The sequence below is a fragment of the Trachypithecus francoisi genome, unplaced genomic scaffold (assembly GCF_009764315.1).
Source record: "Trachypithecus francoisi isolate TF-2019V2 unplaced genomic scaffold, Tfra_2.0 Lachesis_group17, whole genome shotgun sequence".
Classification (NCBI taxonomy): Eukaryota; Metazoa; Chordata; class Mammalia; order Primates; family Cercopithecidae; genus Trachypithecus; species Trachypithecus francoisi.
In genome coordinates this window covers 11,836,195-11,907,486 of record NW_022681462.1, presented here as the reverse complement: position 1 = coordinate 11,907,486, position 71,292 = coordinate 11,836,195, and the positions used below count along the sequence as shown (strand labels likewise).

Genomic DNA, 71,292 nt, shown 5'->3' with positions numbered 1-71,292 from the left:
GACTGATGACTTTTAATCTGTTAACAGTCTATTAAATGTACAGATGTCCACTCCCTCTTAACTACCCCTTTTTGTTTTTTTCTTAGTGGGACAATTGATGACTGTGAGTTGGTGGAAGGACTGGTTCTCACCCAAAAAGTATCAAATTCTGGCATAACCAGAGTTGAAAAGGCCAAGATTGGGCTTATTCAGTTTTGCTTATCTGCTCCTAAAACAGATGTAAGTAGAATCCAAATGAAATTGGTTCTGTGTTTAACTTTTTAATAACTCAGGCATTTCTTTATTACAAATAGGAAATACTTCTAGGGATTTAAAGCATAGATCTCAAAAGAATTACTAGAATTGAGACAAAAATAGAGATTGTTGGTGCTACAAGTGACAAGTCTATATCCTCAATTTGGATATTGAAATTGAGAAATAGCCAATAGCAGCGATGCCTATAGTCCCAGCTCCTTGGGAAATTTAAGCAGAAAAATTGCTTGAACCTAGGAGTTTGAGGCTGCAGTGTGCTATTCCATCACCTGTGAATAGTCCCTGCACTCCACTCCAGCCTGGGCAACATAGTGGGACCCCGTCTTTTCATCGTTGTTAATTTGCAAATGCACACAGATTAGAGAGGGACTCCATCTTTTAGAAACAACTAGGGTACCCATTTTATATTTTTTGGTTATAAAAAATGTACTTGCAAAAAAGTAAGATGCCAGTGTATTTAGTTGAAAGTAAGACTGAAGTTTGGGGTATGTATCTTATCCAGACTCTTTTCTATGCATGTCTGTATAATTTATTGCTTGGTATAGTTTTGTTTGAATTTATACAGTACATAGTATTTTCACTTAAAATTCTACTTTTAAACTTAAAATATCTTACAATGCAAATTATGATGTTTTTTCTAAACAGATGGATAATCAAATAGTGGTTTCTGACTATGCCCAGATGGACCGAGTGCTGCGAGAAGAGAGAGCCTATATTTTAAATTTAGTGAAGCAAATTAAAAAAACAGGATGTAATGTCCTTCTCATACAGAAGTCTATTCTAAGGTGTGGGACAATTTATTTTGTTCATCCCTTAATGATAATTTTGAATCTCCACTAGCAGTTTATTTTTTCTGATAAAATATTTGATTTAATCACTTACTCTAAGTTCGTATTTTTTAAGGGACAACTCTTAGGTGAAACGAAATAGAGAATTTTTATTTTAAAAGCACAGAGATAAAATGTTAGGCCTCAATATTGTACCATCATTTGCTCAGACCAAGGGAAAAAAATGGTGTAAGTTCAGCTAAGATGTCTAGGAAAAGCACTTTAAAGAAATATATGACTTGTAAATTTAAAACAATAAAGGTGTAATTTTGTTTTTTTGTTTTTTGTTTGTTTGTTTGAGACGGAGTCTCGCCTGTGGCCCAGGCTGGAGTGCAGTGGCATGGTGTTGGCTCACTGCAAGCTCCGCCTCCCGAGTTCACGCCATTCTCCTCCCTCAGCCTCCGGAGTAGCTGGGACTACAGGTGCCTGCCACCATGCCCGGCTAGTTTTTTTGTATTTTTTTAGTAGAGACAGGGTTTCACTGTGTTAGCCAGGGTGATGTCGATCTCCTGACCTTGTGATCTGCCCGCCTTGGCCTCCCAAAGTGCTGGGATTACAGGCGTGAGCCACCGCGCCCAGCCTCTAATAGCAATTTTTATCAAAACATTTGAGTTGGGTAAACCACCAGAAATCTGCATTTTAACTGGAGTTTTGCTCTTGTTGCCCAGGCTGGAATGCAATGGTGTGGTCTTGGCTCACTGCAACCTCCGCCTCCTGGGTTCAAGCGAGTCTCCTGCCTCAGCCTCCCGAGTAGTTGGGATTACAGGCATGCACCACCACACCCGACTAATTTTGTATTTTTAGTGGAGACAGGGTTTCTCTGTTAGTCAGGCTGGTCTCCAACTCCCAACCTCAGGTGATCCACCAGCCTTGGCCTCCCAAAGTGCTGGGATTACAGGCATGAGCCACCACGCCCGGCTCTATCCTCCCTTTTAAATGTGGGATATATAATCTTTCCTAGACCAAGGTCCTAAACATCAAGCCTTGTTCTTTTAAAAACCAAGTTTATTGCAGAATTAATTACCTAGTTAAAAGTGGAATTTATTTAAAGGTCTGTGCAATTGCTTGCCTTGTCACGGGCATGTGTCACCATGCCTGGCTAATTTTTGTCTTTTTAGTGGAGATGAGGTTTTACCATGTTGGTCAGGCTGGTCTTGAACTCCTGACCTTGTGATCCACCCGTGTTGGCCTCCCAAAGTGCTGGCATTACAGACATGAGCCACTGTGCCTGGCCAGTATTTTTTTCTAATAGACACATTCCTATTTATTAATATGCCAGAATGTACTATGGGTGTTCATTTTATATAGTGTTTGATTAAAGACTCAGAAGACTTGGTTCTAATCCCAATCATATAATAGCTACTGACCTTGAGTAAATTGCCCCCCAAACTCAGTTTGCTCATCTGTATAATAGGAATAGTAGTAATATCTACCTTTCTAGTATCACAGAGTTGTTAGATTATTCACAGTTCATGGGGAAGTGTAAATTTGTGGAGTCTGAATTAATACTTCTAAATTCATGAAGTATTAATAAGCTTTAATTTACCAAGATGTGCTCATTTTTTAAGAAAAATGAGATCAGGCACAGTGGCTCACACCTGTAATCCCAGCACTTTGTGGGGCTGAGGTGGGAGGACCACTTGAGACCTGAGTTCAAGACTGGCCTGGGCAACGTAGGGAGACCCTGTCTCTATTAAATAAATGGGCCAGGTGCGGTGGCTTATGCCTGTAATCCCAGCACTTTAGGAGGCCAAGGCATGTGGATCATCTGAAGTCAGGAGTTCGAGACCAGCCTGGCCAACATGGTAAAACCCCGTCTCTACTAAAAATACAAAAATTAGCCAGGTGTGGTGGTGGGAGCCTGTACACTTGGGAGACTGAGGCAGGAGAATTGCTTGAACCCAGGAGGTAGGGGTTGCAGTGAGCTGAGATCATGCCATTGCACGCCAGCCTGGGCAACAAGAGTGAAATTCCATCTCAAAAAAATATATATAAAAATAAATGAGGAAAAAATAATGACCTAGTTATTTTGTGTGTGTTATTAGTGTCATTGGGGACAGAGTACATTTTAATACTGGAATTGTACTAAAATGTCCTTAGAACTGGAAATCTTAATTTTGACCTTATGAACTTAGTAAACTAAAGCATTTTTCTTCAGAAATAATGATTGGTCATTTAAGAAACAGTAATTAAAACCTTAAAGGCATTTGAAGAGCAAAATTTTTCTTTTAACCTAGCATTGATATAATCACTGATTTTGTATTTTAGAGATGCTCTTAGTGATCTTGCATTACACTTTTTGAACAAAATGAAGATTATGGTGATTAAGGATATTGAAAGAGAAGACATTGAATTTATTTGTAAGGTAAAACATTAACATCTATATTTGTGGAAAATGTCTAATAATCAGATAAATGTTTCCTTAATTTGTGGATTTGACTTTTTTTTCCAGACAATTGGAACCAAGCCAGTTGCTCATATTGACCAATTTACTGCTGACATGCTGGGTTCTGCTGAGTTAGCTGAGGAGGTCAATTTAAATGGTTCTGGCAAACTGCTCAAGGTAACAATATTACACTTAAATTTTTATTTGCTTAGTTTTGGGTGTGAGTTTTTTTTAACCCTTCAGATACTTAATTTGGAATCTGTTTACTGAAGATTACAGGTTGTGCTAGCCCTGGAAAAACAGTTACAATTGTTGTTCGTGGTTCTAACAAACTGGTGATTGAAGAAGCAGAGCGCTCCATTCATGATGCCTTATGTGTTATTCGTTGTTTAGTGAAGAAGAGGTAATGTCAGTGTTACATTATTAAGTAACATTTTGAACATTAAAACTACTGTATTCTATTTTTCAAGATATAAATAGTAAATTATTAAAAATTTCTGTTGGATAAAATAAGCCGAAAATATATTTGTGAATTTCAGGGCTCTTATTGCAGGAGGTGGTGCTCCAGAAATAGAGTTGGCCCTACGATTAACTGAATATTCACGAACACTGAGTGGTATGGAATCCTACTGCGTTCGTGCTTTTGCAGATGCTATGGAGGTCATTCCATCTACACTAGCTGAAAATGCCGGCCTGAATCCCATTTCTACAGTAACAGAACTAAGAAACCGGCATGCCCAGGGAGAAAAAACTTCAGGCATTAATGTCCGAAAGGTAATCATTTAATCTCAAAAAATATATATAAAAATAAATGTGGAAAAAATAGTGACCTAGTTATTTTGTGTGTGTTATTAGTGTCATTGGGAAATGACACTAATAATAGAAAATGTTGATTAATATAAAATATTGAAAGCTTTGTAGTCATCTGTTGAATGGAAAGAGCTTTATAATGAAAAGCATAATCTTGGATTTAAATATGAGGCCTGCTGCAGGTTGATTAATCTATGCCATTGAGTGAGAAGGAAGGTGGTAACATCTTAGGGGGTAGTATTATTTGTTCACTAAATCTGCCACTTACTAGCTTTTAGCAAGTTACTTAGTCCTCGGTTTCCTCAGGTGTAAAAACAGAGATGATTAATAGTTCCCTCATAGGCCTATTGTGAGAATTAAATGCATTTCTAGTTAACAAGCTCTTAGATAAATTCTTGGCATATGCTAAAGACTATAAAAAATCATTGCCCTAGTTAGCATGAGCTAGTGTAGTTGTGTAAGGTAATCACACAGTAATAATATCGCTTTTGTTATTGATGTTTTGTTGAGGAGACAAATAATAAACACATGACGGGAAAGAACTGATAATCCGACATTATATTTTCTGTATGGTACAGAACTCCAAAGGATGGAACTGTCTGTTTAGGGAAGGTTTTATGAAGATTCATTTTTGGTTGGTAGGGGATGAGGAAATTCCAGATGGGTAAGCAGTGGTTTTACAGGTGAGAAGGACCAAGTAGTTCTTCGTGTGTGTAGAGCTGGGATTATATATTAAAGATAATAGTGGGCTTTAAGGTTGGAAAGATCAGATAAAAGCTATTAATAGACTGGATGTGGTGGCTCACGCCTGTAATCCCAGCTGTTTGGGAGGCCGAGGTGGGCAGATCACCTGAGGGCAGGAGTTTGAGACCAGCCTGGCCAACATGGCGAAACCCTGTCTCTACTAAAAATACAAAAAAAAAATTAGCCAGACGAAGTAGCAGGCGCCTTTAATCCCAGCTACACGGGAGGCTGAGTCAGGAGAATTGCTTGAACCAGGGAGGTGGAGGTTGCAGTGAGCCAACATCACACCATTGCACTCCAGCCTACACGGTAGGACGAGACTCCGTCTCAAAAATAAAAAATAAAAAAGCTCTTAATAGAATGAGGAGGCCCTTGATTTTTGAGCCAGCCATTTTTTTCCCCCTTCCCGTAGTTGGGATCCACTAAAGTGTTTTTTGTTTGTTTTTTCTTTGGGGACAGAATCTCGGTCTGTCGCCCAGGCTGGAGTGCAGTAGCACTGTCTCAGCTCACTGCAACCTTCTCCTCCCAGGTTCAAGCAATGCTCCTGCCTCAGCCTCCCGCGTAGCTGGGACTACAGGCGTCCGCCACCACGCCGGGCTAATTTTTTTGTATTTTTTAGTAGAGACGGGGTTTCACTGTGTTGCCCAGGCTGGTTTTGAACTCCTGAGCCCAGGCAATTCGCCTGCCTTGGCCTTCCAAAGTGCTAGGATTATAGGCGTGAGCCACCGTGCACGGCCTAAAGATATTTTTAAGCACGAGGCTAAGGACATGAATATTTTAAGAAGGGAAGACTGGAAGCAGGGATGCCTGTTAGAGGCCATCAAGAGTAATCCTAGGATAAAGGGAAGTAGGATGGTTCAATGAAGAATTTAAGATGGGAAATATGAGACTCTAGACCGGTGTTGGTCTAATTAAGTATTAAAATTCAGAGATGATTTAAACATTAAACAGATAATGTTTTGTTTGTTTTGTTTTTTTGAGACAGTCTCACTGTCACCCAGGCTGGAGTGCAGTGGCGTGATATTGGCTCACTGCACTCTGCCTCCTGTTTGAGCCATTTTCTTGCCTCAGCCTCCCGAGTAGCTGGGACTGCAGGCGCTTGCCCCCACACCTGGCTAATTTTTTGTATTTTTAGTAGAGACAGTGTTTCATTATGTTGGCCAGGATGGTCTCAATCTCCTGACCTCGTGATCTGCCCACCTTGGCTTCCCAAAGTGCTGGAATTATAGGCGTGAGCCACCGCGCCTAACCAAGATACCGTAATTTTTAACTATGATCATAATTTTTAACTGTGATCATTTTGCTAATTTTACCAACATTTAAAAATAAGTGGCAGGGTGCAGCGGCTCACACCTGTAATCCCAGCACTTTGGGAGGCCAAGGCAGGCCGATCATGAGATCAGGATATCGAGAACATCCTGGCTAACATGGTGAAATGCTATCTCTACTAAAAATACAAAAAATTAGCCGGGCGTGGTGGCAGGCGCCTGTAGTCCCAGCTAGGCCGAGACAGAATGACGTGAACCCAGGAGGTGGAGCTTCCAGTGAGCTGAGATTGCGCTACTGCATTCCAGCCTGGGCAACAGAGCGAGACTCCGACAAAAAAAAGTGATACTTAGAAAAGAAGTTGTTTGTGAGTTAGGATTGGGTGACTATAGCATTAATTCAGTTTTTCCAAATTTTAGTTGAAATAACATCCCGCAGTGTAGAGAAGGGCTTAGTAGAGTATCATATTCAAATCTGCCTAGACAAAGGGAAAACTAGATTTAAGTCTTGAGGTACACTGGTAACCACATAGCTGCTGATGTATATTATTAAAGACACTAAAAGCAACTTGTGCTGATTTGATTTGCAGGGTGGTATTTCCAACATTCTGGAGGAACTGGTTGTCCAGCCTCTGTTGGTGTCAGTCAGTGCCCTGACTCTTGCAACTGAAACTGTTCGGAGCATTCTGAAAATTGATGATGTGGTAAGTGTTTCCAGGTTGCAGATTTTCTTAGGAGGTCAAAAAGGCATATATTTTTTAAAAGTTTTTTGTTGTTGTTTGGTTGGTTGGTTGGTTTTTTTTGAGACAGTTTTGTTCTGTTGCCCAGGCTGGAGCACAGTGCCACGATCTCGGCTCACTACAACCTCCGCCTCCGGGATTCAAGTGATTCTCCTGTCTCAGCCTCCCGAGTAGCTGGGAGTACAGGTGTGAGCCACCACACCTGGCCATTGTTTTTTAAAGGTTTTGCTTTTTTTTTTTTGAGATGAAGTCTTGCTCTGTCGCCCAAGCTGGAGTGCAGTGGCACAATCTCGGCTCACTGCAACCTCCGCCTCCTGGGTTCAAGCAGTTCTCCTGCCTCAGCCTCCCACCTCCCAAGTAGCTGGGATTATAGGCATGTGCCACCACACCTGGCTAATTTTTGTATTTTTAGTAGAGACGGGGTTTCACCATGTTGGTCAGGCTGGTCTTGAACTTCTGACCTTGTGATCCGCCTGCCTCGGCCTCCCAAAGTGCTGGGATTACAGGCATGAGCCACCGTGCCCGGCCAGGTTTTTACTTTGGATAAATGTTTGCTAGTCATCAAGGTGACAGCAGTTCTTAATACAGTTTTTCCTTTTATTAATTGCCTTAAACATTTTCCAGCCTTAAAATTCTGTCTGGTTTTGAAATCTAAGTTTTTCTCTTATCAGGTAAACACTCGATAATCTGGATAACTGACTAGCACCATTATGGTCACCAGTATTGCAGCTGGCGTGGAAGAAGATCACCTTGGTGTTCCTTGTTTGGAAGATTATTTCCTCTGAATTGTTGGGCTTGGTCTTCCAGTTGGCATTTGCCTGAAGTTGTATTGAAACAAGTTAATGAAAATATTAAATATTTGGTTTCAAAAGGCAGATTGATTTATCTTCTCCCAACATTCTGTTATTTCTGATACTTTTGAAAAACTAATAAAAGAAGCGTAAAAAGTGAGTTTACATGTTGAGGAAAAAGATGGCCCAGTATGCTCAACACTGATAAATGCTCATTGGCATTAAAAACTACCAACATGTAAATATATATATATGCTGTCTTAAAAGTGAATGATACGGCCGGGCGCGGTGGCTCAAGCCTGTAATCCCAGTACTTTGGGAGGCTGAGACGGGCGGATCACGAGGTCAGGAGATCGAGACCATCCTGGCTAACACGGTGAAACACCGTCTCTACTAAAAAATACAAAAAAACTAGCCGGGCGAGGTGGCGGGCACCTGTAGTCCCAGCTACTGGGGAGGCTGAGGCAGGAGAATGGCTTTAACCCGGGAGGCGGAGCTTCCAGTGAGCCAAGATCTGGCCACTGCACTCCAGCCTGGGCGACAGAGCGAGACTCCGTCTCAAAAAAAAAAAAAAAAGTGAATGATACTAGTGGCAACTCTCTGAACCTACCCTGGCTTGGGAGGCTGCCAAATTTAAAAAGAAATAATGTTGCAGAAAGAAAATTGAAAAATGAAAGCCTCCTTTTATCCTATCCTAATCCCTTTTCCCAGTAATAATGACTGCTGTGTTGGATTCCTTCTGCAAATACAAGTGTATACATATATGTAGCAAATCTTATACAAAAGGGATTCTTAACTAATGTCTTGTTTCATTGGTTTTAAACATCTTGATTGCCACTGTCCTGATCTAAGCAACAGTGTCATCTCACCATGAAGAGTGTCAAATCTGTAACTAGTCTCTTCCCTTTAGCCATTTTCCCGTCTGTTTTGCACACATTGAAGTCTGGTGATTATTTTTTTAGAGAAAAGTTTGTCACCCAGGCTGGAGTGCAGTGGCGTGATCATAGGTTACTGCAGCCTTGAACTCCTGGACTTGAGCTAAGAATAAAGAATCCTGCTTTATTCTTTTGAATAGCTACAGCTACAGGTTTGTGCCACCATCCCCCTGTTTTGTTTTGTTTTGTTTTGTTTTGTTTTGTTTTGTTTCCAGAAGCAGGATCTCACTACGTTGTCCAGGCTGGTTTTGAACTCCTGGCCTCAAACAGTCCTGCCTTGGTCTTCTAAAGCCCTGGGATTAAAGGCACTTAGTCAAGCACTCCTTTTTGTAAAAGCTTTCATGCCTTTGAGTAAAGGCTAGACCTTTTAAGGTGGATCACAAGTTTGGCCTACACAATCTGGTATTTCAGCTACCATCTCCTTGGGTATTTCACAAGGAGTGTCATGAAAGCAACTGGGCACCTTTCTAGCATTGTGGAGAAAGGATTTCGGCCAAACAGTCTGAAGCTCCTTTTGTGTTCATCACAGAACTGAAATAGTTAACTAACTTGGTAAGTGTCTAATATTTTTAGGTAGAGATCTCTGTATTGTCTGGAATTCAGTATTTCAATTTATTCTTCCTTTTGATAATTAAGAACGTGAAATATGTTAATTCTAGCTGCCATAAGACAGTTGAATCAGGTATCTCTTAAAATCATAAGTCAAAATATTTACCTAATTCATATTTAAACATTTGTCACTCACTCAGCATAAGATGTTTTTCAGTGGCAGTGCCTTGCCATGTTGCCTTGGCAGGAGTGTGGTGGCTATTCATGGGCAAAGATCATAGCTCACTATAACCTCAAACTCCTGGGCTCAAGTTATCCTGCCACAGCCTCCCAAGTAACTAGCAGTACAGGCCTGTGCCACTGTATCCAGATAGCAGAAAAGATTTTTTTGTTGTTGTTGTGTTGTTGAGACGGAGTCTCTCTCTGTCACCCAGGCTGGAGTGCAGTGGTGCCATCTTGGCTTACCACAACCTCCGCCTCCCAGGTTTAAAGGAATTCTCCTGCCCCAGTCTCCTGAGTAGCTGGGATTATAGGTGCACGCCACCACACCTGGCTAGTTTTTGTATTTCTAGTAGAGATGGGGTTTTACCATGTTGGCTAGGCTGGTCTTGAACTCCTGACCTCGTGATCCGCGCATCTTGGCTTCCCAAAGTGTTGGGATTACAGGCATGAGCCACCATGCCCAGCCAAGTGCTTTTACGTGTTTTGACAGGGTCTTGCTCTTTTGTCCAGGCGGGAGCGCAGTGGCACAACTACAGCTCACTATGGCCTCAACTTTCCAAGGCTCAAGCAATCCTTCCACCTCAGCCTCCCTAGTGGCTGGGACTACAGGCACACACTACCATGCTTGGCTAGTTTTTGCATTTTTTTTGTAGAGACGAGGTCTCGCTGTGTTACCCAGGCTGGTGTTGAATTTCTAGGTTCAAGCTATGTTTACCTTGGCTTCCCCAAGTGCTAGGATTACAGGTGTGAGCCACAATGCCCAGCCTAACAGCACAAAGCTTTTTGTTATTAGGTTATGCCTAAGTAGTACAAATAGTTTATATAGCAGCATTCCTAAAAGAGGATTCTTCCAGCGGGTGCGGTCACTCACGCCTGTAATCCCAGCACTTTGGGAGGCCGAGGTGGGTGGATCACGAGGTCAGGAGTTTGAGACCAGAGTGGCCAACATGGTGAAACCCCGTCTCTACTAAAGGTACAAAAAAAAAAAAAATAGCTGGGCGTGGTGGCAGGCACCTGTAATCCCAGCCACTCGGGGGGTTTGAAGAGTAGAATGAACATTGTATTACCCTCCACTTAGATTTAGTTATTAATTGACTTGTTATATAGTTATGTAACAGAAGTCATTGCAGTATGCAAAATTGAGGCAACACGCAAAAACTAGCACAAAGGGAGCCTAATAAAAGTGTTACCCATGTTAAATGGTTATGAAGTACTGTATTAATACATCCATCTCAAGGGGGAAAAAAAAGGGAAACAATTTTAAGAAAACAGTTGTGTGTTGTCCAACACCCAATCCGTGTTCAGATTTTTCTGACAGTCTCCAGAGCAAGGGTATCCAATCTTTTGGCTTCCCTGGGCCGCGTTGGAAGATGAAGAATTCTCTTGGGCCAAACTATAAAATACACTTAACACTAAGAATAGCTGATGAGCTAAAATAAATAAATGCATATATATAATGTTTTAAGAAAATTTATGAATTTGTGTTGGGTCGCATTCAAAGCCGTCCTGGGCTGCATGCGGCTTGTGGGCCGCGGGTTGGACAAGCTTGCTCTAGAGTCTTTTTTTTCCTTTTTTTTTTTTTTTTGAGACGGAGTTTAGCTCTTGTTGCCCAGGCTGGAGTGCAATGGCGTGATCTCGGCTCACTGCAACCTCTGCCTCCTGGGTTTAAGTGATTCTCCTGCCTCAGCCTGCTGAGTAGCTGAGATTATAGGTGCCTGCCACCACACCTGGTTACTTTTTGTATTTTTTGGTAGAGACGGGGTATCACCATGTTGGCCAGGCCGGTCTCGGACTCCTGAAGCGGGTCTCAGATCCACCTGCTTCAGCCTCCCAAAGTGCTGTGATTACAGGCATGAGCCACCGCGCCTACCTTAGAGTGTCTTTTCTACCTTGGGGTTTTTTTTGTTTTTGTTTTGTTTTGTTTTTGAGACTTCTCGCTCTGTCACCCAGGCTGCAGTGGCACAATCTCGGCTCATTGCAACCTTCACCACCCGGGTTCAAGTGATTCTCCAGCCTCAGGCTCCTGAGTAGCTGGGATTACAGGCGCGTGCCACCATGCCTGGCTAATTTTTGTATTTTTAGTAGAAACGGGGTTTCACCATGTTGGTCAGGCTGGTCTCGAACTCCTGACCTCGTGATCCGCCTGCCTCAGCCTTCCAAAGTGCTGGGATTATAGGCGTGAGCCACTGCGCCCAGCCCACCTTGTGTTTTAAACCAAGATTCATTTGGGGTTTACACATAGTATTTAGTTATGTCTTACGAGTTTCAAATCTACATTCACCCACTTTTTTGTCTAATGTCATTAGTTTTTTGATGAGTCCTAACTAGCTATTGTGTGTCTGTCATCTGGAGTCCCTCTTTCTTGTTTCTCTGTTTCCTGTAAAATAAAAAATTAGCTCTAAAGAGGCTTAGAGCCGGGCGCGGTGGCTCAAGCCTGTAATCCCAGCACTTTGGGAGGCCGAGACGGGCGGATCACGAGGTCAGGAGATCGAGACCATCCTGGCTAACACGGTGAAACCCCGTCTCTACTAAAAATACAAAAAAACTAGCCGGGCGAGGTGGCGGGCGCCTGTAGTCCCAGCTACTCGGGAGGCTGAGGCAGGAGAATGGCGTGAACCCGGGAGGCGGAGCTTGCAGTGAGCTGAGATCCGGCCACTGCACTCCAGCCTGGGCGACAGAGCAAGACTCCGTCTCAAAAAAAAAAAAAAAAAAAAAAAAGAGGCTTAGATTCAGATTAAACTTTTAGCAAGAATATTTCATAGGGGATACAGTGTATGTTGCAGCACATCTGCCTTAGGGTTCTCCAGAGAAACAACCAATAGGATAAAGAAAAATACGTCTCTAGAAAGATTTATTATGCAGTATTAGATCACATAATTATGGAGGCCAAGAAATCTCACAATCTGCCATCTGCCAACTGGAGACCTAGGAAAGTTGGTGGTGTAGTTCAAAGACCTGAAAGCCAGAAAGACGATGGTGTAGATTTCTGGTCCAGATCTGAAGGCCTAAGAGCTAGAAGCTCAGAAGGTAGATTTGTGTCCCAACTCAGCAAGAGAACAAGTTCAGCTTTCCTTCACCTTTTTCTTTTTCTTTTTCTTTTCTTTCTTTTTTTTTTTTTTTTTTTGAGACAGTTTTGCTCTGTTGCCCAGGCTGAATTATGATGGCACAATCTTGGCTCACTGCAACTTCCGCCTCCTGGGTTCAAGTGATTCTCATGCCTCGGCCTCCCGTGTAGCTGAGATTATAGGCGTGCGCCACCACATCCAGCTCATTTTTGTTTTTTTGTTTTTTTTTTTAGTAGAGACGGGATGTCACCATGTTGCCCAGGCTGGTCTTGAACTCCTGAATGCAGTTGATCCACCTGCCTCAGCCTCCCAAAATACTGGGATTACAGGCGTGAGCCACCATGCCCAGCCTGAGCCCATGGTCAGCCACCTTTTTCTTAGCCTCTCAACAGATTGGATGATGCTCACCAACATTGGGGAGGGCTATCTGCATTATTCAGTTCACCAATTCAAATGTTAATCTTCAGAAACATCTTCACAGACACTCCCAGAAATGTTTTAACCAAATACCATCCCTTGGCCAGGTTAACACATTAGGCATCATAAATCCACCCACTGTCAACTTGGCCATCATATACATCTTCTTAAACCATACTTAAACCTTCAAATAAGGTAATAATGTGGTCATAAATCCAGCTGACATGATACAACTATCCTGTGTAGGACCAAAAACACACTAACCCCTTCCTCAGAAGAAGAGTTAAAGTCACCGAGTGAAGTCTTACTCTTCTTGATACCCCATAACCAAAATACTGTAATACAAAAAATACACCTTACGTTATTATGGGGTAAGGAAATAATGAGAGGAAAGTATATGTATATATATCCATACTCATGACAAATGAGGAACTACTCATGACAATTATAGCACTCATTTCTGTAATGTGATTTTGGTTGTAGCTGTTATTGATAACTACCTTCTATTACATGCTCGGTTTTCCCTTTGTCTTCAGCAAGCACCTCGACTGTTAGTGGTCCTTTCCTCAGTGGGGCGATCCAAATCATTCTGAAGGGTCTGGGCCATTAGTAGTTATACCTTAATTGGGCGGTTATTATTTTCCATTGGCCGTAATCACAGAGCATGGTAATACTAAGAGACAGCCTAAGGGATCTCCTGTATTCCAGACATGCTCTCCCTTTCCTGTATTGTGGAGAAGTAATTCAGTTTCCCCTTGGTAGTCAGTATCAGTCACCCCAGCCAGCACTGTAACTCCCTCCACATGTTGATTCAAAGGTGCATAAGGAGCCAAACAAGGCCAAGTGGCCAACTTAACTTTCCATTTCAGTGGAATCTTTGTTACGTCTCCTGGTGGAAGCATCCCTCCGTCTAGAACTAAGACCTCTAGACCAGCAGAGCACAAAGTCACAAGAACAGGAAGCAAAAATTGTGTTAGTGGGTCACTGGGTGTAGTAGTAAATGGTACCACTTCCATTTCCACCTCTTGATTCGTAGACCCATGAGTTCTGGCTATGGGAGAACAACTGTATATTGGGTACTAATTCAGAGTATACAGCCTCTGGAGAACGTCCCAGCCCTACAAAGTGTTGCCACCTAGCTGGCACTGTAATTGAGTCTTTAAAAAGCCATTCCACTGTTCTTTAAAACCAGCTGTATCTCATGCCTGTAATCCCAGCACTTTGGGAGGCTGAGGCAGGTGGATCACAAGGTCAAGAGATAGAGACCACCCTGGCCAAGATGGTGAAACCCCGTCTTTACTAAAAATACAAAAAATTAGCCGGGCGTGGTGGCGCGTGCCTCTAGTCCCAGTTGCTCAGGAGGCTGAGGCAGGAGAATTGCTTGAACCTGGGAGGCGGAGGTTGCAGTGAGCCGAGATCATGCCACTGCACTCCAGCCTGGCAACAGAGCGAGACTCCATCTCAAAAAACAAACAAACGAAAAAAAAAAAAGCTGTATCAGAGTAGTGGGGAACACAGTAAGACCAGTGAATTGTATGGGGTTTGGCCCATGACCACTGTTTTTTTTTTTTTTTTTTTTTTGAGCTGGTGTCTCACTATGTTGCCCAGGCTGGTCTAGAATCCATGGGCTCAAGCTATGCTCCTTCCTGCTTTGTCCTCCCAAAGTGTTGGGATTACATGCATGAGCCAATGCACCCATAATCCCAGTGTAACCAAGATCTCTATTTTCAAAGTAGCCATTACTTTCTCAAATTTTCCATGTAACTTTTTCTCCTTTGTGTAATGTGTTAAGGAAGTGGCATCAAGATAAATCTAAAAGGGAGTTTTAGAAGGGAGAGAAGCAGCACAAGATAGGGGAAAAAGTGAAGCAATCTTAAGGTTTCCCCTGGAATCTGGCCTCAACCTGATCCCATAAGGATCTCCCAGAGCATGGATGACAACATATAGTTGTCCCATCAGTATGCAAGGGGTAGCTTAAAAACTTTTTTTTGTAATAGCGAAAAACTGTAAACAACTCAATATCTATATAGTAGAATGGTGAATCAGTGATCAATTCATGTATAACTAACTCCTCCCTCAAACTTAGTGGCTTTAGACAACATTATTTCATATGATTTTGTGGGGCACCAAGACCCAGATGGGCAGTTATTCTGAGATCACTTATGTGGCTGCATTTAACTGGGAACATTTGGGGCTGGCATGTTCAAGATGTCTAGTTTTTAGCAAAAACTGTGAGCCACGCAAAGAAACAAGAAAGTATGGCTCATATGTGGAGGGAAAGAACAGTCAATATAAACTGTCCCTGAGGAAGCCCAGATGCTGTGCATATAATAGAGATTTTAAATCTGCCACTATAAATATGTTCAAAGAACTAAAGGAAACCAGGGTTAAAGACCTAACCAAATTATTTATGAGAATGATGTCTTGCAAAAAGAGAATATCAATAAAGAGATAGAAATTATAATTTAAAAAACAAAACTTCTGAAGTTGAAAAGTACAATAACTGACACGAAAAATCCACTGAAGGCACTCAGCAGATTTGAACTTGCAGAAGAGAGTCAGCACACTTGGAGGTAGGCCAACAGAGATGACCAGGTCTGAAGGAACAGGAAGAAAAAAGAATGAAGAAAAATGATCAAAGCCTCAGAGATCTGTGGGACTCCCCATCAAGTGTTCCAACATACTCATAATGGGAGTCCCAGAAGAAGTGAGAGAAAAAGTGGCAGAATTAGGTTTTTTGTTTGGTTGGTTTTTTTGACAGAGTTTGGCTCTTGTTGCCCAGGCTGGAGCGCAATGGCACAATCTCGGCTCACCGCAACCTCTACCTCCTGGGTTCAAGCAATTATCCTGCCTCAGCCTCCTGAGTAGCTGGGATTATAAGCGCTTGCCACTACACCCAGCTAATTTTTGTATTTTTAGTAGAGACAGGGTTTCTTCATTTTGGCCAGGCTGGTCTTGAACTCCTGACCTCAGGTGATCCACCTGCCTCGGCCTCCCAAAGTGCTGGGATTACAGGCGTGAGCCACCACGCCGGGCCATGAGTATTTTAAACTCCCTGAATTTGATGAAAAATATGAATCTGCTCATCCAAGAAGCTCAACATACTTAAAGAGATCCATATTTAGACACATCCTAGTTAAACTGTCAAAAGACAAAACACTTCTTCTTTTTTCTTTAGATGGAGTGCAGTGGCACAATTTCAGCTCACTGCAACCTCTGCCTCCTGGGTTCAAGCAATTCTCCCGCTTCAGCCTCCCCAGTAACTGAGCTTACAGTTGCACGCCAGCGTGCCCGGCTAATTTTTTTTGTATTTTTGGTAGAGACTAAAATGGTTTCACCATGTTGGCCAGGCTGGTCTCAAACTCCTGACCTCGTATGATCTGCCTGCCTTAGCCTCCCAAAGTTCTGGGATTACAGGTGTGGGCTGCCGCACCCAGCCAACAAAACGCTTTTTAAGCTTTTGTTTGTTTGTTGTTGTTTTTGTATGCAATTTAGTGGTTTTTAGTATGTTCAGAGTTGTACAACTACCATCACCACTATCTAATTTCAGAACATTTTCATCCTCCCACACAGACACTCCCTTCCCTTTAACAATCACACCTCATTTCCTTTCTCTCCAGCCCCTGGCAACCACTAAATACTTTCTATCTTTATGAATTTTCCTATCCTGAATGTTTCATATAAATGGAATCATATAATATGCGGCCTTTTGTGTCTGGCATCTTTTACTTTGCATTATATTTTAAGGTTCATCCACCTTGGAGTATGTATCAATAGGTAAAGCCTTTTTTTTTTTTTTTCCAATGTAAACCCCTGCTTTATTTATTTACTTATTTACTTATTTATTTATTTATTTATTTTTAAACGTGGTGAACTTCAATATAGCAATTTTTCTTTTTCTTTTTTTTTTTGAGACGGAGTTCCACTCTTGTCACCCAGGCTAGAGTGCAATGGCAGGTTCTCAGCTCCCTGCAACCTCTCCGCCTTTCGGATTCAAGTGATTCTCCTGCCTCAGCCTCCAGAGTAGCTGGAGTTATAGGCGCCTGCCACCACGCCTGGCTAATTTGTTTGTATTTTTAGTAGAGACGGGGTTTCACTATGTTGGCCAGGCTGGTCTTGAACTCCTGACCTCAGGTGAACCACCCGTCTCGGCCCCGCAAAGTGCTGGGATTACAGGCGTGAGCTACCGTGACGGCCAAAATAGCGATTATTACAACAAATGTTATAGTCTAAAGCTCAAACACAGTTTTGCAATTTTGAAGTGAATTGCATACAAACCAAATAAAACTTACACAATAACAAACATTTCCATCTAAGACTGTGGGAGCATTTGAGCCTTCCCTGTTTGATCTCAGGACCTTTTCACGCAGATGCTTTTCTATGTCATCAAAGTTATGTTCAGCTTCATTTTCGGTCTCCTTTGGCTTGTGCTCTGCCGCTGGTTCTTGTGCTGAACAGCACAAGAATTGTGGGAATAGCAATGGCTGTAGGAGTTACAGCCGTTAGGCCATTAGGGCTAGCTGCCCCCACAGGCTTTTCCTTCTCATGTTTTTTGTGCTTCATGTATTTCTTATCCTTTTTATGTTGCTTGTCCCATTCTTTTTCTTTCTGACTCCTTCTTCATAGGAATTCCTTGCCTGTGGTGGGCTTGATGTTTGAGCAGTCCCACTCATGACCAGTTTGTAGAGTAGAGGATGACTAAGACTGAACAGAGGATGGAGGTTCTGGGTTGTTTGTGTTTTGTTTTTTCTTCTTCAGCTTCTGGCTCAAGAGATTGTGAAACAGATGGGATAGGACTTGAGGAAGTCCAAGGAGCTTCATTTGGTTGTGCCTTCCAGGTAGACCCTTTCCTGTGCTTTGATGATGATGAAAGAGGACATCTCTTGGTGACTTGGGAAATCCTTTGTTTGGGAACTGAAGAATGAAAGATCCTGTGCTTTGTGGGTGGAGAAAGTGATGCCCTTTGTTTTGGAAGCTGAGGTGGAGAATATCTCCTCAGTTTTGGAGGAGAGTATCTTGTTGAGGAAGGTGAGTGTTGATGGAAGGAAAAGCAGCCCTTCCTGGTGGTGGTATCAAGAGACCTGTGCTGCAGCTGAGGAGGAGGAGTGAAAGAAGGAAAATGTGCCTTCTGGTGGGTGCTGGGGAGGGATTTCTTTTCCGTCTAGCATAAGAGGACGTCTTCTGGTGCTTTCATGGTGATGAAGAGGCACTCTGGGGAGCTGCCTGCCTGCCTGCCTATTTTTCACACGGAACTTCTTGAATCGCTCACCATCATCTGAGGAGAGGAGCAAAGTCAGATGAAGACTGCTAATTTTGTCATCTATATTGGTATCTCTGCTGCACAGAATCTGTGGCAGCCATTTTGCTACCTTTATCTTCTGATTCGGATAACTCAACTTTTCTAGACTTTGGGTGCTGATGAAAGGGACTCTTTTTTTCTAAGTACCTTCACATTTTGTCACTTTACTAAGTTCTTCGTGGAGCAGCAAAACCACAACTTTTTCTTATATAGTTTGGCTGGGGTATTGGGGAATGATGCATTTTTGGCAGTGGACTTGCTGGAGGCGACAGCCAGTGCACACTCACCTTCAAGGATTTGCTGAAGGAAAGAACTTACTAGTTTTTCAGGGGGCGCTGGATGTCGTCTTGGGAGGCTTCTCTGGTGGTTCCTGGGAACAAGAGGACAACGAGCTACTCCTAGACAGGATGCTGATGAGTGCCTTTTTCATCTCACTGGAGATCTGCTCCCTTTATGGCTTGGTGGAATCCTTCAAGGGGATGGCCACTTTATTGGCCCTTTTGTTCTTGTAGGTGAATATCATCTTGATGGGATCAATGGTGCCATCTAAAGAAAGTATGATAAGGAAAGCCAGACGCATCTGTGATATTGATTTGGAAAATGACAGAGATCTTGGGTGAATCTTCTTTAACTTTTCAGATTCGTTTATTTGTTTCTGGAGAAGGTTCGTTACTTGCTCTGGTACAAGTGCATGTTTGGGAACTTTCAGATGTCACTAGTAGAAGTGGCCTTTTGTACTAGGTTCTTTCACTTTCTTGAAAGGTTCTTGTAGTGCTGGAGTTTTCTGCTTTTCTGGAGCTGGGGAAGGTCTCTGCCTCTTGGTTCTGTGATGGGGAGATTGAAAATGACTGTGCAATCTCTTGCTCCTGACAGGGTAGGATCCTCTTTTAGGAGAAGGAGATCTGAATTTACATTTTCTTGGACTTTAAGACCTCTCCCCCTTTTCTCTGCTTTCTTTTTTCTTCCTTATCCTTATTTTTCTCTTTATATTGCTTTTTCATAGACACCAATTTTTTTCTTGTTCTATCTGTCCTCCTCCTCCTCCTCTTCCTCCTCCTCCAGTTCTAGGAAAGCAGAACAGATTCCAGTGATGTCTTCTTGTGCACTTAACAGCAGGGACTACAGTTCTCCCATAATTCTCTAGTAATTATTTCATTCAAAAACCCAGTCAGATAGCTTTGTATCATTTTGGAGTCTGGATTTTCCAAACACACATAAGGGAGTGCAGTGTGACGTTGGGATGTCCATTCTGCTGAGACCTAATACAATGATGATGTTACACTTGAGATGCAAGGAATAACTTCCATTTTGGTTCAGGTCTCCACTTCCACCTGGTTGAATATAAACTCAATCACAACATATTCTTCAAACCCAAGGATTTCCATTATTCATATTGTTATCTAAGTCTTTATTAGCCTCCAAATTTACTTTGCTTGTGTCTGCCTTTTTTTCTAGGCATCCTGCAAATTTCAGCTCCTTCAATAGCATGTTTGTTGCTGAACCAATGATCTTGTCTTGCACTTGTTTCTTGGAAAGTCATTTTGCTTCTGAGCTCTGAGATTCCTGCCTAACCCAAAGTGCACTGGACCTCCTGGACCAGAGGGAAAGTCCACTTGTTGGGGGAGTGGCTCAGTAACATTTCATTGTATGCATACACCACATTTTGTTTATCCATTCAACAGTTGAAGGAGTGGCTCCTATTAATGCTGCGATGAACATTTGTGTAAACTACAACAAAGATCAAGGCTGGGCATGTTGGTTCATGCCTGTAATCCCAGCACTTTGGGAGGCTGAGGAGGGCGGATCACTTGAGCCCAAGACCAGCCTGGCAACATAAGTGAAACCCTACAAAATAATAAGAATAAGAATAAGAATAATAAGAAGAAGCTGGGTGTAGTGGCCCGTGCCTACAGTCTCAGTTACTCTGGAGGCTGAGATGGGAGGATCTTTTGAGCCCGGGAGGCAGACATTTCTGTGGCCTGAGATCATGCCACTGCATCCCAGCATGGGTGACAAAAAAAAAAAAAAAAAAAAAAAAAAAAAATTGAGACACAGAGGTCAAAGGAAATAGGAAATATCATTTAATTTATTTGGGAAACAAAGAACTGCAATTCACATACACTGAATCAGAGCAGCCCTGAATAGTGTCTCATAAGGCAAGCACAGGAGAGGGTTTTTTAAAATAGGGGATTCCCAGAGGTTTTCAGAGGCAGTTCATTGGCTGGGCAGAAATCTTAAATCGCAAACCCATTCTGATTGGTTGGTTAATTAGGGTACTCACCACTGAGAGATTTTGAAGGCTGGCAGATACTTACTGACTTCAGTTGTTTCTACAAGTCTATTCTGTGGTTTGACTTTTTACCAGGTGTGAATGCAATCCCCTAGCAATCTCCTGACTCCACTTTAGAAAGCCTTCACCTTAGTTACTTCCTTTTCTTCCACACTGCACAAGTTTTTGTGTGAACATGTCTTCAATTATCTTTGCTATATAACTAGGAGTGAGTCATATAGTAATTGTATGTTCAACTTTCAGAGGAACCATCACAATTACTTTTAGCGGGTTTATAGCTTTATTTGACATATATGTTGATTGGTAGTTAGTTCTCATCCACACTGACTATCTAGATTTTTGAAAGTGGTAACAGGTATACAGGTAACCAGAGTATAGAGCTTGTTTGGTGAATTTTCATCTTTGTTATGTTTTCTGAACAATCACACATGTACATGGTGTGGGACATTCCTTATTCCTTTGGCCCTGATAGCTGTGTTAAGCCTGGTATCAGTGCACATATCTGGAGTGCCCATCTTCATGGCAAATTTCTGAATCTCTTTGAATGCCCACAGGGCATGCTTCTTAAAGCCCACTCCATGGATGTGAGCTAGTGACCCAAGTGCATTCTTGAGTCACTACCTTGTTGATGGCAGAACAGCTCATCTTCTTGCCACCATTCTTCGCAGGAGCCATTCTGCCAGGCCCAAGATGGAAAGGAAGAACATGAGGGACTGTGGGAGAAAGAAGGCCTAAACTTTTAAATAAAAGTGGCTGCACCATTTTACATTTAAGGCATTTTGACACACTGTATTTTTGTTATTATTTGACTCTATATAATATCTGCCACGACTTTTTCTGTAATGCACAAATTGTTTTTTTTTATTTTTTATTTTATTTTATTTTATTTTATTTTATTTTATTTTATTTTTGAGGCGGAGTCTCGCTCTGTCACCCGGACTGGAGTGCAGTGGCCGGATCTCAGCTCACTGCAAGCTCCGCCTCCCGGGTTTACGCCATTCTCCTGCCTCAGCCTCCCGAGTAGCTGGGACTACAGGTGCCCGCCACCTCGCCCGGCTAGTTTTTTTTGTATTTTTAGTAGAGACGGGGTTTCACTGCGTTAGCCAGGATGGTCTCGATCTCCTGACCTCGTGATCCGCCCGTCTCGGCCTCCCAAAGTGCTGGGATTACAGGCTTGAGCCACCGCGCCCGGCCCACAAATTGTTTTTCGAAGAGTTTTAAATTTCCCAACTAAAAAGCTTTTCTAGTTATTTTTCTTTTATAATGTCTAACTTGGCTGCGTGTGGTGGCTCATGCCTATAATCCCAGTGCTTTGGGAGGCCAAAGCAGGCGGATTACCTGAGGTCAGGATTTTGAGACCAGCCTGGCCAACATGGTGAAACCCCGCCCTCTACTAAAAATACAACATGTGCTACGCCTAGCGGTAGGCGCCTGCAGTCCCAGCTACTCGGGAGGCTGAGGCAGGAGAATCGCTTGAACCTGGGAGGTGGAGGTTGCAGTGAGCCAAGATCGCATCACTGCACTCCAGCCTGGGCGACAAGGTGACTCCATCTTAAAAAAAAAAAAAATTAAGTTTTGTTAATTACAATAAATTATGTCAAAAACAAAGATAATTTCTTTTTTTTTTTTTTTTTTTTTTTGAGACGGAGTCTCGCTCTGTCGCCCAGGCTGGAGTGCAGTGGCCGGATCTCAGCTCACTGCAAGCTCCGCCTCCCGGTTTACGCCATTCTCTCGCCTCAGCCTCCCGAGTAGCTGGGACTACAGGCGCCCGCCATCTCGCCCGGCTAATTTTTTGTATATTTTAGTAGAGACGGGGTTTCACCGTGTTAGCCAGGATGGTCTCGATCTCCTGACCTCGTGATCCGCCCGTCTCGGCCTCCCAAAGTGCTGGGATTACAGGCTTGAGCCACCGCGCCCGGCCAAGATAATTTCTTAAAACTCTTCTCTGTCTCTTATGTTCCTTGCATCTACTGTATCTGTATGGTGGAAATACTATATAACAGTGTGCTACTAGACGTCTTTTCTCAAATTCGCGTTAAGTGATGTCACATCGGTGGCTTGAAATTGGCCATGATGGGAGTATTGACATCATGGAAATCAGCAAATGCTAAAAATTGGACATTTAAACTTAAGAAACTGATGTGGAAAATATTAATAATGCACAGTAAACTTAAAAGTTTGTGTTATCTGTAGCCTTTACATTGTGACTTGCAGAAAAAATTAAGAAAAATTCTTCCAGTATTAGAAAAGTATTATCTATTTCAGCAAAGAAGTTGCTCATAACACTGACAAGTGAAATTCTGACATATATCTCGGATATGTCAGTCTCATCCTAATCATAAATAAAAACAAAAATATTAACCAACATTCATGTTGGAACTAGGTTGTTAATCGCAACCATAAGTTGGCCACAAATATAGGAGTACAGCATAAACCAACCAAAGCATTCTAAGAGAAGCAATTGTCTATGAGGAATTTACAGTAAAGAGAATAGTATATTTCAGTATTTATAATTCATGTGCTCTAATTCCTTATCAATACTTTTTTGTTGTTGTTGAGACGGAGTCTTGCTTTATTGCCCAGGCTGGAGTGCAGAGGCGCGATCCTGGCTAACTACAATCTCCGCCTCCCGGGAGGGCGCCTGTAATCCCAGCCACTCCGGAGGCTGAGGCAGTTTTGTAGCCACAAAACTGGCTGCCGTGACTGACTGGAAATTGCTCCCCTGGACACTTGGCCATACCTGGCGGTCCATATCTCATAGTTCTAGCTCTGGCTTCTGCTTAGAACCCAGCCAGCATCTGTTCCAGCATGGGAAGCAACTGTTCAGCCAAAACAAAGAGCAGCCGAAGGAAGTGGGGACGTGGGAGACTTTGCTGGTGCTCACACCCACACAGGAGAACAAAGGTTTGATAAGGGCTCAGACCTTAGAGATGGATTCTCGACGATGTGCAACGCATAACGAGGAAAATACTGACCGGAGGGGGCCGGTCCTAGGGCTGGGGAGCGGGAGGAGGGCAAAGGATAGAGAGGGGTAGAGAGGGAGGGAGTAGATAGGGAGCGGCAGCCTCGGCCTCAGTAAGCAGGGGCTTAGGGAGCAGATGCCTGAGACTGCACCACGTCCGCTATTTTGAGGTTTGGCTTCTCTTACGACCACGTGGTGCAGAGGGAAGGCGCCATTTGATGCGTCCAAATCCCGAGTGGAAAGAGAAGATACGGATGAGGGAGATGGGTGTGTCTGTGATGACTCTTGGGCACTCGCGCCGTTCAATCCTGTCACTCTCAAGCTGATGAACCCAAAGCAAAGGCCAGGTTTACACTACCTGCACCCTCACTCATTAGTGGGAGGGTTAGGCACCACCCAACTCTGGGCTTTTACTGGTCAGGCCAAGAAAAACGCAAGAGGGACAACTGGGAGCCTCCTTCTGACTGGTGGATTCCTACTAGCCCTCAAGTCAATCAGAGTATAATGTACCTCCCTCCTTCCCACGCTGGCTCCCGCGGGAGACATGTTAGGCAGCGCGACGCCAACCTTGCTGCTCTTCAGAGGCCGCCACCCAGTAATACGCTCTGCTTTCCTCCTCCGCCGCCGTCTCCTCCATCAACCGTCTCCTTCTAACATATTATTGCAGTTAATAAAAAAGCGCTCTTTTCTTCACAAAAGCAGTTGTTTCATTGTACAATGTGAGAAGTCTACGTTCAGGCGGTTAAACGCAAAGGAGAGGAAAAGTGCCCTGTTCAGCCTGCCAACCTTCGGAACCAGCAAACAGACTCGGTAGTGACCGCCACGATCCAGTAAGCACCCGACTCGGGTCCCTGGCAGCCTGAGAGGCGTTTGTGTGACTTTTGGTCCCTGGCGGCTCCTGTAGTGTCCCCAGTTACGGCGCCCATAGCAACCGGCTCCCTAGCTAGGAGCCCCCGGGTCGCCAGGGGCCGCACCAGCTTTCCCGCCCCGGGCCAGCGCAGGCGCTCAGGTCCCGGAGGCGGGGCGATGGCCGCCTCCCACCGAGCGGCAAAGCTGGTGGCCTCCAGTCTCCAGACCCCTGTAAATCCCATCACTAGAGCGCGGGTCGCCCAGTACGAACGCGAAGACCCCTTACAGGCCCTGGCGGCAGCAAAGGCGATCTTGGAGGACGAAGAGGAGGAGAAAGTGGCGCAGCCCGCTGAGGCGTCGGTAATACTGGGGCGGGACGTGGGCTGGGACCTCGCACGGGCTGGGTGCAGGCTGAGGGCTGTCCGGGTCCCCGCCCAGCTGAGGGCAGGCTGGTAAACGCGGGTCCCTGTGCACATACATACTCCCTACTTGGTGGTCCTGGCCCAGCCCCTTCTCTACGCTCACGAAAAATACTCTAAATCGAGGCGTTGAAAAGTGTTTTAATTTTCGCCAGAGAGTCTGTTGTGAAAATTTCCTAGACAACATTTATGTTACTCTGTTTCTGGCGAGTGCAAAGTATAGAATTTTACTCTTTACTCCCTAGCATCTCGGGAATGGATGGATGAATGGATGGATAGATAGATAGATAGATAATAGATTTATTTTATAATTTGAGGAAAACTGTTCTGTCAGGTGTGTTTCGTTATTACCTTAAGATCTTGGTTATAAGTGGATCTCAACATAGTGCTGGAGAGAGGCGTGTTTAAAACCATCACGTGTTCACTGGCTAAATCAGACACGGATACAGATAAGCAAATCACTGAGGTTTCAGTGTTTCCTAAACGGCTCTTTAGGGTACAGCGAGACAGCCTTTTCACTGATCAGTTTTCAGTGTTAAATCTGTTGTGGACACCAGTGTAGCAGGTGGAGGGCAGGGTCTGCCATCTGCTCTATTCACTTAAAAGATGGGAATCTTGGCTAGGCGCGTTGGCTCGTGCCTGTAATCCCAGCACTTTGGGAGGCCGAGGAGGGCGGATTACGAGGTCAGGAGTTCGAGACCAGCCTGACCAACATGGTGAAACCCCGTCTTTACTAAAAACACAAAATTTAGCCGGGCATGGTGATGCGCGCCTGTAATCCCAGTTACTCGGAAGGCTGAGGCAGGAGAATCGCTTGAACTTGGGAGGCGAGGGTTGCAGTGAGCTGAGATCTCAGACCCAGTCTCAAAAAAAAAAAAAAAAAAAAGGGAATCTTGAATTTAAACTAGCAATCTGCAGATAGAAAAAGTTTCTTAATGCCATGTGTCCAAAGCTTCTCAGACACAAAACTTATGATTGAGGACTAATTGAAATCCCTGGATATTTTGGAATTCTAATCTCTTTAATCTACCATAAAATTGTTAATGAGAGCATCTTTAGCAACACCTTTTGTGACCAATCTTTCACCAGTAAACAACTTGAAGTTATCCAGAGTAAGGTAGACTGAGACCCTGAATGTGAACCAGGATCAGAGTGCTAGGACTGATTTTGTTCATTATAAACTACCCCTCAACACAGTTTTCAGTAGGCAACAAGGCAGCGTGATGGAGAAAAACGATTTAAGAGTTATGTATTAGGATCCATTCCCTGCCACTCCCTAGGTGGTGTTAGGACATACTTTCCTTAAATCTCAGTTTCCTCATCTGTAAAATAACTATAATAATTATCTCTTTTTCCCATCTCAGCTCTATGAGAACCAAATGAAAGAATGTGTGTCTCCTCTACAGAGCAATCTATATAAAAGAGTGATCTATATAAACGAGTTGCCAGTGGGAGTGCATTTGTGTGCCTTCCCAAAGATTAAACTACTTTGGCTTGCTGTGGGAAAGGAGTCAGTCACTTCTAAGTTGCAGATATGCTTCCAAAGTGCCCTGCTAAACTGCAAATTGGTATTAGAAACTGTTATTACCTTAGGAGGGATCAGTTTCTACAATAATCTAGTATGGAAAGGACAGGATCTTACAAAAAACAGAAGGAATCCAAGTCTTAAGAATCTGATACTGTTCTGAGACCACCACACATGAGGGATCCAAAAGTAAAGCTGGGTAAGCTGCCACAGTGGGTCTGATAGCCAGGTGCACAGGGCTTGGGGAAGAGGCATTAAAAAGGCAGGAAGAGTGCAGGAAAGAGGCTCTGATTTCCTCACTCGTTGGCTCGGGTCTCCATCTTGATTTCTAAAGGTTAATTTGCCTTAACCTTATCATCTATAAAATGTAATAAAGTCAAATATTATACCTAACCCACAAGATTGGTTTGAGAACCACCCATCACAATAGGCCTCTTTCAGCTCTTTAGTTTTGCCAAAGCCAGACCACTCATCGCACCCCACAGTACCCTCCCAACCCCTGCACCATCCCTATACACCCTCCCGGCTCTGGCATGCACATGCATCCCCCCTTGCAGTGCCCATATTGGGCACTGATGCCTGTTCCTTGAATCTAGCCTTAGTCAGAGATGTTGGTCCACATATCCTGTTATATGGCTGGTGATGACGTAGGTAAAGCAATGTTCTGTAATTTGCAATTAAAATCTCACTCACTTTGGGAGGCCAAGGCGGGTAGATCACTTGACGTCAGGAGTTTGAAACCAGCCTGGCCAACATGGCAAAACGCGGTCTCTACTAAAAATACAAAAAGTAGCCAGGCGTGGTGGCACGTGCCTGTAATCCCAGCTACTAGGGGGCGCTGAGGGAGAACTGCCTGAACCTGGGAGGCGGAGGTTGCAGTGAGCTGAGATTGCAAAAACTGCACTCCAGCCTGGGCAACAGAGTGAGACTCTGTCTCAAAAAAATAAATAAGTAAAAATAAAAAAATCTCACTCCTAATGCGGCAACCTTATCTTTTCAACAAATATTGAACATTTATTAAGTGCTGGTCATTAACTATTCAGTGTATAGCTCACATCCTCACAGAATTTTCAGTCTGGTAAGGGAAATTAGACAATTATAAACGAACAGGGCTGGGCGTGGTGGCTCATACCTGTAATCCCAGCACTTGTTGGGAGGCCGAGGTGAATGGATCACCTGAGGTTGGGAGTTCGAGGCCAACCTGACCAACATGGAGAAACCCCATCTCTACTAAAAATACAGAACTGGCCGGGCATGGTGGCACATGCCTGTAGTCTCAGCTACTTGGGAGGCTGAGGCAGGAGAATCGCTTGAACCCAAGGTGGAAGTTGTGGTGAGCCGAGATCGCGCCATTGCACTCCAGCCTGGGCAACAAGAGCGAAACTCCGTCTCAAAAAAGAAAAAATGAACAGACACATAACTGTAAGATGGGAAATGTTGGGAAAGAAATGAACAGCCTATAATGATTAAAAATAAATAGGAGATAACCCATTTTTTTTCTTCTGATTCCACTTTTTGTTTATTTATTATTATTTTTTGAAACAGAGTTTCACTCTGTTGTCTGGGCTGGAATGCATTGGTGCAGTCACAGGTTGCTGCAGCCTCAACCTCCCAGGCTCAATCTCCTCACCTCAGCCTCCCGAGTAGCTGGGACTAAAGGTGCATGCCACCATGCCCAGCTAATTTTTATATTTTTTTGTAGAGACAGAGTTTTGCCATGTTCCCCAGGCTGGTCTTGAACTCCTGGGCTCAAGTGATCCACCTGCCGTGGCCTCCCAAAAGTGCTGGGATTATAGGCGTGAGCCACTATGCCTGGCTCCACTGTCTATATACATACATACACACATATACACACATACACACACACACACATATTTTTTTGAGATGGAGTTTCACTCTTGTTGCCCAGGCTGGAGTGCAGTGGTGTGATCTCGGATCACCACAACCTCCACCTCCCAGGTTCAAGCGATTATCCTGCCTCAGCCTCCCAAGTAGCTGGGATTACAGACATGCGCCACCACGCCCGGCTAATTTTGTATTTTTAGTAGAGACAGGGTTTCTTCATGTTGGTCAGGCTGGTCTCGAACTACAGACCTCAGGTGATCCACCTGCCTCAGCGTCCCAAAGTGCTGGGATTACAGGCATGAGCCATCGTGCCCAGCCTATATTTTTTAATTCAACAGTTATTTTAGATACAGAGGTGCATGTGCAGGTTTGTTACATGGGTATATTGCATCCAGGTAGTGAGCACGGTACCCAATAGGTAGTTTTTCAACCTATGCTGCCCTCCCTCCCTCCGCACCTAGTGATAGTCTGCAGTGTCTGTTGTTTCCTTGTTTATGTGTTTATGTTCATGTGTACTCACTGTTTTACCTGCCACTTATGAGAATATGCAGTATTTGGTTTTCTGTTCCTGTGTTAATTTGTTTAAGATTATGGCCTACAGCTCCATCCATGTGACTGTGAAGGATATGATTTCATTCTCTTTTTTTTTTTTCTTTTTCTTTCTTTCTTTTTTTTTTTTTGAGACAGAGTCTCCCTCTCTCGCTAGGCTGGAGTACAGTGGCACAATCTCGGCTCAATGAGACCTGTGCTTCCTGGATTCAAGTGGTTCTCCTGCCTCAGCCTCCTGAGTAGCTAGGACTACAGGTGCACACCAGCAGACCTAGCTAATTTTTGTATTTTTAGTAGAGACAGGGTTTCACCATGTTGGCCAGGATGATCTCAAACTCCTCACCTCAAGTGATTCACCAGCCTTGACCTCCCAAAGTGCTGTGATTACAGGCTTGAGCCACCATGCCTGGCCTAATTTTTTTATTTTTATTTTTATTTTTTGTAGAGACGAGTTCTCACTGTGTTGCCCAAGCTCTCAAACTCCTGGGCTCAAGCAATTCGCCCTCCTCGGCCTCCCAAAGTGCTCGAATTAGAAGTGTATGCCACCACGCCAGGTGACATTCTTCTCTTAAAATATCAAATGTTACATATGGGACTTAGACCCTTTTAACAGCTCTCCCCCAAAGAGAAAATATGAATACCTACTCCCTCCCTAATGGTAGCCACTGTTTCAAAATTGATATGTATTCTATTCTTCTGGCCGTTTTTCTATCTCCTCCATATATTTTAATATACAGTACATACTATAAATATACATATATCTAGAGAGGGAGATAGTTCTGCAACTTGCTTTTTTTCTTATTTATTGGGAGTTTACCCATGTTAGTACATGTAGATCTATGTCATTCTTTACAAATTCAGTGAAAAATTTTTTTCAAAAATTACAGATTGCAGATGAAACTATGTGGGCTATAGCACAAACAGTTCTTCATGGGTGCTGATTACTAATAAAGCAACAGGTGCTGGAAGGATTCATTATCTAAATGGGTCAAGCCAATCTAGGGAAGATTATCCTCTAATCTGGTGGCTGCATTTACAACATTCCACAAAAAGCCGATTAAAGGGAGAGGATGGTATTTTAGGCTCTTGGAAAAATAATGTCTATGGCCCTTATTTTGTATACTAAATATTTTCTCAGTGGAGACAATTAAAGATTAAATTAGAATTGGAGGTCATTTACTAGCCATTCATCTGTTTTAGGTTAAACACTGTGAGATCAGTTTATCTGAAAAGTTCCGGCTAATGTTAACAGTATTAAGCTGAAAACAGAATGGATCCAGTACAAAATCAGTACATAAGTATAATTTATCAGACCTGCCGCACCTTTCAGAAGCTACTCATTCTTCTATATGGTTTTCAAACGGTTCTTCCAGGTCCAAATAAATTTGATCCTTCTTGTGTAAATGACTGCTATAAGACTTTTAAGAGATATTCTAAAAGAATGAATGAGAGGACATAGATTCTTTTGCTTAAAAACACTTCTTTGGAATACCCTCCCTGTTTTAATTATAGTTTTTGGAACATAGGCCTTTTACTTAATACTTGGTGGAATGTAACTCTTTAGAGCAGCCAGCATTTCTTTGCATGGTTCATTCTTTTGGGAGGGAGTAACTGCCCTCTTCCCATGGTGGAATTTTTTTTTTTTTTTTTTTTTTTTTTTTTTTTTTTTTTTTTTTTTACTGTACATTCATTCATTCATTCAGCAAATATTCCTTCAACATCTGCCATTAGCCAGGTACTTTTCTAGACACTGGGTACACAACATTGAACAAAGCAGACAAATCTTTGCCTTTGTTTTTGTTTTGTGTTTTTTTGAGACAGGGTCACACTGTTACCCAGGCTGGAGTGCAGTGCCTCCATCATAGCTCACTGCAACCCCAACCTCCTGGGCTCAGGTGATCCTTCTGCCTCAGCCCCCCAACTAGCTGGGACTACAGGTGCATACTACCTCACCAAGTTAATTTTTTGTATTTTTTGTAGAGATCAGGCTTTGACATGTTACCCAGGCTGGTCTGAAACTCCTGGACTCAAGCGATCCACCTGCCCCAGCCTCCCAAAGTGCTGGGATTACAGGCCTGAGCCATCATGCCTGGCATATTCTTGCCTTTGTAATGTTTACTTTTTGATAGGGGCAGACATGTAATACACAATCAAGTACAGATACGTAGAACGTCAGTGGTGATGAGTACTTCTGGGAAAAATAAGACAGACAAGGGGACTGACAGTGAGTCCTAGAAGGAGTTGTAATTTTAAATAGGAGAGTCAGTGAAGACCTTGTTGAGAAGATGACATTTACATAAAGACCTGAAGGAGTGAGCAAGTGGGCCATGTGGATATCTGGAGGAAGAGCATCCTAGGGAGAGGGAACAGCAAGTGCAAAGGCCTTGAAGTAATTCTGTGGATCTTTCTTTCTTTCTTTCTTTCTTTCTTTTTTTTTCTTTGAGACAGAGCCTCACTCTGTCACCCAGGCTGGAGTGCAGTGGTGCGATCATGGCTCACTGCAACCTCCGCTTCCTGGGTTCAAGTGATTCTCCTGCCTCAGCCTCCCGAGTAGCTGGGATTATAGGCATACAGCACCACACCCAGCTAAGTTGTGTGTTTAGTAGAGATGGGGTTTCACCATGTTGGCCAGATTGATCTTGGATTCCTGACCTCAAGTGACCCAAAGTGCTGGGATTACAGGCATGAACCGCTGCGCCTGGCCAATTCTGTTGATTTTTCAAGCGCAAACTGCAAACTGGATTCAGACACTGCTACTAAAACGAATTGCTGCTGCCCAGATGAAGAACCATTGCTGGGCTGACACAAGCAGACAGAGGGCTAACAGGAAGGAGTAAGTCCCCTCTTTCTCCTCTAGCCTTGTGTCTCCCTCTAACTCCACTTTTGGCAGAGTCTGATGAGGAGCACTGGCAAAGCAGAAGTGTGGTTTGCAGAGTTCCAGCTCTGGCATTGCAAAGCAGAGTCGAGAAGGGTGGCATTGGAGCTGAGAGACACTAGTTTAAAACCTGGCACACCTACTTTATGGATCTTAAAGCTGATGTTCAAGAAGTTCGTGCCCATATCACATTGCTAAGTGCAGAACTCAGACTTGACTGATTATCCTGATATCACATCTGAAATCTTTCTCCTAAGCTGTGAGAACACTCCAAACTAAAAGTTATTTAACTCCCACCCAACCCTTTCATCTTAGAAGGGTCATAAGGGGGCTGAAACGAGGTGATCAGTAATCAGGAGCCAGTGGTAGACAGGAGAGGGAAACCCCTTCTTGCTTGCCCTAACCTCTCTTTCTAGGTTTGCTTCCCAAAACTGCTTTATGGGTTTTCGTCTCCTTTTATCCGGCAGCCCTGTACACTTTGCCCTCTGCTATGCACAGCCTCCCCAACCCCAGCCTGCGCATTTGCTAATGCCATTTCCTTTGTCTAGGGTACTTTCTCCCCTCTTTCCCATAAACACTCTGTGATCCTATAGATTTCTCCATTCTTCTTTTTTTTCTTTTTTTTGAGACAGAGTCTCACTTGGTCGCCCAGGCTGTAGTGCAATGGCTCCATCTCAGCTCACTGCAATCTCTGCCTCCCAGGTTCAAGCGATTCTCCTGCCTCTGCCCCCTGAGTAGCTGGTACTGCAGGCACACACCACCACACCTGGCTAATTTTTGTATTTTTAGTAGAGAAGGAGTTTCACCATGTTGGCCAGGCTGGTCTTTAACTCCTGAGCTCAAGTGAGCCACCCACCTCGGCCTCCCAGAGTGCTGGGTTTACAGGCATGAGCTACCATGCCCAGCCTTCTTTTTTCTTGAGACAAGGTCTCACTCTGTCGCCCAGGCTCAAGTGCAGTGGTGCACTCACGGCTCACTGCAGTCTCAACATCCTGGGCTCAAGTGATCCTCCCGCCTCAGCCACCACATCCAGCTAATTAAAAAAAAAAAACAAAATTTGTGGAGACAGTGTCTTCCTGTGTTGCCCAGGCTGGTCTGGAACCCCTGACCTCAAGTAGTCCTCCCACTGCAGCCTCCCAAAGTGCTGGGATTGCAGGCATGAGCTACCACACCTGCCCTCCATTCTTTATGACTCATCTCAAATATCACCTCCTCCAGGAAGTCTTCCCCTATATTCCAGACTCAAGCCAAATAAAAGTTCCCTCCATTTCCTGTCTACCACTGGCTCCTGGTCACTGGTCACCTGGTTTCAGCCCCCTTATGACCCTATAAAGGTGAAAGGGTTGGGTGAGAGTTAAATAACTTTTAGTTTGGAGTGTTCTCATGGCTTAGGAGAAAAATTACGGATGTGGTGTCAGAATACTCAATCAGAGACTCCAAAGGCCCTTATCAGTTGGTCTTTGTATCTCTTATGCCACTTTCTATCTCCTATTACTCCTCCTTCCACTGCTCATTTAAATGTTGGTGTTCTCTAACATCTCCATTCTCGGGTCCTCTCATCTCTTGTTGCCCACACTCCCTCCAGGCAGCCTCGTCCATATCCAAGGCTGCACCTGCTACTTCTATGTGGATTGGTGGCTCCTGTGTCTGCTCTCCAGCCCAGCCTTCTCACCAGGTCTCCAGACATATTTATCCACATGTTTCCTGGTGATGGATGTTCTAGCACTATGCCTCGGATTTATTTATTCCTTTTTCACTGCCTCCCTGATCTGGCAAACTTTGTCCTCATCCAACCATATGTCTCTAGTTTGGCTCACCTCTGTGAATTGTGCCTCTGTCTCTTAGTATCTGACATTGTGACGTACATCTGTCTCCATACTTAGCTGGAAGTAGCTTGTGGGCAGGAATCAGGTGTTCTGTCTCATTCTTAGTCATCTGTCAATTATTTATATACATGTCCTTTCCTAAGCTAGCTGGAAACTTCTCAAAGGTAGAGTTTTGTTTGTTTGTTTGTTTTAAGTGAGACGGAGTCTTGCTTTGTCACCTAAACTGGAGTGCTGTGGTATGATCTTGGCTCACTGCAACCTCCACCTCCTGGGTTCAAGTGACTCTCCCGCCTCAGCCTCCTGAGTAGCTGGGACTACAGGCACATGCCACCATGCCCGGCTAATTTTTGTATTTTTAGTAGAGACAGGTTTCACCATGTTGGCCAGGCTGGTCTCAAACTCCTGACCTCAAGTGATCTGGCTGCCTCGGCCTCCCAAAGTGCTAGAATTGTAGGTGTGAGCTACCACGCCTGGCCTCAAAGGTAGCGTTTAAAAAAAACTGACATACCTTTTAGCAGCTAGCTGATTGCAGGATAGCCCCCAAATATTTAATGAATGAGGAAATTCACAAAGTAGTCATCCTACAGGTAAGAAATTTATGGTGAGAAGCACATACAGAAACAGCAGAAGATATCAGAGAATTCTCTTAACTGAATTGTTTGACATACTTAAAGCAGTTCTGATTCATAAAGTTGTTGGTAGCAAATTTCTACATGTAAGTTCTATTGAAGACTGATTTTTTTTTTTTTTTGAGACGGAGTCTTGCTCTGTCGCCCCAGGCTGGAGTGCAGTGGCACGATCTTGGCTCACTGCAAGCTCTGCCTCCTGGGTTCACGCCATTCTCCTGCCTCAGCCTCCCAAGTAACTGGGACTACAGGTGCCCGCCACCACGCCCGGCTAATTTTTTGTATTTTTAGTGGAAACGAGGTTTTACCATGTTAGCCGGGATGGTCTCCATCTCCTGACCTCATGAACCACCTGCCTCGGCCTCCCAAAGTGCTGGGATTACAGGCATGAGCTACCGCGCCTGGCCCCTGAAGATTGATTTTTTAAAATTTGTTTTCTCTAAGTTACCCCAAATAGTACAACATTGTCCTCTTGTACACCGATTTTAGCCCATTAAAAAAACACCATATCTTCTGAGAAGCCTCCAGTGGGAAACAGAAACACCACATCTATAACTACTATTTATAATTGACTCTTCTGAATTTTTATTTTGAGAGAAGCTAAACAGATTTATTTTCTAGAGTCTTATCAGATTGGATCTATAATTTTCTGTAGCAAATTTTTTCATTTTGCGTCTGTTCCAGACAGTAGACTAAATTTAAAACCGTGGTTGGCAGCCTTTTATGCATAGTATCATAAATAATTTCAACTGTTTCTCAACTGAAAACATAATAAAAATGGTATATTTATTGAGAAAATGGGGTTTTATCTCTTTAGTTGCTTCAATTAAAAGAACTGAAAGGGTAGGGCACAGTGACTCACACCTGTAATCCCAGCACTTTGAGAGGCTGAGGTGAGTGGATCACCTGAGGTCAGGAGTTCGAGACCAGCCTGGCGAACATGGTGAAACCCCGTCTCTACTAAAATACAAAAATTAGCTGGGCGTGGTGGTGGGCACCTGTAATCCCAGCTACTCGGGAGACTGAGGCAGGAGAAGGCAGAGGTTGCAGTGAGCCGAGATCACACCACTGCACTCCAGTCTGGGTGACAGAGTGAGACTCTGTCTCAGAAAAAAAAAAAAAAAAGAACTGAAAGGTATGTAAAGGGAGTGAGGGAGAAAGGCCAGTCAGACCCTTCTAAACATGATCTGTGTGTTGAATAATTACACCATTTTTTCTTCTCTGCTTTGTTGTCATCCCAAAGTCCCTGTCACCCATGGGAGCTACTGCTTTTGTGCCCACAGGAGCAGCTACCCTGAAAATCCCGCCTACCCTCTCCCATGTCCTCTTATTCCCTCTCAAGGTCGTGCCCCACTGTGAGGAGGGCTTCTCCCTGGCTCCTTGATGAGCCACTGAGAACTTTGTCCCTGTCCCCATTCCCTCTTCCCTGCCTTCTCTCACTAGCAGTCCTTGGAGCCACACTTCAGAAGCGCAACTGAAGGGAGAGCATTGGGCTGTGGTTGCCTGGTTTGCAGCAGGAAGAACTGGGTTCCTCTTCATCTCAGTTAAGACTTACAACTCAAGCCGGGCGCAGTGGCTCACGCCTGTAATCCCAGCACTTTGGGAGGCTGAGGCGGGTGAATCACGAGGTCAGGAGATCGAGACCAACCTGGCTAACACAGTGAAACCCCGTCTCTACTAAAAATACACAAAATTAGCCAGGTGCGGTGGCGGGCGCCTGTAGTCCCAGCTACTCGGGAGGCTGAGGCAGGAGAATGGTGTGAACCGTGGAGGCAGAACTTGTAGTGAGCCATGATCACGCCACTGCACTCCAGTCTGAGTGACAGAGCGAGACTCTGTCTCAAAAAAACAAAACAAAACAAAACAAAAACTTACAACTCAGGAGGCTCCTTATAGAAATACTTTGTAAACAGTTGTTGGGTTCTATCCTGTTATACCTTTTGTTGGTTGATCTGGGAATCTAACCATCCTTTATCAAATGGATTAAATAACATTTATTTTCTGACAGTTTGGTCTCACTCCCTCTTGTTCTTAAAATATCACTGGGGAAAATGTACACACAAATAACCTGTAACTCATTCTATGTGCATAACCCATAATTAACGTATAACCTAACTAGGTGGACTCTTTAGGAAGCAGCATTTTGGATCAGTGTCAGCTTAATTTGTCTTTCAGCTCCAGTCACCATATAACAGGTGTTTTCTCCCCACCAGGCTGATTTGAACACCAGCTTTTCTGGGGTGGATGAACATGCACCAATAAGCTCTGAGGACTTTGTGAACTTTCCTGGTATTCACCACTCTAATGAGGAGTATTTCAAGAAAGTAGAAGAGTTGAAGGCTGCCCACCTAGAAACTATGGCAAAATTAGAGAAAATGTACCAGGATAAATTACATTTAAAGGAAGTTCAGCCAGTGGTCATCAGGGAAGCCTCTCTTAGTGACTGTTCCAGGTAAGGTTGTAACTCAAAGTTATTTGTGGAGTATAAAATAAAATGTATCCTTAAAAGGACAGAACATAGTTATTTCAGAATATTTTCTCTTAAATAGCCCTTTGTACTCTTAATGATATACAGAGGTAGGATTTTATTCAAAATGTTTAATGGCTTATCAGCTTACTAGATGACTTTTGCTTGAGGGTCATTTGGTGACCACTTGGTCTTTTCTCTCTGATCCACCCATAGAACTGAGGGCATGTATCAAAATACTTATTCTGGGCCATTTTAAATGGTAAACATAAAAGTTTAACTTTAAAAGCTCTTTATAATATGTGGATTAACATGAGCTCATTAAAGAGCTAGTACAAAGAGTTCAGGACTAGGAGACATTAATCTGATTTATGTTTTCAAAATAGTCTGCAATTTCAAGACCCATTTCTGCTGTGAATTCACCTGCTCTGAGACTTACACATCTAGTCAGTCAGCGATGCTTGCATGTCTCCTGTGTGCCAGACTATGCCTGGGCACTGAGGAGTCAAAAACAGGATGCCCTCAAGGAGCTTAGAGACTAGCTGAGAACCAAAAATTGCATTACAGCATGATGTAACAGACTGTTACAGAGGAAGAAGCAGTTGGTTATGCCAAGCTTTTGGAGGGATGCAGGCCAGAATTTTCCACTGAAGTGTCACATCTGAGTTCAGTCTTGGAGGAGGAATAAGTAGTGGTCTTCTAGCCAGCAGCAACCATGTATGCAAAGGCAAGATGGCATGAGAAATAATATCGTGTGTGAGGAACTTCACAGGACTGGATATGAATGCAGAATGGAGACTGGGGTAGCCAGTGGTGAGGGGTAAGACTGAAAAGATAAGTGCCAGTCTCAAAGGGCTTGTAATCTAGGCTTGACTTTGTAGCAGTAAGGAATTATCAAAAAGTTTCAAGCAGGAGAATGACATGATCAGATCTATGCTTCAGAACAGTGACTCTGGAAATTGTGGGGAGAATTTAATAGAGGTTAGTCGCAAGGAGCCTCTGCCATCTCAGGTTCCTTGTCTGTAAAATGAAGAAGTCAAAGTAGATAAGGTATGGGCATCTCCCAGCTCTGTTCCAAATAAAAGTGATAATTCTTATAAGCCCTGTCTAGCTCCTCTCTTCTGATTATACCCTGATCTTAGAAAATATGTAACTCTTCGCTGGGCGCAGTGACTCACGCCTGTAATCTCAGCACTTTGGGAGGCAGAGGCAGGCAGATCATGAGGTCAGGAGATTGAGACCATCCTGGGTAACATGGTGAAACCCCATCTCTACTAAAAATACAAAAAATTAGCTGGGCATGGTGGCATATGCCTGTAGTCCCAGCTACTCAGGAGGCTGAGACAGGAGAATCAACCCGGGAGGCAGAGGTTGCAGTGAGCTAAGATCAGGCCACTGCACCCCAACCTGGGCAACAGAGTGAGACTCTGTCTCAGAAAAAAAAAAAAAGAAAAGAAAATATGTAACTCTTAACTTTTATATTTGGTCACATACAACTGAAAATATAACATAGTTATTCTTCTCATTTAGATCTGTGTCAGAAAAGAACTCCTATCACCCTGTCTCATTAATGACATCATTTTCAGAGCCTGATTTAGGCCAGTCTTCCTCCTTGTATGCGTCCTCCTCTGAAGAAGAGTTACCCAACCTAGAAAAAGAGTATCCTAGGAAAAACAGAATGATGGCCTATGCTAAGGAGCTTATCAACAACATGTGGAAAGACTTTTGTGTTGAAGATTATATTCGCTGTAAAGATACTGGCTTCCACGCAGCTGAGAAAACAAGGAAGAAACGAAAAGAATGGGTGCCCACGATTACAGTACCGGAGCCTTTTCAGATGATGATAAGAGAACAGAAGAAAAAAGAAGAGTCCATGAAATCTAAATCAGATATTGAAATGCTACATAAACTGCTCAAAAAACAGGAAGAGGATCCAGAGTGTAAGAAGCAATTCCGAGCCAATCCAGTTCCTGCATCTGTCTTTCTCCCCCTTTACCATGATTTAGTCAAGCAAAAAGAAGAACGGAGAAGGTCTCTGAAGGAGAAAAATAAAGAAGCTCTTTTGGCCTCACAAAAGCCATTTAAATTTATAGCAAGGGAGGAACAGAAGCGAGCAGCCCAGGAAATGCAGCTGAGAGACTTTTTTAAGTCTAAAAAGAAAACAAATCGATTTAAAGCCAGACCCGTTCCTCGATCTACTTATGGTTCAACTACCAATGACAAGTTAAAAGAAGAAGAGCTCTATCGAAACCTTAGGACGCAGCTGAGAGCCCAGGAGCGTTTACAGAACTCATCTCCTCTGCCTTGTAGGTCAGCTTGCGGACGCAGGAACCCCAGGTGTCCTGAACAGGCTGTAAAGTTGAAGTGTAAACACAAGGTTAGGTGCCGGACTCCTGATTTTGAGGACCTTCCTGAGAGATATCAGGAACACCTCTCAGAACACAAGTCTCCAAAACTCTTAACGGTGTGTAAACCATTTGATTTTCATGCATCTCCACATGCATCTATTAAAAGAGAAAAAATTTTGGCAGACATCGAAGCAGATGAAGAAAAGTTAAAAGAAACACGTTGGCCTTATTTGTCTCCAGTAAGATGTGCAGGTGTAAAGCCTGTGCCTTGTAACTACAACCCTCCAGTGACCACGGTGTCTTCCAGAGGACGAGAACAAGCTGTAAGGTAAGTAACTAAGACACAGTACTGACTGACTCAGGGTTGCCAGATGAGTGTATGCAACTCTGTGGAGTTTATGTTGGTGAATTTGAAAATACTTAGAAATTATTATTGTATCTATAAAATATTTTACTATATAATATATGATATTTTGTCAGAGAGTATGCTAAGAAATCAATGTATTTTTCATTTTATAAATTTTGGGAGATTAGAAAATATTAGTCTTAAGATTTCTAGTTTTCCCTGGCCGGGCGCGGTGGCTCACACCTGTAATCCCAGTGCTTTGGGAGGCCGAGGTGGGTGGATCACAAGGTTAGACCAGGCTGGCCAAGATAGTGAAACCCTATTTCTACTAAAAATACAAAAAATTAGCTGGGCATGGTGGCGGGCGCCTGTAATCCCAGCTACTCAGGAGGCTGAGGCAGGAGAATCGCTTGAATCCAGAAGGCAGAGCTTGCAGTGAGCTAAGATCGTGCCGTGGCACTCCAGCCTCAGCAACAGAGTGAGACTCTGTCTCAAAAAATAAGTAAATAAATAAATAAAGATTTCTAGTTTTACAAGTCAGATCCTTTTCAAAGGGTTGCCTTTTTTCAAATTTTGAATTAACAAAATTCAAATTATCCCATGTTAAATCTTTGGTAAACAACATTCTCATTGGCTTAAAGTGGATTAAGCCTAGTTTATTACCCTCAGGAGATCACTTGAGGAAAAGAAAATGTTGGAAGAAGAGAGAAATCGGATCCTAACTAAACAGAAGCAAAGAATGAAAGAATTGCAGAAACTCCTGACAACCCGGGCTAAGGCTTATGACTCACATCAAAGTTTAGCTCAAATATCTAAATCCAGAGTAAAATATCTCAGGTATCATAAAAAAGTCTTGAACCTCCAGACCACTGGTTTTCAAACTTTCTTTTGTTTTTTTAATCAGTAGATAGTAAACTATGAGCAGATTGAAAATGGCATTAGTGTTTTAGCTTATGGATTTAAATTGTCATCAGTTACTTATATTCAGCACATACACACTCACCTCATGGTGAGAACCAACATATATACTCAACTTCATGGTAAGAACCATGAAGCTATGTTGAGGAATACAAACATTTTCTATTGTGGCCTTAGTTAATAGTTATAATCTTATACCAGTATCTAATCTTGTTCTTTATATTATTTTTGATTGCAGTAAACAGATAAAGAGCTTTGTTTTAAGGTTTGGATGAAATCTGATAGCACAAATTAACACATTAAACATCCATTATGTGATGTGTTCATTAGCACATATATTAATGTTTAGTAGTATGTGTTGCATTTTGTTAGTTTCAATATAAAAATAAAAATATTCACGGAATCCTTTAGAACCCCTTCACTAGAATTCTGCAGTACAAAGTTTGAAAACCAGTGTTCCAGATGTTGCACATAAAAATGTTGATGTTTAAGTAGGAAAATATCTCCCTCAAAGCCAGGTAAGTAATATGATTTATTACTTTTTAATCTGATTTCTAAATATACATATGTGCTTTTAATTACAATGAGTATTCTTTTATAATTTAGCATTAATCCATTGACCAAGGGAACTTAATTTGATTAACTTGAGCATAATGTTTCTTAGAAATAGATAACTTACCCTCAGGAAGTAAACTATTTTTTTTTTTTTTTTTTTGAGACGGAGTCTCGCTCTGTCGCCCGGGCTGGAGTGCAGTGGCCGGATCTCAGCTCACTGCAAGCTCCGCCTCCCGAATTCACGCCATTCTCCTGCCTCAGCCTCCCGAGTAGCTGGGACTACAGGCGCCCGCCACCTCGCCCGGCTAGTTTTTTGTATTTTTTAGTAGAGACGGGGTTTCACCATGTTAGCCAGGATGGTCTCGATCTCCTGACCTTGTGATCTGCCCGTCTCGGCCTCCCAAAGTGCTGGGATTACAGGCTTGAGCCACCGCGCCCGGCCTGGAAGTAAACTATTAATAGCTTTTTTTTTTTTCTGAGACAGAGTCTTGCTGTGTCGCCCAGGCTGGATCGCCCAAGAGATCAAGCGATTCTCCTGCCTCAGCCTACAGAGTTGCTGGGATTACAGGCACTCACCACCATGCCCAGCTAATTTTTTTTTTTTCTTTAGTAGAGATGTGGTTTTACCATGTTGGCCAGGCTGGTCTCAAACTCCTGACCTCAGGTGATCCGCCAACCTTGGCCTCCCAAAATGCTGGGATTATAGGCGTGAGCCACCGCACCCAGACGATAGCTTTTTCATAACCCCAACTTGTGTATAATTAAGCCTAATTATTTGGAAGTATAATTGTTTTCCCCAATCCATTAATTTTATTATCTTGGTACCAATTAAATAGTGTAGTTTAATTTATTATAGGATCTTGCCCAAACAGTGAGAACATTTACGGTAAATTTATATATTTTGGTTCCTGTTTCTCTTTATGTTATGTTCCCATGCTCTTTATTTCTTCTTTGACTTGCTCCCATTGAATTAACTTTGCCACTAACCTGTAGGAGATCTTATTTAGGGGGAAAAAATAACAGCAAAGGCTGGATGCCATGGCTCACATCTATAATCCCAGCACCTTGGGAATCCAAGGCAGGAAGGTTGCTTGAGCCCAGGAGTTTGAGACCAGCCTGGTAAACATAATAAGACCCCCATCTCTACAAAAACTTTAAAAAAAATTAGCCAGGTGTGGTGGCATGCACCTGTAGTCCCACCTACTCGAGAGGCTAAGGTGGGAGGATCATTTGAACCCAGGAAGTCGAAGTTGCAGTCAGCCATGATTGTACCACTGCACTCCAGCCTGGGCAGCAGAGCGAGAACCTGTCTCAAAAATAATAGGCCGGGCGTGATGGCTCATGCCTGTAATCCCAGCACTTGGAGAGGCCGAGACAGGCAGATCATCTGAGGTCAGGAGTTCGAGACCAGCCTGGCCAACATGGTGAAACCCTCGTCTCTACTAAAAATACAGAAAATTAGCCAGGCATGGTGGTGCATGCCTGTAATCTCAGCTACTCGGAAGGCTGAGGCATGAGAATTGCATGAACCCAGGAGGTGGAGGTTGCAGTGAACTGAGATGGCGCCACTGTGCCAGCCTGAACAACAGAATGAGACTCTGTCTCAAAACAAAAAACAAATAACAACAACAATAAAATAATAAATAAGAGCAAGGTCTTGTTTTCAGAAGAAATTCCTTACAGAGAAGATAGCTGATTTCTTCCAAAATGTTCTTGGTTTTATACACTTATAAATGAGACAAGAGGGCTTTCATTCATCTCTTCAGGTCAGTTTGAAGTTCCTTAATATATGTATGCCTTGGGGATTTCAGAAATTAAAGTGGTCAGACTATTCCTAGAGCATAATATGTGTGGTCTCAGAACCTAGGATTTTATTCTGCATTCCATGAGAATTAACCAGTACAGAAGAGGAATCGAGGTAAACTGTGAACTGTGCTCATAATTTCTGATTTGTCAGCTAAGCTAAATGTTATTTCTTTTTTTTCATTGACTTTGTAGAGATTGATAAGTTAAATGTTACATATGTAAGTTCTTATTTCTTAGATGATCTTTTAAAAAATTCCATTGCTTTTATTTAATTTTAGAAAGAGCGAAAAGGAAAGGATGAGAGAATACCAACGAGAACTAGAAGAAAGAGAAGAAAAATTAAAAAAGAGGCCACTGCTATTTGAAAGAGTTGCTCAGGTTGTGTTTATTGGAATTTAAGAGCTATTGTCAATTGTTGTTTTTTTTTTACAGCTTTAGCTCCTAAATTTACAGTCCATTTTTCTTATGTGTTACATAACTGTTGGGATACATTATTGTTGTTTATGTTGGCTTCATCATATCAGCCAATGAGTAATTTTGCTTAAATCCAAGCATTTAACCAAGTGTGGTGGTGTGCACCTGTAGTCCCAGCTACTTGGGAGGCTGAGATGGGCAAATTGCTTGAGCCCAAGAGTTTTGGTCCAACCTGTGCAACGTAGCAAGACCTCATCTCAAAGAAATAATCTGAACATTGAATCTTTTTGATGAAGCACATAAGTTTGATAAATAACATGCCAATCCAGTAGTTTGTAAAATAATTTTGCAAGCTGTTTTCTAATGGCTGGTCTTTTTTCAGTACAAACTTGGTTAGCTATTAAGATGAAGCTTCATGACATCACTTGGAGGTCTTTGAAGAATTAAAAAAATGAAACAAAATGGCTAATTGAATCAGTTATTTCTGCCAGTTTTTTTTTAAGTGAGTCTGTAATTCGGTCTTCTCTGCAATTACTAAAAAACCTCCTTTCTATAAGAAAAACAAACTAGTCTTATAGACAGTAGACCCTGAGTTTACTCAGTTTATGCCCAGTTTTATAATCTTTCCCTTAAGGGAGATTTGTTCATTTTAGGTCATCTTCTCCTTTATCCCGTAGGGGAGGCATCTGTACGGGTGACATGGCTTAACAATTGACAAAATCACTGGAGGTTGCAGGTTCTAAATTGTGAATTTGAAGCTGTTATAATTGGACAATAGACAGTTGGAGAATTTACCTGTAGCAGATGAGCATGGTTACAGAACTGTACTTGTCAGTGACTCAGTGAGGACAGTGGACATGTATTGTGGGTGAATCTGCACGTTACAGTCTCTCAAAGTTACATAATCTTTTTGCTCACTGATCTAGATATAATTTTATATAATGCCTTTCATTTTAAGGGATGGATTTTTTTAACATCTTTATTTCAACTTTAGGGGGAAAAATCATTTTAAGCTGTTCTACATTATAATCATAAAGTGATTGGCTTTTGGCCCAAAGACATTATCTCCAGCTCTGAACTGCAAGTTTTTTGTTTTTGCTTTTTACACTGCTTCTGGGTTTTTCTTATTTATTTTAATTTTTTTCAACTTTTATTTTAAATTCAAGGGGTACATGTGCAGGTTTGTTACAAGGGTATGCCAGGCACTGTGGCTCATGCCTGTAATCCCAGCCAGCATTTTGGGAGGCCGAGGCAGGTGGATCACCTGAGGTCAGGGGTTCAAGACCAGCCTGGCCAACATGGTGAAACCTCATCTCTACTAAAAATACAAAAATTAGCCGGGCATGGTTTTGTGTGCCTGTAATCCCAACTACTTGGGAGGCTGAGGCAGGAGAATTGCTTGAACTTGGGAGGCGGAGGTTGCAGTGAGCTGAGATCTCATCATTGCACTCCAGCCTGAGTAACAAGAGCGAAATTCCATCTCAAAAAAAAAAAAAAGGGGGGTATATTGTGTGAGCTGGGGTTTGGGGTGTGATTGAACTCATCACCCACGTAATGAGCATAGTACCCAATACATAGTTTTTCAACCCTTGCCTTCCTCCCTCCACTCTCCCTCTTATATTCTCCAGTGTCTGTTGTTCCCATCTTTATTTCCATGTGTACCCAGTGTTTAGTTCCACTTGTAAGTGAGAACATGTGGTGTTTGGTTTTCTGTTTCTGCTTTAGTTTGCTTAGGATAATGGCTTCCAGCTGCATCCATGTTGTTGCAGAGGACATGATTTCATTCTTTTTTATGGCTGTGTAGTATTCCGTGGTATATGTGTAACATATTTTCTGTATCCAATCCACTGCTGATGGGCTGGGTTGATACCATGTCTTTGCTGTTGTGAATAGCACCAGCACTTGTTATTGTCTGTCTGGTTTTTATAAAAAACTATTTTTAGAGATAGGGTCTCACTCTGTTGCCCAAGCCAGTGCAGTAGTACAATCTCACTGTAACCTTGAACTCCTGGACTCAGATGATCCCCAGTATCAGCATCCCCAGTAGCTGAGACAAAGGCCCACACCATCATGCCCAGCTAATTTTATTTTTTGTAGAGACTGGATCTCACTGTATTGCCCAGGCTGGTCTTGAACTCCTGGCCTCAAGTGATCTTCCCACCTCCACCTCCCAAGTTGGTGGGATTATAGGCATGAGCCGCTGCACCTAGCTTTTGTCTGTCTTTTTGTTACAGCCTTCCTAGTGGGTATTGTCCAGTAACATTCTTTCAACTGTTCTTTTATCTTTTTCATTACAGACTCTATCTACTAGCTTATTGATATGGTAGGTGAGGATTTCGCTGTTTCACCACATTCTCTCGGAAGCACACTTACCTGCCCTTTCTCTGTCTTTCCATCCTTCCATTTCCTAGTCAGCTCTATCACAGATCAGAATTCATTGTTATGACTTAGTAAACAATGTTAGCAGCTGAGCCCTATATTATTATCATCACATTTTCTTTTTTTTTTTGAGACAGTCTTGCTCTGTCACCCAGGCTGGAGTACAGTGGCACAATCTCGGCTCACTGCAGCCTCTGCCTCCTGGGTTCAAGCCATTCTCCTGCCTCAGTCTCCTGAGTAGCTGGGATTACAGGCGCGCACCACCACGCCCAGCTAATTTTTTTTGTATTTTTTAGTAGAGATGAGGTTTCACCACATTGGTCAGGCTGGTCTCGAACTTCTGACCTGATGATCCTCCCACCTTGGCCTCCCAAAGTGCTGGGATTACAGGTGTGAGCCACCGCACCCGGCCCATCACATTTCCTTTAAAAAACTTTTTCCCTGTGTTAATAATTACTAATTTTGTTTGGTCCTCCCCCCACCTTCCCTCATTCCCTGCCAATGTATATATTATTATTCTTCTTAAATTTTTCTGTTAGCTCTCAAAAATCCCCCTCAAACAGTTAAACACATTGTTAATTCATCAGTTCCTTTCCTCCCCTGGAGCCCACAAGTGTCCTGCTCCACTTTGGAATGGTTTCTGTCTAGGCCAGCAGTCCTCAACCTTTTTGGCACTAGAGACTGGTTTTATGGAAGACCATTTTTCCACAGACCAGGGTTGCATGGGGTGGGGTGGATGGATGAGGGAATGGATCATTTCTGGATGGAACTGTTCCACCTTACATCATCAGGCATTAGATTCTCATAAGGAGCATGCAACCTAGATCCCTGGCATGAGCAGTTCACGATAGGGGTCATGCTGCTATGAGAATCTAATGCTATAGGAGGCAGAGCTCAGGTGGTAATGCTCACCCTCCCACTGCTCACTTCCTGCTGTGTAGCCTGGTTCCTAACAGGCCACAGACCCGTACCTAGTTCGTGGTAATGACCCCTGCTATAGGCCTCTGGCATAAGTGACATTTTAGGACCTTTTTCACTGTTACACTGGGGATTAGTTAGATATTAACCTTCTGGATTTATCTACATTTCTTGTATTTCTTTTAAAGTCACTGTTAGTGTATTCTGGTTCTGGAAGATTTCCTCAAATTTATCTTCCAAATCTCCATTTTTTGCTCACCTAATGAAAAATGACATAATTTCCAGAATACTTCTCATTTATTAAATATTCCTTTGGTATTTTTCATGGGTGCAGTACCCCCCCCTTTTTTTTTTTTTTTTGAGACGGTGTTACTCTGTCCCAGGCTGGAGTGCAGTGGCATGATTGCTGTTCGCTGCAACCTCAACCTCTTTTGCTCAGGTGATCTTGCCACCTAAGCCTCCCAAGTAGTTAGGACTATAGGCACAAGCCACCATGCCAGGCTAATTTTTGTATTTTTTGTAAAGACAGGGGCCTTACTATGTTGTCCATGCTGGTCTTAAGCTCCTGGGCTCAAGAAATCCTCCTTTCTCAGCCTTCCAAAGTGCCGGATTCCAGGTGTGAGCCACCACACCCAGCCTATCTTTTATATCTCTGTGCATACTGGTGATGTTGTCTCAGTTTCCTTCAAGTTTCTTTTTCTCTTTTTTAGCCTCTTGTCTATCATATTAGAAGCTTTCCTCTGATTTTCTTTGGTTGTCTGTTTGCATTTAAGAGGGAGATTGTACACAGTTATTTGGAAGCTAGTTTCGAATGTTTTTTGTGAGGTTGCTGAAAGACAAGACTCCGCTAAGCACTTTCTATGCATTATCTTAACTGACCTTTACACTGCTCCTGTGAGCTTCTTATTTCACAGATGAGGGACATCTTGAGGCTTAGATGATACAACCAGAAGAAGGGGAACCAGGATTCAAACCCAGATCTGGCTGTCTTCGTGTGATTGTTTTATCTGTCATCTTGTTTTCCTGCCCCCTTCTCAACAAATGCTTTTTGAATATCAGAAAATCCCTTGAGACTCTTAAAGTCAGATAGAAACAAGACAGACAAATGTAGTCATTCAAGACACACAACTGCAGCAATTACAGATGTGTATTGAGACAAAATTGTCAATATGATTGTTTGGGAGGTTGAGGGAATGGTCAGATTGATATATTCTTTTTTTCTATTAACCTCAATTCCAGGGAGCCAGGTACATAACCTGGGAATACTACTATTTGTGTTAGTGACATATGAGGCTTGTTCCAAGAGGTCTAGAAAAAAAAAAAAAGGAAAGTAAATAAAATACTAAATTAAAGGAATCATTATGGGTGATACTATAAAACCAGAAAGAAAGTATGAGGTATTATTTGGGAAGACCAAAAATTGAACACATATACAACAGTGATTTATTATAGTGCTGTTTGTCCAAGAAATATCTTTTTCTTTTTTTTTTTTTTTTTTTTTTTGAGAAAGAGTCTCACTCTGTCACCCAGGCTGGAGTGCAGTGGCGCAGTCTCAGCTCACTGCAACCTCCACCTCCCGGGTTCAAGTGATTCTCCTGCCTCAGCCTCCTGAGTATCTGGGATTACAGGCGCGTGCCACCATGCCTGGCTAATTTTTTTTTTTTTTTTTGAGACGGGGTCTCACTCTCTTGCCCAGGCTGGAGCGCAGTGGCGCAATCTCCACTCACTGCAAGCTCCGCCTCCCGGGTTCATGCCATTCTCCTGCCTCAGCCTCCCGAGTAGCTGGGACTACAGGCGCCCGCCACGTCGCCTGGCTAGTTTTTTATATTTTTTTAGTAGAGACAGGGTTTCACCGTGTTAGCCAGGATGATCTCGATCTCCTGACCTCGTGATCCGCCCATCTCGGCCTCCCAAAGTGCTGGGATTACAGGCTTGAGCCACTGCGCCCGGCCCTAGCCTACTGTTCTCATCTTCATATCTGTGTGTACCTAATTCCTCCCCATTCAGCTGGTCATTGAGAAACCTGTCAAGTTTTCTTCCTAAATAATTTTTGGATCTGCCCTTCACCATCCTTGATGGTGAAATGCCAGGTGGAACCTTTATTTCCTATCTGAATCATAATAATTTGATTTTTCTGCCTTGCTCTTTGCAGAACCACTCATTATATCTTCACCTTACCATTTCCATTCCCCTACTAACATGTTAACCCTGGGTAGACAGTTAATAAGCCTTTATAACAGGGACAATCATCCATTCTCACCAATTCCATTTATTCTCATTTTCAATGAATGATATCAAGGGGTCTTCTCATTAACTCCTCAAATAGTATATACAGAGTTACTGTGGCAGTGAATCACCATTGCTTTTTTTTTTTTAGTACATTTTTTTTCCTGCAGTGTATTTTGCTGGAACTATTGCTGCTAATTAACAGTTGGTTTTATTAAAAACCATTTTAATAGCTTGCAGCTATTTGCTTTGCCCATTTATAGGAGTTAATTGTGGTCTCGCTCCTGCTGAGTGATTCCCTAACACAATATGCCTGTGATTCTTTACAGAATAAACTATGTTGTCCTGTTTCTTGGAAATCACAGGATTAATTAACTGAGAAGATGTTAGATTGAATTTTAAACCAAAGTCAGATGAAGGCTTATGGCACAAATTTTGACTAATGTCTTATATATTTAATTGCTGAAGTCAAAATATCCTATTGGTAATGCATTCAGAGCTAGGTTTGGGGTTTCCTTATTCTTCTCTGTAGTCTTTAGGGTGTAGTTCTTATTTCTCATTTTGCCCTTCCTGTCAGTTCCCCAAGGCTTGTCTGTTGATATTCACAGACTCTGGAGGGGTTTTTACTTACTTTTCTAAAAAATATTATTGTTATTCACAGTGAGTGCATTTTAGCAGCAGTTTAAGTGCTTCTTTTTCAGTTTTCCAGAGTATCAGGAAATGCACTGGTCATAGTTTTATCCATTGTAATCAGTCCTTGCTATTTCGGGTTCTCCTGTGTAACACTAGACTCCATCGTCCCTCATTATACTAGATTTGGCAAATATCTGACAACTACATTGCTCAAGTCAGGCTTTAGGTCACCTTCAAACCCTAGGACAACCATTACCACTTAGAGAAAGCAGCATGATGTAATATAAAAGACCTAGGAAATGGTCAGGAGACTTGGTTCTACCACTCACTAGCCTTGTCACCTTAATCAAACAATTTCACCTTTGAGGCAGGGGCCGGGGGAGATTTGGTTTCTTTATTGATTAAATATGGGGGTTAGACTGGGTGCTCCTCCACACACTTCCCAGTATGAATGTCATTGGTACATTGGAACTGGGCTAGTCCTAGTCGCCTTGCTTTAGTTGGAGGTCCAGAGGGCAGTTCTTGGCCCTCTCACAGTTCAGATCCACTCATAGGAGCTAAAATGGACTAAAGTCGAGGCACTAGTGTGAACCCAGGCACTTTGTGACTCCATAAAGCCTGCCATCTCTGGAACTGTGATGACTTCAGTTTGACCCAGGTATGAGAGAGTCATCACAATTCCAACAGATCTTAAAGCCAGGAAGTGACATTCTACAGATTTGAACCCAGTTCTAAATTCATATTGTTTTCGTTATATCCCTTGCTTCCTCCACAGAGTAAAGATTACAACACTGGTGCTTTTATCATCTTTAATGAATTGGGGATATGGCTTATAAAAAGTAAAAATTACAGTAGATACATAAAATAAAAGAATTTGGCTGGGCACCATGGCTCATGCCTATAATCCCAGCACTTTGGGAGGCCAAGGCTGGTGGATCACTTGAGCCCAGGAGTTTGAGACTATCCTGGACAACATAGTCCCACCCTACAAAAAATACAACAAGCCCCATCCTACAAAAAATACAAAAATTAGCTGGGCATGGTGGCGCATGCCTGTGGTCCCAGCTACTCCAGAGGCTGAGGTGGGAGGATCGCTTGAGTCCAGGAGGTTGAGGCTGCAGTGAGTTGTGTTCACACCACTGCACTCCAGCCTGGGTAACAGAGCAAGAACCTGTCTCAAAAAGAAAAGAAAAGAAAAGAATCCTCTGACAACAATTATTGCATGAAATCTTTTTTTCAGATATCTGTATAAACAGTCATAAAAGTATACAAAACCTAGGTACAATATAAAAAAATTATAGATCAATCTAATGTGGCCGCCACCCATGTTAACAAACCATTGCCAGCACCCCAAAAACCCTACATGCCCCTTGCAGATCACAGCCCTTCTACCTCTCCCCAAGAGGTAACCACCATTCTGACTCTCAGGATAAGTACTTCCTTGTTTTTCATTGCAATTTTACAGTGTGTGTACCTATCCTCAAATAATATAGTTGTTTTGCCCATTTCTGAACTTTATATAGATCATACAATATGTACTTGTTAGTGCTTTGCTTCGTTTGCTCAGTATTATATTTGTGAGATCCATCCATGTTGTGGCATGTAACTGTAGTTCATTCATTTTCATTGCTTTATTTTACTCCATTATAGGAATAGACCACAATTTATTTATCCATTCTTCTGCCAATAGATATTTGGGTGATTTCCAATTTGGGGTTATTGAAGGACAGTACTATCCTGACCATTCTAGTACATGTCCTCCCTTGGGACACATATGTGGGAGCTTCTCTGGGCATATTCCTAGGAGTGTAATTGTTAGTCTTAGGGTATGCAGATTTTCAACCAACTGTGACTGCTGAACTTAATTATCACTGGCACTTTTAATCCATACATTTTTAATGAAAATTTAAAGTCTTCTGTTCTCGTCTAAAAGGGTTTGTCTTTCCTATAGAAAAATGCAAGAATGGCAGCAGAAAAGCATTATTCTAATACCCTAAAAGCACTAGGAATATCTGATGAGTTTGTTTCAAAGAAAGGCCAAAGTGGAAAAGTACTTGAGTACTTCAACAATCAAGAGACAAAAAGTGTCACTGAAGACAAAGAAAGGTAACATGTATAAGATGTCTGAGTGGCTTACCTTTGAAAAATTATTACCTGCAGAAAAGCACAATTTTATACTATATATATTTTTTACTGACATAAGTAACAAAAATAATAGCACGCTTTCAAATGAAGTTTAAAGAATCAATCACTCAAATTTTGAAACAGGGTGGGCATGGTGGCTCACGCCTATAATCCGAGCACTTTGGGAGGCTGAGGCAGGTAGATCACAAGGTCAGGAGATTGAGACCATCCTGGCTAACACGCTGAAACCCCGTCTCTACTGAAAATATAAAAAATTAGCCGAGTGTGGTGGCGGATACCTGTAGTCCCAGCTACTCGGGAGGCTAAGGCAGGAGAATGGCATGAACCCGGGAGGCGGAGCTTGCAGTGAGCCAAGATCGCACCACTGCACTCCAGCCTGGGTGACAGAGCGAGACTTCATCTCAAAAAAATAAAAAAATAAAAAATTTTGAAATAAATTAGTTTTCAGGAATATTAAATTTCTCAATGGGCACTTTTATAGCATTTTCTTTCTTTTTTTTTTTGAGCTGTCTTGATAACAAATTGGAATTCATACACTTGAGGAAGACTGGCTACATGGTGGCATACTTGCAGAGGGTTTGTTTACTTTTAAACTAACTCATTTTTCCTTTGAAAGATTGATAAATTTCTTCCCCTAGCTTTAATGAAGAAGAAAAAATAGAAGAAAGAGAGAATGGGAAAGAAAATTATTTTATTGATACCAACAGCCAGGATTCTTACAAGGAAAAAGATGAAGCCAATGAAGAAAGTGAAGAAGAGAAATCTGTTGAAGAATCACACTGAATCATCAAGGTCTCCTCTCTATGCCCTTGCTGTTGTTTGCAGCGTCAGGGTATCAGCAGCTGCATTTGTGTTTAGAACATCTGTGGGGATGCCTCTGATATGTGCAGGGCTGTTGATCAAAGTCATCTGTAGCCTGAAAAGCCTGAATCCAGCTGATTGGTCATTTGATCAGTTAGAGTAAGGCTTTGCCTATTCAGTTTTAAAAATCATTGTATATGATCTGTTTGCAACTATGATTTTGTGTTTTTAAAAAGTGTTTCAGAACCACAGCTGTCACAAACTGATTAGTTTAAAAAAAATACATTATTTCATTAATTTTACTGGAAAAAATGGCGTGGTATTGAAAGCAGAGAGAAGTATTGGTCTTTGGTGATTTACTTTTTAAAAATTTTGGAAAGTGTGAATCAGTAAGTATTTTTAATTATACTATTTGCCCATTCTTTTTCTCTGCAATACATTTCACAGAATAAATCCTCGAACTTGTTTTGCTGCTCTGAGTCATTTTTAAAAGTATAGAAAAAAATAGATACTTGCAAATTTACATTTATTTTTGCACTGAAAGTTTACTGTTAAATTGTCTACACCATCATCCCTTTTTCTTTTTATCCTTAGTTCTAGTCCAAATTATTTTTTATATTATTGGGAAAGTTTTTATACTAGCTTTTTTAACCCTATGTATTATTACAGATGGAAGTAATTATGGCATGTGCTAAATTAGGGGCAAGTATCCCTGTTTTATATATGATGAAATTGTGCATAATAACTTGGCTAAGGCAAGTCTTCAAAGTAATTCAGATTTAATTCTTTACTGCTAGACCCAGTTGTGTTCAACTTTTTACATATTATTGCCAACATGCTTTGTCTCTCTGTGTACAGTGTTAATCTGATTTTATAAATCTATAATTTTTTTCTTTAAGCAAATTTTTGTTTTAAAATTTGAAGTCAATCATAAAGATAATACAGCGTAAGACATTTTCTTCTCTAAAAACAATCAGCATCATTTTAAAAGGATGAACTAATACAGGTGTATGTAATAGCAGTGTTTCCCAACTGGCAATGTATGCTTTCAATTAAAAAATAAGGTCGTTTTTCTCCATCGGGGCAAATGTTTACTTGTTATTTTCTCCTTACAGTTCGTGTTAAGTTGCTTTTCACTATTGTTATATTGTAAACTCCTTGGGAGTTGGCACCACTTAAAAATTCATCTTTGTATTCCCTTAATATTTGGCACAGGATTGTACATATGGCAGGTACTTAATAAAGGTTTGAATGAATGTGTAGATGAATATGGTTTTTATATACTTACAGCTACTTCAGAATGAGTACACATGGGATTAAAAACATTTCCCTCCTAGCTCATTGGGAACCTGTGAAAACACAATCTGCAAATTGTAATAGTGCTTAAAACATTACTTGCTTTCAAGGATTTACTCCACGGCCTGTCCCTTCTCAGTTTCATAGGGAGAGTGTGGGCTTTGGTCATGAAACACTTGGCTTCAGGACCAATCTCGTTTTCTTACCTTTAAAAAAATGGGAATAGTACCTATCTTGAGTGGCCGTGGGAAGGACTGGATGCAATCATGTATGGAAAGGTCTTTGCAAACTGTGATATTCAAATGATGGTGTCAGAAGACAGAATATTCTTGAGGAAACTATTAACTTAAAATACTTGTACTTAAATGAGATACACTGTGATTTAAATATTATTTTGTTAGAAATAACTTTTGAAGCACTTTGTTAGACATGATCTGGTAAACACAGAACCAAAGTTAAAGAGAGAGACACTGACAGCTTCAAATCATTCTATGCATATCACTGTTTTCTTAAGAAAGCCGTCAAATTGATGGCTGAAAGATTACTTTAGCAGGTCACATTACACTGTGATGGTCAGAAGTCAATTGGTTAAATCAAACATGTTTTCAGGTGTTAGGTAACTGAAAATTTTTTACATTTGTATCATCTGAATTGGCTCTAGAATTCCTTTTGCTTATGGGATTTTACTTTATACAAGATTAACCTAACATCAAGAAAAAGGTTATGCTCTTTTTTCTTTCATAATATTACTGGATACCCTATGACTTCATATGTATTTCTGCAGAAGAAATGGCCTGGGGACTGTTGGAGAATTAAGTTATTTTAGACATACACAAACACACATGTATATATGTATCTATATATATGATGGAAGGCTGGGTACGGTGGCTCATGCCTGTAATCCCAGCACTTTCAAAGGCAGAGGAAGGCGGCTCACTTGAGGTCAGGAGTTCAAGATCAGCCTGGGCAACATGGTGAAACCCTGTCTCTACAAAAAATACAAAAGTTAGCCAGGCAGGGTGTCATGCACCAAGTAGTCCCAGATACTCGGGAAGCTAAGATGGGAGGATTGGTTGAGCCCAGGTGGTTGAGGCTGCAGTGAGCCCTGATCATGCCACTCTAACCTAGGTAACAAAGTGAGACCCTGACTCAAAAATAAAATATATATATGATGGAAAATTTCACTTTTTTTTTTTTTTTTTGAGACAGAGTCTCTCACTCTTGCCCAGTCTGGAGTGCAGTGGCGTGATCTCGGCTCATTGCAACCCTTGCTGCCCGGGTTCAAGCGATTCTCCTGCTCCACCTCCCAAGTAGCTGGGATTACAGGTGCCTGCCACCACGCCTGGCTAATTTTTGTAGTTTTAGTAGAGACGTGGTTTCACCATCTTGGCCAGGCTGGTCTTGAACTCCTGACCTCGTGATCCACCTGCCTTGGCCTCCCAAAGTGCTGGGATTACAGGCGTGAGCCACCATAACCGGCCATCAATTATTCTTTTACTCTGTTGAGTTAGTCTACACAATAAAACAAATGGGCATGCCTTTAAGGGTATCTGGTATTTTTCTCTTACACAGTATTTCTCAAGTTACTTCTAGTTACTTGAGAATAGCAAAGATTTCAACATTTGGACCTAGGCAATAAAAAGTCATTAACTTCAGGCCGGGTGTGGTGGCTCATCCCTGTAATCCCAGCACTTTGGGAGGTTGAGGCAGGCGGATCACCTGAGATCAGGAGTTTGAGACCAGCCTGGCCAATATAGTGAAACCCCGTCTCTACTAAAAATACAAAAAAATTAGCCAGGTGTGGTGGCATGTGCCTATAATCCCAGCCACTTGGGAGGCTGAGGCAGGAGAATCGCTTGAACCCGGGAGGCGGAGGTTGCAGTGAGCCGAGATTGTGCCACTGCACTCCAGCCTGGGCAATAAGAGTGAAAACTCTGTCTCAAAAAAAATAAATAATAACTTTATAAAAATTACCGGCTGCGCATGGTGGCTCATGCCTGTAATCCCAGCACTTTGGGAGGCCGAGGGGGGCAGATCACGAGGTCAGAAGACCAAGACCATCCTGTCTAACACGGTGAAACCCCATCTCTACTAAAAATACAAAAAATTAGCCAGGCGTGGTGGCGAGTACCTGTAGTCCCAGCTACTCGGGAGGCTGAGACAGGAGAATGGCGTGAACCCGGGAGGTGGAGCTTGCAGTGAGCCGAGAGCGTGCCACTGCACTCCAGCCTGGGCGACAGAGTGAGACTAAGTCTCAAAAAAAAAAAAAAAAAAAAAAAAATTACCTCATTGCTTCAAAGAAAAATGTATGCCCTTCTCAACTATCACATATGTGTATATGTGTGTTTTAGTGGTTGTTTAGAAGGGAGCAAGTTATTGTGAAATGAAGTTTTTGTCAATTTGACAAGATTTAGACTATAATATTATAGTGTCAAAGTTATTACTTTGTCCTAAATGCTTTAGGCAGTCTCATTTCTTGTCACTAATATGTAGTCCTGATGTGGCCTATGGTTGGCTAACTTACCTGTATTGTTAGAAAAGTTATAGGAATAACTTTTTTAATTTTTTTTTTTGAGACGGAGTTTCGCTCTGTCGCCCAGGCTGGAGTGCAGTGGCCGGATCTCAGCTCACTGCAAGCTCCGCCTCCCGGGTTTACGCCATTCTCCTGCCTCAGCCTCCCGAGTAGCTGGGACTACAGGCGCCCGCCACCTCGCCCGGCTAGTTTTCTGTATTTTTTAGTAGAGACGGGGTTTCACCGTGTTAGCCAGGATGGTCTCGATCTCCTGACCTCGTGATCCGCCCGTCTCGGCCTCCCAAAGTGCTGGGATTACAGGCTTGAGCCAGCGCACCCGGCCACTTTTTTAATTTTTAATTTTAATTTTAATTTAGCTTAGAGACAGTGTCTCACTATGTTGCCCAGGCTGGTCTCAAACTCCTGGGCTCAAGTGATCCTCCTGCCTTGGCTTCTCAAAGTGTTAGGATTAAGGCATGAGCCACCGTGCCTGGCCAGGAATAACTTTTATGTTATAGCAACTTTGTTTTTAAGGGAGGAAATAATAATCAGGGTCGCAGTATATAGTGTGTTTTTAAATTTTTACTTAAAAATTACAATATTCTGCCAGGCACAGTGGCTCACACCTGTAATCCCAGCACTTTGGGAGGTTGAGGCAGGCGGATTACTTGAGGTCAGGAGTTTGAGACCAGCCTGACCAACATGGTGAAACCCTGTCTTTACAAAAAATACCAAAATTAGCCAGGTATGGTCGTGGGCACCTGTAATCCCAGCTACCCAGGAGGCTGAGGCAGGAGAATCACTTGAACCTGAGAGGCAGAAGTTGCAGTGAGCTGAGATCATGCCACTGCACTCCAGCCCAGGCAACAGAGCAAGACTCTGTCTTAAAAAAAAAAAAAAATTCCAATATTCTGGCCAGATGCGGTGACCTACACCTGTAATCTCAGCACTTTGGAAGACTGAGGTGGGAAAATCACATGAGTCCAGGAGTTCAAGACCAGCCTGGGCAACAGAGTGAGATCCTGTCTCAGAAAAAAAGAAAAAAAGAAATTCAGATTCTATTTTACAACTAATATAGATGGAATAAATGAAAAATAAAACTATGGCTTGTAAAATTTTCTAGTTAAGAAAGCAGATATACTAACATTTAGATGACTACTTATTATTTTTTCATTTTTGTAACAACTAAGACTGTGGTCTTTGGCAAATTATAAATCTCAATAAGAGAAGGAGATAAAAAATTGAGAAGGAAAAAAGTTGGTATATAACTATTAAAAGTCAAGGCATAGCCGGGTGCAGTGGCTCACGCCTGTAATCCCAGCACTTTGGGAGGCCGAGGCAGGCAGATCACAAGGTCAGGAGTTCGAGACTAGCCTGGCCAATATGGTGAAACCCCATCTCTACTAAAGGTTCAAAAATTAGCCGGGCATGGTGGCGGGCGCCTGTAGTCCCAGCTACTCTGGAGGCTGAGGCAGGAGAATCGCTTGAACCCGGGAAGCCAAGGTTGCAGTGAGCCGAGATTGTGCCACTGCACTCCAGCCTGGGTGACAGAGCAAGACTCTGTCTAAAAAAAAAAAAAGAAAGAAAAAAAGTCACAGCATAAAATGCATGCTTATATCTAACTCTGAAAAGATATACCAGAAAATAAAAATGTTTATAATAGAGTTTGCCTCTAAGAGCCTGGGAACAGGTGACGGAAGAGAGACTTCGTTTTTTTGTTTCTTCCTTTTCTTTTTTTTTTTTTTTTTTGAGACGGAGTCTCGCTCTATCGCCCAGGCTGGAGTGCAGTGACCGGATCTCAGCTCACTGCAAGCTCCGCCTCCCGGGTTTACTCCATTCTCCTGCCTCAGCCTCCCAAGTAGCTGGGACTACAGGCGCCCACCATTTCGCCCAGCTAGTTTTTTGTATTTTTTAGTAGAGACGGGGTTTCACCGTATTAGCCAGGATGGTCTCGAACTCCTGACCTCGTGATCCGCCCGTCTCGGCCTCCCAAAGTGCTGGGATTACAGGCTTGAGCCACCGCGCCCGGCCTGTTTCTTCCTTTTCAACACTTGCATATGTTAAAGAAAAATATAAACGAGGCTTTAGCTTTGTAGGAAGGTATTTTCTAGTCATATCTTCTAGATGTGCCCATCACCTAATGTCAAGAATTATCAACTCACAATTAAGTTTATTTCTTCTATATTCCCACTCTCTAACCCCTAGTTGTTTCGAAGCAAATCACAGACATATTTCATGTATAAATATTTCAGTATAGATCTTTAAATGATAAAAACTTTCCCTTATTACACAGCTCCAATACCATCATCACACATACAAAAAAGAATAATACAAAAAAGAATTATCTAGCAGTGTTACATTTATCCTACTGTCTTTAAGGTGATGTTTTTCAGTGTCTTCCTTAATGCCACCAACAAACAACTTCTTAACAGCTGAGTGGCACCTGGTCTTTGAGAACCTTCTCTTGAGACAGCCCTCTTTTGTTCCACAGCTCTCCCATCCACCTTGTGTGGCCTTGTATTCATGACTGCATCCACCTGCTCCACAGTGGCACAGGTGACAAACCCAAAGCCCCTGGAGCGCTTGGTGTTGGGATCTCTCATGACCACAGCCTGTGAGCATTCCCCATTGCTCAGAATGGCTCCTCAGCCTCTCATCAGTCGTTTCAAAGCTCAGCCCTCCAGTGAAGAGCTGCCACAGCTGCTCGGCTCTTTAGGATACTGAATTAGACATGACGGCAGTGGGAAGAGAGATTTTAACCATGCTTCCTGGTGGCAGCCATGGGCAGAAAGTGGGTTTCTATTAAATGCAGCAGAACACGGTTCCTAATTCAAGAGATATGCCCAACCTATCATTAAATATACTGTATGAAGTAACATTTCTGAATTTCTACCAGCTACATGTGTCTGTGATGTACAGTGAGGTCCATCATTTACTTCTCTTAGAAGAATGCTCACTTCTTCCAAGACAAAAAATATCCTCTATGAGGAAAAAATGCAAAACAAGACATTAACATTGTATAATAGAAAAAAATCATAAAGGAACCTTTCTCAAACAAATAATGATATTCATTCATCTTGAATGCTTAATAAAAAGATGGTATACTTCATTATGAAAATAAGTTACCCTGTTGCACTATAATAAAGCTCAGATAGATGAAAAAAAACCACAGCATCCTTTTGCTAACCCTAAAATTTATGTTCCTGAAAACCATGCCAAGAGAGTGTGTGGTTGAGGAACTGCAATACTTCATGGGAAACAAAAAGAGGAATCAAAATAGGACAGGAGGAAGCCTGACAAAGTCAGTGCATTTAAAAAAATGTTCACTAATATAGAACAGTCCACTGAAGATAATGTCAATGACATTAATGTACAATTCGTTGTTTTTTGTTATTCCTTGCTCACCACCACATTTTCAGGACTTCTTTTTCTATCAGATTTGAACGAGATTTTGGTTTTTTGGTTTTTTTGTTTTGAGATAGAGTCTCACTCTGTCACCTAGGCTGGAGTGCAGCAGCGGGATTGTGGCTCACTGTAACCTCCACCTCCTGGGTTCAGTGATCCTCCTTCCTCAGCCTCCTGAGTAGCTGGGACTACAGGCATGTGCCACCACCATGCCCAGCTAATTTTTGTACTTTTTGTAGAGACAGGGTTTTGCCATGTTGCCCAGGCTGGTCTTGAACTCCAGGAATCCAGTGATCCACCCACCTCAGCTTCCCAGTTTGCTGGGTGCATTTAGTTTTGATAGCTCTTTAGTGTCTTTTTGTCTAAACAGCTCTCTGCCTTTTTTGTCTTTCATTTCATGTTACTTTGTAAGAGTCCAGGCCAGTCATCTGTAGCCTGGCATATAATTTAGATTTGTCTAATTGTTTGCTTTGATTGGATTCTGGTTAAACATTGTGGGCAGGAATACTACCTAGCTAATTTGTGTACTTTGCATGACATTAAGTGGGGAGGCACAGAATGTCACTTTGTCGCATTATTATTGATACTAAATTTGATCACTTGGTTAAAGGTTATCCATCCATCAGTTCTCTCCATTGTAAAGGCACCTGTATCCCTTGATGGCTTAAGTAACCTGGTAGTGTCGGGGGGATACTTGACACGATGTGAACATCCTGTTCCCCAACACATTTTACCTAATGGTTTTAGTATTCCTTGATGGTCTTTACCTGAATAAGTTGTTATGCTAGGGGTTGCAAAATGGTCGTTTTCTAATTCTGTTATGCGTTCTATATTAGCTGATAGTCTCTGTAAAGAAGAGCTTCCCGGTCTCTTTTATGTGAGGTATCACCATGATGCACAAATTCTTCATTTATTCAATGTGTTATAATGTGTTACCATCATTAAAATTTTATAATTATGCTCAAATTGTCCTAAATTTGGCCAGTGGGAGCTCCTACGAGCTGGTTTGTGTGTTTTATTTACATCTTTCCATCAGTCTTTGCGCACTTTCTTACTTTCTGGAACAAGAAGAAATCCAAGGATCATCTTGTACTTTCTCTGCCCCAGCCCTGGCATTGGCCATTTATTTGACAGACCCTGAAGCCTTTTAATGGAAAATGGTGTTCAGAAATTAGGATCCAGCCGGGGATGGTGGCTCATGCCTGTAATCCCAGCGCTTTGGGAGGCCGAGGCGGGTGGATCACATGAGGCCAGGAGTTTGAGACCAGCCTGGCCAACAGTGTGAGACCCCATCTCTACTGAAAACACAAAAATTAGCCCTGCGTGATGGTGGGCGCCGGTAATCCCAGCTACTGGGGAGGCTGAGGCAGGAGAATCGCTTGAACTCAGGAGGTGGAGGCAGTGAGCCGAGATTGCACCACTGCACTCCAGCCTGGGTGATAGAGACTCCAACTCAAAAAAAATAAAATAAAAATAAAAATTAGGATCTGAATGTTAGGGATACTCATTGTTACTAGATGTCATTGTTTCTAGGTCTGGGAAACATACATGCTTCTTGTTTGGGTTTGGTTTTGGTTTTGTGGCTTGTTCCAGACAGGGTCTTGCTTTGTCACCCAGGCTGGAATACAGTGGTAGAATCACTGCAGTCTCAACCTCCTGGGTTCAAGCGATCCTCCCACCTCAGCCTGCTGAGTAGCTGGGACCACTCTTACAAGCCACCGCACCTGGCTAATGTTTAATCGTTTTTGTAGAGATAGGGTCTCACTATGTTGCCCAGGCTGGTCTTGGACTCCTGAACTCAAGCCATCCTCCTGCCTCGGCCTCCCAAAGTGTTGGGATTACAGGCATGAGCCACTGCACCTGGCCTGTGTTTCTTTGTTTTTGAAAATGTTGGTTTACCACTTGGTGATGAAGCAACTTGAAGGATTTGTCCTAAGCTGAGTGTATCTCAATGCTGGGCTTGAATGGCTGTCACACGGAAAAGACCCCACCAGGCTCCATGCTTAGGATCCAGTATTCACATGTGGTGAGTGTGTTATTAATTATATTGAATTTAAATTCTTATTTCAATAATCTTCTTGATAATTTTGAATTTGTTGGCTTAGTCCAAAGTAAGAATTGGTTAGATCACCATTATTTTTCCTCCTAATGTGGCTGATTAAGAGCTTGTACCAGGTACAGAGAAGCATTCTTGCATTTTCTTGTTTCCTTGTGCTGTGTTAATAGTATTATCTTCAGTCTGAGGTTTCTCTGCAGGATTTTCTTTTAAAGCTGCTTGTCTGTTTTGTGAGGATTGGTTTTGGAAAGCTGCTAATATGATCTGTGAAGTGACTCGCAGGGCACACACAACCCGAGGGGCATGGCCAAGTTCCATGCGAATGAAAGCGAAGGGCCCTGTCCCCGCATGGCACTTGGCCGTCTGCAGACCGGATCATGTGAGGAGCCAGTGACAATCCACATATTAAATCTTGGTCAAGTTTTATTTCCTATTTATTTATTTATTATTATACTTTAAGTTCTAGGGCACACGTGCATAGCATGCAGGTTTGTTACATATGTATACTTGTGCCATGTTGGTGTGCTGCACCCATCAACTCGTCAGCACCCATCAACTCGTCAGCACCCATCAACTCGTCAGCACCCTATTTCCTTTTTAGATAAAGTTAGTATAAATGTTCTACCTATTTCAGTTTTGAATTGCAGTTTCTTTCTGCAGCAAGTGGGTCATGTTGCTCCCCTCCCGCCCTGGGTGTGTGACCCCACTTGGAAAATGCCTGCTTGGGGCCCTGCGGCTGACTCCCGGCTGCTTTCCCTGCTTCCTCTCTGGCCGATGCAGCCAGTGTGGCTAGAGTGAAGAGTGACTGCAGGACTGTGATTGCTGAGGCAAGTAGGGCAGAGAATGAAGGGCCATTTGCTCCAAGTTAAAGTACACACAAGCTGGCATTGTGGCTCACACCTGTAATCCTAGCACTTCAGGAGGCCGACGTGGGAGGATCATGTCCAGGAGTTTGAGACCAGCCTGGGCAACATAGCAAGACCCCCCACCATCTCTACAAAAAATACAAAAATTAGCCACACCTAGTGGTGTGTGTCTGTGTTCCCAGCTACTCAGGAGACTGAGGCAGAGGATTGCTTGAGCCCAGGAGGTCGAGGCTGCAGTGAGCAGAGATTGCACCACCACATTCCAGCCTGGGTGACAGAGTGAGACCCTGTCTCAACTAAAAAAAAAAACAAAACACCGTCAGTTTACAGTAAGCCAGGATAGAGAGAGAATAAACCTGAACTCCCCAACTCACCATTGCCCCCAGTGTCGGGATGATACTTGTAGATTTGGGCAAGGGATGAAGGGATGCCTCTGCTGTCAGTCAAGGTCAGAGTGCTAATGTGACCCAAGCAGTGGGAGGGTGAATGTAAGGTAATAAATAAAGTGAAAACAGCGTGTTCACAGGAGTGAGACTTCTATGCGTAGCTCAAATGTGGGGTTTCAGAAGAAATACATCCTCAGGGTGGAGGTGTGTTCGAGTTTATGCTATGGGAGAAAGCCAACGTCAGTGGAGATTTCACTGCCACCCAAAGATCCACGCTTACCTCCTCTCAGGGGGTGGAGGTTGTGGGGGAGGCAAGCAAGACTCGAGCTTAGGAGGCCTCTCTGCAGAGCCAGCAGTAACTGGTGTAGGGCTCAAGAAAAGATGTTGATTTTCCACAGAAGCCTAAGGATAAAAAATTTGCACGACACAGAAAAAAGGGGATAGGCTTTCAATTATTTTTGTTGGGAGGACTGGTTTGCTTTGGGTAAAAGGAGGTACAGTGGAGGATGGACAAAACATAGGGAGAGTGTCTGGGTGTGGTGACTCATACCTGTAATCCCAGTATTTTGGGAGGCTGAGGTGGGCGGATCACTTGAGGTCAGGAATTCAAGACCAGCCTGGCCAACCTGGTGAAATCCGGTCTCTGCTAAAAACACAAAAACCATCTGGGCATGATAGGGCATGCCTGTAATCCCAGTTACTTGGGAAGCTGAGGCAGGAGAACTGCTTTAACCCGGGAGGCGAAGGTTGCAGTGAGCTGAGACCGCGCCACTGCACTCCAGCCTGGGTGACAGAACGAGACTTCATCTCGAAAAAAAAAAGAGACACATCTTTCAGAGTGGACACGGAGGATTTGTCAGTAAACAGCAAACATTTTGCTCAGGATGGAGAGGCTCCTGGCCCTTTGTACGCGCTTTCCTGGGGCGACACTGGCCGTCAGGACATTAGTCATAAGTTGTCCCCTCCCTTGAGGCTGATTCAACAAACAGGTTCTTTCCTGCTCTCCAAGCATGCCATCATACAGCATGCCGGCATGGCATTTGGACAAAGATTTTCTTTTTTTTTTTTTTTTGAGACGGAGTCTCACTCTGTCGCCCAGGCTGGAGTGCAGTGGCCAGATCTCAGCTCACTGCAAGCTCCGCCTCCTGGGTTCACGCCATTCTCCTGGCTCAGCCTCCTGAGTAGCTGGACTACAGGCGCCCGCCACCTCCCCCGTCTAGTTTTTTGTGTTTTTTAGTAGAGACAGGGTTTCACCGTGTTAGCGAGGATGGTCTCGATCTCCTGACCTTGTGATCCACCCGTCTCGGCCTCCCAAAGTGCTGGGATTACAGGCTTGAGCCACCGCGCCCGGTCCCCTGGACAAAGATTTTTCTACCTAACTTTGTAATTATAAGGAATCTCTCTGAGAAAGGTCCTCCCAGATAATGGTGTGACTTACTAGAGGACAGTAATTTATAGCTGTAATTTGTTAATCCCATGAATATCCCTAGAGGAGGAAAAATCTTGATTGTATGGAAACTGTGGGGACTTAAGGTCTTTATAAAAGAATTGACCCAGGGCTACCCCGGGTCATCTGATGGGAACAACTCCTTCTTTGTGGACCCCTAGGCATCAAGGAATAGCTGCACACCCACAGATAGTGACTGATTTGGACAAAGGGAGCTGATTGCTCACTCTTCAGAGTGATAGAGACTGTCAACCGAAAAATCATGAGAAATTCCAGCATCTCTAACCTCACTCTGAGAGTGGCAGCCCTGGAAAGGAGAAATTTATTTCTTAAGAAGGGGATTCAGCCTCTGGCTGAAAAACTGAAAGCAAACTCTTTGAAAGAGAAGAGGTTGGCAAGGGATTTATACTGAAGTTGGCCAAGTATACACATTCAACAGGTTGTAGGAGGAGCTATGAATATTCATGAAGGGGGTCCTGATCATGCATTTTGAACAAACATGCATTTTTGTTCTTGTGTCTTGCCCTGCTGCCCAGGCTGGAGTGCAGTGGTGCAATCATGGCTCACTGCAGCCTTGACCTCCTAGACTTAAACAATCCTCTCACCTCAACCTCCCAAGTAGCTGAGATGACAGGTGCACATCATCAAGTCTGGCTAATTTTTGTATTTTTTGTAGAGACGGAGTTTCGTCACATTGCCCTGGCTTGTCTCAAACTCCTCTCAAGCAGAGGAAAGGGAGAGAAGCAGAGATACAGATTACAATTGTGCTAACAGTTGTCTGAGCATAACTGTATAACAGTATTACAACTACTGCATTTCAACTCATGTTACAGCAAGCATTTCAATGATACGACAATATCTTTGATCAAGGCATTCTGTAGTTCAGGAGTGGGCAGAAAGCAGTTAAAAGATCTAACAAAACGAATAAGAAGCAAAAAAGTTCAAAGAGCAAACTGTCAGGAACCTAGGAACTCAGAGAAAATGGGGATAAGTGCTGGACGAACAGAATTTACGTACAGAATTCCAATCCATTTCTGAGGCAATGATTTTCTCACTGGTAGGTGACACTCCAGCCACCCACAAACCTCATGCCCCTTGTCTCAGTGGTGCTCCCCCTGACTGAGTCTGAGGGGCTTCTGCATTTTCCCTCCCATTGCTGCCTCCAGGATGCATCTTTCTGGCATCTCTAACCTCACTCTGAGAGTGGCAGCCCTGACTGCCTGGCACTTTACACACACTGACTGCCTGGCACTTTACACACACTGCTAAGTCAGAACTCCTCAGGGTTGGGTCATAATTGTTGTAATGTTGTATCCCTGAAGGCCAGATTTTATCTTTCCACTTTCTATCCCCAGGACTGGCCCAGAGTCCAGTATGTAGGATGGACTTAATCCATGTTTTTGAGTAAATGACTAATACATAAATCCATAATAATCAAGCACACTATATTTCAGCAAACACCTCAACAATATAGCTATCAGAGTGACTTTTTTCTTTCTTTTTTCTTTTTTTTTTTGAGACAGGGTCTTGCTCTGTCACCCAGGCTGGAATGGAGTGGCACAACTGCAGCTGACTGCAGCCTCACCTTCCTGGGCTCAAGTTATCCTTCCACCTCTGCCTCCCAAATAGCTGGGACCACAGGTGTGTGCCACCACATCTGGCTTACTTTTTTTTTTTTTTTTGAGGTGGAGTCTTGCTGTGTTGCCCAGGCTGGAGTGCAATGGCATGATCTCAGCTCACTGCAACCTCCACCTCCCGAGTTCAAGCAATTCTTCTGCTTCAGCCTCCTGAGTAGCTGTTACTACAGGCGTGCATCACCATGCCTGGCTAATTATTACATATATATATATTTTTTTTTTTTAGCAGAGACCAGGTGTCACCATATTGGCCAGGCTGGTCTTGAACTCCTGACCTTGTGATCTACCCGCCTCGGCCTTCCAAAGTGCTGGGATTACAGATGTGAGCCAGTATGCCTGGCCACATCTGGCTAATTTTTTAAATTACTTGTAGAGATGAGGTCTCTCTAGTTGCCCAGGCTGGTCTTGAACTCCTGGGCTCAGGTGATTCTCAGCCTCCCAAAACGCTGGGATTACAGGCATGAGCCACTGCCTAGAATATCTTTTTTCTCTTTTTTCTGGTATTGTTACTTTAATCTTCATAAGAACATAACACAAGACTATTCACTGCCAAATTTACACTTAAGCATTCTGTTTTTTTTTTTTTAGATGGAGTCTTGCTCTGTTGCCCAGGCTGGAGCACAGTGGTGTGATCTAGGCTTACTGCAAGCTCCACCTCCCAGGTTCATGCCATTCTCCTGCCTTAGTCCCCCGAGTAACTAGGACTATAGGCACCGCCACCATGCCTGACTAATTTTGTTGTATTTTTAGTAGAAATGGGGTTTCACCGTGTTAGCCAGGATGGTCTCGATCTCCTGACCTTGCAATCCGCCTGCCTCGGCCTCCCAAAGTGCTGGGATTACAGGCGTGAGCCACCGCACCCAGCCAGTATTCTTCTTTAAAGGATGGAATGTTTGTTGTTGTTGTTGTTTTGGTTTTTAAGAGTCTTACTTTTTTTGCCCAGGATAGAATATAATGGTGCGATCTCGGCTCACTGCAACCTCTGCCTCCCAGGTTCAAGTGATTCTCCTGCCTCAGCCTCCCGAGTAGCTAGGATTACAGGCGATGCCCGGCTAATTTGTGTATTTTTAGTAGAGACGGTATTTCACCATATTGGCCAGGCTGGTCTCGAACTCCTGACCTCAGGTGATCCACCTGCCTTGGCCTCCCAAAGTGCTGGGATTACAGGCATGAGTCACCATGCCTGGACTAAAGTATGGAATGTTTTATTGGAGGCTTTTAATTATTTTATTTCAACCAGAGAGCTAACTTATAAATAATTCATATGAAATCATCAGACTGTCCCACAATACATGCTAATTCATTAATTAACAAAAACTTAATCTAGGTATTGAGAATACATCAGCAAACAAAAAAGAGAGCCCCTAGTCTCATAAAATTCACCTGCCAGTTGGGGGAGGATTGGAGATAAGCAGTATAAAAATAATGTCAGTTGATTAATAAAAAAAAATAAAGCAAGGTGAAGGGGTGAAGAATAACTTGGGGAGAGTTTGCCTATTAGAGTCAGGAAGGCCTCTCTAATAAGCGACATTTGAGTAAAGGCCAGAAGGAAGTTAGGGCTGTATGTCTGTGGATAACTGGGGGAGGCATCTTAGATAGAGGAACAGCAAGTACTCTGGGCCTTGGGTTTTGAATTACAGGGAAACCAGTGAGGCCACAGCAGTGAGATGTGAAGAGAGTTGCAAAATGTGAAGTCAGAAAAATAGCAGATTCAATGGGGCCTTCTAGGACACAGTAAAGATTTTGCATTTTATTCTAAGTGAGATAGGGAACTTTGGGAGGGGTGAAAACTGAGGAGGGACTTGGGTTTTAAATATTTGGTCACTCTGGGCCTGGCACAGTGGTTCACGCCTGTAATCCCAGCACATTGGGCGGCTGAGGCAGGAGGAGTGCTTGAGCCCACGAGTTCAAGACTAGGCTGGGCAACATAATGAGACCACATTTCTACAAAAAATCAATTTAGGCCAGGCGTAGTGGTTCACACCTGTAATCCCAGCACCTTGGGAGGCCGAGGTGGGCAGATCACTTGAGGTCAGGGGTTCGATACCAACCTGGCCAACATGGTGAAACCAGTCTCTACTAAAAATACGAAAATTAGCCGGGTGTGGTGGAGCCCACCTGTAATCTCAGCTACCCTGGAGGCTGAGTCAGGACAATTGCTTGAACCTGGGAGACAGAGGTTGAAGTGAGCTGAGATCGTGCCACTGCAGCACCAGCCTGGGCGACAGAGTGAGACTCCATCTAAAAGAAAATAAATAAATAAATAAATAAATAAATAAGCCAGGTGCGGTGGTGCACACCTGTAGTCCCAGCTGCTTGGGAAGCTGAGGTGAGAGGATTGCTTGAGCCTAGAAAGTCAAGGCTACGGTCAGCCATGATCTCATCACTGTACTCCAGTCTGGGTGACAGACCAAGACTCTGTCTCATAAAAAAATAATAAATAGGTGGTTGCAACAATCCAATAATCCAAGTGAGAGTTGCTGGTGGCTTGCACCAGAGTTGTAGTGGAGGAGGTAGAAATATTTGGATTCTGGATATATTTCAAAGGTACCACTAAAACGATTTGAATGTGAAGTGTAGAAGAAATTAATGCATCCAAGGATGAAGTTTCTGTGGGAAGCAATTGGAGGATGGTATTGCCACTTAATGAATTGGAGAAGATTTGGGAAGAAGTGGGTTTGGGGAGTTAGCAGATGCTGTGATGTCCTGTCCTGCATCCTCCTGGCCTACCTCTGAGTTTACTTGCAGCCAGGGTGGATAGTTCCCTTATATGCTGATGGCTTCCACCTCAAGTTCACCCTTGTTCCTCTACTTCCCTGCCTGCAAGATCTCTCCATCGCCAGCAACCTCGTTCAGCTTGGCTGCACAGCAGATCACAAGTGCTGGGGACCAGGCCAGGGGCAGTGGCTCATGCCTGTAATCCCAGCACTTTGGCAGGCCTACCTAGGTGGGCACATCATCTGAGGTCAGGAGTTTGAGACAAGCCTGACCAACATGGAGAAACCCCCTCTCTACTAAAAATACAAAAATTAGCTGGGCATGATGATGCATGCCTGTAATCCCACCTACTCAGGAGGCTGAGGCAGGAGAATCACTTGAACCTGGAAGGCAGAGGTTGCCATGAGCCGAGATCGCACCATTGCACTCCAGCCTGGGCAACAAGAGTGAGACCCCATCTCAAAAAAAAAAATAAAGGAAGTACTGGGGACCTAAATCCCCCGGGGAGCCACTGGCCAGTGAGGCATGGGGTAAGGAATTAATTGGTGAGTAACCTGGCTTCTCTTTCCGTGGCGAGACTGTTCTGAGATACCTTCTACAGGACTCCTTACAGGGTATCCAGCAGGATTTAGCTTCAATTGCCCACAGTAATAACCTGCTCCTTAGAGCACCCCTTATTAACTCTCCTCCCTTCTCTGTCTTACTTCTTTTATTTCCTCACTTGTGCTTCCTGGGATAACTACCTCTATAATTTAGTTTCTGCTGCATAAACTGCAAAATGCAGTGGCTTACAACGGCCATTATTTTTGCTCGTGATTCTGTGGGTCAACAATTTGGGCTGGACTCAACTGGGCGACACATTTTCTGCTGGTCTTGCCTGGGCTCACACAGTGACTACAACAATATGGTGGCTTGACTGGGGCTGGAAGGTTTAAGATGCCCTCCAATGGTAGATGGTGGATGTTGGCTGTCAGCTGGCTGATTTCAAAGGCCTCAGATACGTTGGCTCATGTAGTCCCAATGCCCTCTCCTCTCCATCAGGCTAGACTGGGATTCTTCACATGGCAGTCTTGGGCAGTGTTCCAAAGTGACAAAAGTGGAAGCTGCGAAGCTTCATGAGGTCCACAGTGTTGCTCCTACTGCATTCTTTCCATCAAAGCAAGGCTCAGGTGCTAAGCCAGATTCAAAGGGTAAAGAGACAAATTCCACTTTCTGAAGGCAGGGAAGTCAAAGTCACATTGCAAAGAAAATGTCATACAAGAAGGAAAATATGCTAAGGCCATCTTTGCAAACAACCTACCCATCTCCCCCAACCCCCAAATTGCCTACGGATCTCCTTATCTCAGAGTCCGCCTTTGGGGGAATCCACTCTAAGCTGGGGTGGGTAGGAATCAAAGCTCTGCCGCAGACATGCTAAGGGAGATGCTTCCTGGAGGAACCCAAGCGGAGACTTTGAACTGGCAGTTGGATTTATGAATCTGGCATTCAGAAGGGAGGTCTGGGCTGGAGATACTCAATCTGGGAGTCATCGAAATATATGTAAACAAAGATAGTCCTAGTTTGGACAAGAGCATATAAGGAATATATGTAGAGAGAAGAGGTCAGAATGCTGAACCCCAGACCACTGCAGTGTTGGCGGGTCAGGGAACAAGAGGGGGCAGCAAAGGACGCTGAGAAGGAGCAGCAGGTAAGGACACCAGCGGTAGTGTCCGGGGGGCCGAGGAGACAGTGTTTCAAGAATAGCACTAGATGGGGCGCGGTGGCTCATGCCTGTGATCCTAGCACTTTGGGAAGCTGAGGCGGGTGGATCACCTGAGGTCAGGAGTTTGAGACCAGACTGGCCAACATGGCGAAACCTTGTCTCTACTAAAAATACAAAAATCAGTTGTGTGTGGTGGCAGGTGCCTGTAATTCCAGCTACTCTGGAGGCTGAGGCAGGAGAATTGCTTGAACCTGGGAGCGGGAGGTTGCAGTGAGCTGGGATCACACCACTGCACTCCAGCCTGGTGACAGAGCAAGATTCTGTCTCAAAAAAAAAAAAAAAAAGTCAACATTACAGTGTTTGTTTACAATTAACTAGTGATTGGGCCTTTCGGATCTTCTCCACTCCTCACTCCCACCCAAATCTTGCCTCGCTATTTGTGCCTCATTTTATGTTACCCAGAATGCTTTGATTCCTCCCCTTCCCCAAAGAGTAGCAATGTACCTTTTCTCCTCCAAGCCTTCCTGAACTTATTCTTATCAGGCATTCCAGAATGTAGTAATGCTAAAATTTCCTGAATATCGTATTCTATGCCTAAAAGAAAAAGAGCCAACCGTAAAAATCTGGATTCAGCTCAAAATTAAAGAATTTTTCCGGCTGGGCACGGTCGGTGGCTCATGCCTGTAATCCCAGCACTTTGGGAGGCCGAGGAGGGTGGATTACAAGGCCAGGAGATCGAGACTATCCTGGCCAACATGGTAAAACCCAGTCTCTAGTAAAAATACGAAACATTAGCTGGGCATGGTGGCGGGTGCCTGTAGTCCCAGCTACTTGGGAGACAGAAGCAGGGGAATTGCTTGAACCTGGGAGGGGAGGTTGCAGTGAGCTGAGATCGTGCCACTGCACTCCAGTCTGGGCAACAGAGCAAGACTCCATCTCAAAAAAAAAAAAAAAAAAAAAAAGAATCTTTCCCACTGTCTGTAAGCAGTTACTATGAAGCTTTAATTACATTTCCTGTTAATAACTGAAACCTCAAAATACTTTTTTTGAAAAGATAAGACAATTTCCTCTCTCTGCCCCCTCAGAGATTGGCAGATAGCAGGTGGCCATGTCACTGCCTCACCCCTTCACTGAGCTCCCTGCCATTACCTCCCAAATAAATCCTTGCACCCAATCCTGGTCTCAGGGTTAGCTTTTAGGGGACCCCAAACCAGGACAGTGTTCTCTGGAATACCCAAATGTC

At 43.1% G+C, this 71,292-nt stretch overlaps 2 protein-coding genes across 5 annotated transcripts in view; both read left to right on the top strand.

Moving 5' to 3' along the window:
• Positions 1 to 7,959, top strand: part of CCT4 (chaperonin containing TCP1 subunit 4) — a 20,681-nt gene extending 12,722 nt beyond the window's left edge. Inside the window, exons 7-14 of the mRNA XM_033239165.1 lie at positions 87 to 219; positions 898 to 1,037; positions 3,348 to 3,444; positions 3,532 to 3,642; positions 3,738 to 3,868; positions 4,005 to 4,239; positions 6,875 to 6,988; positions 7,696 to 7,959. Coding sequence (XP_033095056.1) covers positions 87 to 219; positions 898 to 1,037; positions 3,348 to 3,444; positions 3,532 to 3,642; positions 3,738 to 3,868; positions 4,005 to 4,239; positions 6,875 to 6,988; positions 7,696 to 7,710 — 976 coding nt within the window. The 3' untranslated portion in view covers positions 7,711 to 7,959. The remainder of the gene's footprint in view (positions 1 to 86; positions 220 to 897; positions 1,038 to 3,347; positions 3,445 to 3,531; positions 3,643 to 3,737; positions 3,869 to 4,004; positions 4,240 to 6,874; positions 6,989 to 7,695) is intronic.
• Positions 7,960 to 23,876: 15,917 nt separating this feature from the next.
• FAM161A (FAM161 centrosomal protein A) lies at positions 23,877 to 53,292 on the top strand. Of its 4 annotated transcripts, none has more exons than XM_033239162.1 (7): positions 23,877 to 24,149; positions 36,282 to 36,520; positions 38,066 to 39,211; positions 39,899 to 40,066; positions 42,787 to 42,886; positions 51,030 to 51,184; positions 51,862 to 53,292. In XM_033239162.1, exons 1-7 carry the CDS (start codon positions 24,099 to 24,101, stop codon positions 52,004 to 52,006), a joined length of 2,004 nt encoding a protein of 667 aa, XP_033095053.1. In that variant the 5' UTR covers positions 23,877 to 24,098; the 3' UTR covers positions 52,007 to 53,292. The 4 variants fall into 4 exon arrangements, with proteins under 4 accessions (XP_033095053.1, XP_033095055.1, XP_033095052.1 ...); XM_033239161.1 differs by lacking the exon at positions 23,877 to 24,149 and adding an exon at positions 24,362 to 24,763; XM_033239164.1 differs by lacking the exons at positions 23,877 to 24,149; positions 51,030 to 51,184 and adding an exon at positions 24,355 to 24,763 and having other exon boundaries at positions 51,862 to 51,991.
• The last annotated feature ends 18,000 nt before the right edge of the window (positions 53,293 to 71,292 follow it).

Bases quoted from the DNA above. Each gene is read 5' to 3' on its own strand.
- FAM161A (XM_033239161.1), top strand. From the start codon at position 24,581: ATGGCCGCCTCCCACCGAGCGGCAAAGCTGGTGGCCTCCAGTCTCCAG. The intron at 36,521-38,065 runs GTAAGGTTGTAA...CTTCTCATTTAG, and splicing joins TCTCTTAGTGACTGTTCCAG to ATCTGTGTCAGAAAAGAACT. The intron at 39,212-39,898 runs GTAAGTAACTAA...TATTACCCTCAG, and splicing joins GGACGAGAACAAGCTGTAAG to GAGATCACTTGAGGAAAAGA.